Source organism: Rhinolophus hipposideros (assembly GCF_964194185.1).
Source record: "Rhinolophus hipposideros genome assembly, chromosome: 19".
Taxonomy (NCBI): domain Eukaryota; kingdom Metazoa; phylum Chordata; class Mammalia; order Chiroptera; family Rhinolophidae; genus Rhinolophus; species Rhinolophus hipposideros.
Genome location: NC_138065.1, coordinates 28,311,866 through 28,383,954, shown reverse-complemented (window position 1 = coordinate 28,383,954; position 72,089 = coordinate 28,311,866). Strand labels below are relative to the sequence as shown.

The following is a 72,089-nucleotide window of genomic DNA, read 5'->3' as shown; positions in this document are numbered from 1 at the left end:
TGTTATCGGTCTATTTAGATTTTCCAATTCTTCATGGTTCAACCTAGGAAGGCTATATATTTCTAAGAACTTGTCCATTACTTCTAGGTTATTGAATTTGGTGGTATATAGTCCTTCATAGTGTTCTAGGATGATCCTTTGTATTTCTGTGGTGTCCTTGATAACTTCCCCTTTTTCATTTCTGATTTTGTTAATAAGTGTCTTCTCTCTTTTTATCTTAGTGAGTCGAGCCAACGGTTTGTCAATTTTGTTAATCTTTTCAAAGAACCAGCTCTTTGTCACATTAATTTTTTCTATTGTCTTTTTCTTCTCTATTTCATTTAGTTCTGCTCTGAGTTTTTTTTTTTAATTAAATTTATTGGAGTGACAATTGTTAGTAAATTTACATAGATTTCAGGTGTACAATTCTGTATTACATCGTCTATAAATCCCATTGTGTGTTCACCACCCAGAGTCAGTTCTCCTTCCATCACCATATATTTGATCCCCTTTACCCTCATCACCCACCCCCCCACCCCCTTACCCTCTGGTAACCACTAAACTATTGTCTGTGTCTATGAGTTTTTGTTTCTCATTTGTTTGTCTTGTTCTTTTTGGTTTATATACCGCATATCAGTGAAATCATAGGGTTCTCTGCTTTTTCTGTCTGACTTATTTCACTTAGCATTATACTCTCAAGATCCATCCATGTTGTCACAAATGCTCCTATATCATCTTTCCTTAACGCCGAATAGTATTCCATTGTGTATATGTACCACAACTTCTTTATCCATTCATCTATCGAAGGACATTTTGGTTGTTTCCATGTCTTGGCCACCGTAAACAAAGCTGCAATGAACATTGGAGTACACGTGTCTCTATAGAGAAATGCTTTTATATTTTTGGGGTAGATACCCAGGAGAGCGATTGCTGGGTCATATGGTAATTCTATTCGTAATTTCTTGAGGAACCTCCACACTGCCTTCCATAGCGGCTGCACCAGTCTGCATTCCCACCAACAGTGTATGAGAGTTCCTTTTTCTCCACAGCCTCTCCAACACTTGTTACTATTTGTTTTGTTGATGATAGCCATTCTGACTGGGGTGAGGTGATATCTCATTGTGGTTTTCATTTGCATTTCTCTGATGATTAGCGATGTTGAGCATTTTTTCATATGTCTATTTGCCATTTGTATATCCTCTTTGGAGAAATGTCTCCTCAGGTCCTCTGTACATTTTTCAATTGGGTTGTTTGTTTTTTTGTTGTTGAGTTTCATGAGTTCCTTGTATATTTTGGATATTAGCCCCTTATCAGAGGAACTGTTTGCGAAAATCTTCTCCCATTCAGTTGGTTGCCTCATTATTTTGTCAATAGTTTCTTTTGCTGTCCAGAAGCTTTTCAGTTTCATTTAATCCCATTCGTTTATTTTACTTTTTACTTCCATTGCCTTTGGAGTCAAATTCATAAAATGCTCTTTGAACCCAAGGTCCATAAGTTTAGTACCTATGTTTTCTTCAATGCAGTTTATTGTGTCAGGTCTTTTCAAAGAACCAGCTCTTTGTCACATTAATTTTTTCTATTGTCTTTTTCTTCTCTATTTCATTTAGTTCTGCTCTGAGTTTTATTATTTCCTTTCTTCTGATGACCTTGGGTTTCATTTGTTCTTTTTCTAGTTCTTTAAGGTGTAACATGAGGTTATTTATTTGGGATTTTTCTTGTTTCTTGAGATAGGCCTGTAATGATATAAGTTTCCCTTTTAAAACTGCTTTCACCGCGTCCCAAAAATTTTGGTAGGATGTATTTTCATTCTCATTTGTTTCTATGCATCTTTTGATCTCTCCTCTTATTTCTTCTTTGACCTGGTCGTTCTTTAAAAGTATGTTGTTTAATCTCTACGTATTTGTGGTTTTTCCTGCTCTTTTTAGCAGATATCAATTTCAAAGACTTGTGATCAGAGAATATGCTTGGTGTGATTTCAAACTTCTTAAATTTGCTGAGGCTAGTTTTATGTCCCAATATATGGTCTATCCTTGAGAATGTTCTATGTACACTAGAAAAAAAATGTATAGTCTATTGTTTTAGGGTGATGTGCTCTATAAATGTCAATTATGTCCATTCATCTAATGTGTCATTAAGGCCACTATTTCTTTATTTATTTTCTGTTTGGATGATCTGTCCATAGCTGTCAATGATGTATTTAGGTCCCCTGGTATAATTGTTTTTTAATCATTTTCTCCTTTTAGTTCTGTTAGTAGTTGCTTGGTATATTTCAGTGCTCCCAGATTGGGGGCATAAATATTAATGACTGTTGTATCTTCTTGTTGTATAGTCCCCTTTACTATTATGAAATGTCCAATTTTGTCTCTTGTTACCTTTTTCACCCTGAAGTCTGTTTCATCTGATATCAGTATAGCTACACCTGATTTTCTCTGGATACCATTTGTTTGGAGTGTCAATTTCCACCCTTTCACTTTGAGTCTATGTTTGCTCTGGTAGCTGAGATGCATCTCTTGGAGACAGCATATGGTTGGGTTCGGTTTTTTGATCCTGTCTGTTACTCTGTGCCTTTTTATTGGTGAGTTCAGTCCGTTTACATTTAGGGTGATTATTGATATGTGAGAATTTCCTATCATTCTATCTTTAGTTTTCTGGTAAGACTGTGTCTCCATTGTTTCTTTGCCTTTTTGTTGTTTTCTATTATTTCTGTGTGGTGGTATTCTATGATTTTCCCTCTGATTCTTCTTTTATTACAGTATGTATTTCAGTTCTGGATTTTTTTTTAAGTGGTTACAATTAAGTTTATGTAAAAGAAAGTTTTATATTTAGAATATTCCATTTTCTTCAGCATGCCTACTTTCTCCATTCCCATATTCTGGTTCAGGCCTTTACTCTCCCCCTTTCTAGGTTTTGGTTTCCACATATTGTCCCTGTTGATGGTGGTCGAATAGCCTCCTTTAGTATTTCTTGTAGTGCAGGTTGTGTATTAGAAAATTCCCTCAGCTTCTGTATGTCTGGAAAGGTCTTTATGCCTCCTTCATAGCTAAAGGATATCTTTGCTGGACATATTATTCTTGGTTCATAATTTCTCTCTTTCAATAGTTTGACTATTTGGTTCCACTCCCTCCTGGCTTGTAGAGTTTCTGCTGAAAAATCTGATGATAATCTAATGGGCTTTCCTTTGTAGGTTGCTGTCTTCTTTTCCCTGGATGCCTTAAGGATTCTTTCTTTGTCGTTGATTTTTGACAGCTTCAATACAATGTGCCTTGGAGAAGGCCTGTTGGGGTTGAGGTAATTAGGTGTTCTATTTGATTCTTGGGTTTGAAGATCCAGTTCTGTCCACAAGTTTGGGAAGTTCTCATCAACTATTTGTTTGAATATACTCACTGTTCCCTTCTCTCTTTCTTCTCCTTCTGGTATGACCATTATTCTTATATTGCTCTTTCTCATGGAGTCTGAAAGTTCTAGTAGAGTTCTTTCAATTTTTTTAAGTCTCAAGTGTCTTTCTTCTTCCATCCGTGTCTTTTCCAGGTTTCTATCTTCGATGTTACTGATTCTTTCCTCCATCTGGTCAATTCTACTACCTAAGCTGGCTATTTCATTCTTCATTTCTTTTATTGAGTTCTTAATCTCCAGAAATTCTATTTGGTTCTTTTTTAAAATTTCAATCTCTCTGGTAAAATGTTAATTTTGTTCTTTGATTGTGTTTCTGAGTTCATTAAACTGCCTGTCTGTGTTTTCTTGCATCTCATTGAGTTTTTTAAGAACTGCAATCTTGAATTCTCTGTTATTTAAGTCACATGTTTCCATATCTTTAAGTGCATTTTCTGGAGACTTTTCATTTTCTTTCTGAGTTGTCTTTTGCCTTGGTTATTTGTGGCCATTAATGATTTATTATTTCTCTTCCTAGACATCTACAGGAGTGGGTTCTGCAACAGGTTGGTCTTCAAACAAGGTGCAAAGCAGTACATCTACAATATACTATCGTTTATATGAAAGGTGGGTAGGGAGGAAGACAAATTGCATTTTGTATATGTATGAAGAAAATTTGGAGATACTATTAGTTGTAGTTATTTGGGGTGGAGAATAGAGGTGCACGATTTGTGCAGCAGCAGAAATAGGTGGGCAATCCAGTTAGGAACAAATAAATCTGATTACAATCTAGTAACTAGACTGCAATTTAGAAACAATGAGTGAAGTCAGAAGCAAGAGATTTTTTTCAACAAATGGGCAGAGTGAGTGCTGTCCTGCTGGAAATTTCTTTACCAGTTGTTGCAGAATGTTACTTACTTGAGCAACTCTGGAAAGTTTTTGGATTTTATTATCAGGATTAGAGTAGAAGGCCTGCCAGCTGTCCTTGTAGTCTCGGGACACCATTAGGGGATTCCAGTAAATTTCCAATGGGTCTGAAACTCAAGGAAAAGGTAGATTGGTTGTTGATTCCAATGTCTAAGGAAACACAGAGAATTATAGAAAGCATCTGTTTAGATGTGTAGGCATTCTATTTCCTTATTGTAAGAGGCATAGATCTAAAACAGGGGGCTTATTAACAGCTTGACTTGATTAGACCTGTTGACTCCAAGGAATTTATATATCATAAAGATTCCTAGTTGTTAATTTAGTCCAAATTCATAATTAGAGTCTAGCAGCTGTTTTTTATAGGGGGTCTCTCACATTGCATTTTAGGGAAAAGCCACAAAATGGGGTGCCAAGCACTGTGTTCCTGTGTTCTTATAAAGGAGATCTTGGATTCGCATTTCTATCAATGGGCTGAGACCAACCCTGTCCAATAAGAACTGAGCAGCTATATTCTCATTTGTATACCATGTTTCCCCAAAAATAAGACCTAGCTGGACAATAAGCTCTAATGCATCCTTTGGAGCAAAAATTAATATAAAACCTGGTCTTATATTATTGTAAAATAAGACCCGGTCTTATATTCATTTTGCTCCAAAAGACACATTAGAGTTGATTGTCTTGCTAGGTCTTATTTTCGGGGAAACACAGTAGTACCAACCAAGACATGCAATTCCAACCAAACAGAAGAGTGCAATTTGGATCAATCAAACTGCAAATTTAGATCCTTCATTTGAATAAAAATACACCAATCAGGGACCAGGGCAGGCACTTTATATAAGTGAGACTTCCCTTTGTCTTGGGGGAGCACACTTTCAGTTTCCACAAGAAGTTGTGTATCCTTGGTTTGCCAACTGTTCTCCTAAATAAAGCCTCTCCACCCCAGACTGGGGACTCCTGTTGGCATTGGATTGGCAGCAGTGACCATTTGTTGACAGATCTCTTTCCTCTTTCTACAAAGTTAAAGCAGTGTCTTCTGGGAATGCAACTTGATTGAACCCATTGAATCAGCCCTTAACACCTTATAATATTTTTTTAAAGGGCTTTCATTGGGGAACAGTGTGTACTTCCAGGACTTTATTCCAAGTCAAGTTGTTGTCCTTTCGATCTTAGTTGCAGGGGGCGCAGCCCACCATCCCTTGAGGAAGTCAAACAGGCAACATGGTGGTTGAGAGTCCATGCTCCAACCAACTGAGCCTTCTCGGAGCTCAGAGGCAGCCCAGCTCAAGGTGCTGTGTTCAGTCTTAGTTGCAGGGGGCAGAGCCCACCATCCCTTGCGGAAGTCGAACCAGCAACCTTGTGGTTGAGAGCCCGCGCTGGCCCATGTGGGAATTGAACCGCCAGCCTTCAGTGTTAGAAGCATGGGTCTCCAACCGCCTGAGCCACCAGGCCAGCCCACCTTATAATAATTTAACACATATCCATCACATGATGTTTCACCAGTGCATGATTGTTAGTGACCAGACATCTCTTGGGCCCTATACATTGATATTTCATGCAAGAAGTGTCTAGCTTTCTGTTTGCTGTAACACTCATGTTCACTAAAACTATGGACAGAATGTCTGGCCACTGTAGTAAAAACCACCATATTAATCTCCAAGAATTATGAATGTGGGATCTGATTTTGGAGAAGAGCAATATTTAATAGAATTGCCAGGGGAATATAATCAGTTGATAAAGATAAGAACAAATACCTGTGAATAGATAATGGCCACAGCCCTGGCTGTGTTATTAACCAAACTAACCATTTTATAACAACTGAAACAGAAAGTAAGAAAGACCTTGAGAAATGTTTATTCGTCCAAAAGTGAGAAACTTCTGTTTTTACAGTTAATGAAGTACCCAAAAGCAGAGTCAGTCTAAATGTTAATTTTGAGAATTGTATCCACTCTGGTGAAGCAACATTTGCAATCTAGGCAGAATACACAGAAACAAAGCGCCTAAAACACTTTTAATTACCTCACCATGAATATAGACCATAAAACAAGAGGTGAATTTTCATTTCTCTCAGCTACTAGTCCTCCCACCTCATTTTTACACATTTTTAAAAAATAATTCAAGGTACCTTTATAAAGGAGAAATACACTCCTCCTGTGTGTTTCTCCTTTACTTTCACACTACTACCACACTAACAATACTTCACTTCTGACACCAGATGTGTGGGTTTTCCACAAGTCAAGCAATTCTCCATGACACCAGCTGGATGTCCTACAATTCAATTCAATTCTGACACTATCTACCTGGAGATAGTGTCAGATATCACAGGTTAAGGGTTCAGTCCCACCACAAGACTGCCCCCACTGTAGATAGCAATCACAAGACCCAAGTTGTCACCTGTACTTATGACCAACTGGCTATAAATTGGTCAATTGGCTATGACCCTTTCCTTTGGTTCAGTAATTTACTACAAAAGCTAATAGAACTCAGGGAAACACTTACTTATGTGTCCCAGTTTATTACACAAAGGTCTGACAATTAAGTTCACGAGTCACCCTAGAAAACATGCTATATACCTCATTGCTGAATATCACTACAATCACTTTCGAAATACTCCCCTTGGGAAGATATGCATCGATGTCAGCACCTAGCAATTTTGGAATCCTTTTTCTGGAATGGCCATCAGAACTGTCATTGTATTACACTTGATGTCCTGAATGTTATCAAAATGTCTTCCTTTCAATATTTCCTTTATCTTTGGGTAAAGAAATAAGTCATTGAGGGCCAGATCAGGTGAGTAGGGAGAATGTTCCCATACAGTTATTTGTTTACTGGCTAAAACCTCTCTCACAGACAGTGATGTGTGAGCTGGCACATTGTCGTGATGCAAGAGACATGAATTGTTAGCAAAAAGTTCATTTTCGTCTAACTTTTCCACGCAGCCTTTTAAGAACTTCCAAAGAGTAAACTTGGTTAACTGTTTGTCCAGTTGGTACAAATTCATAATGAATAATCCCTCTGATATCAAAAAAGATTAGCAACATCATTTTGACTCTTGATTTAGATGGAAATATTTTGGTCATGGAGAATTGGCTGACTTGTACTGTGCACTTTGACGCTTTGTTTCAGGTCATATTGGTACACCTGTGTTTCATCACCAGAGATAACATGACCCAAAACATCGTCTTGCCTTTCCACAACGTCTTGGCAAACTTCAACTCCTCTCCGCTGCTTTTGTTCATTGATGAGTTCCTTCGGGACCATTTTTGTTCATACCTTTCTCACGCCAAAATGTTCAGTTAAGATTTTCCTGTTTTCTTATCAATGTTTACTTGGTCTGCTTTGCTTCTCACCGTCAACCGATGATTTTGATGCTCAATTTGATGACTTTTTGCAATGTTTTCATCAGTTCTGCTCATTACTGGCCACCCTGACCTCTCTTTATCAGTGATGTGTTCTCTCCACCCAGAAAAACGTTTAATCCATTTGTACACTGCCATTTTCTTTATGGCATTATCCCCAAAAACTTGGACTAACATGTCCCTGATTTCACTTCCACTCTTGCCAAGTTTAACAAGAAATTTAATGTTTGTAGCTGCTCTAATTCAAGCTCAGACATTCTCGCAATGGCACACAAAAACATGCAACAATAATGAATGCCACTCAGCAAGGCACTGCCACACATCGACACAAACACAGTTGTGAGACCCTGATATACCAAAGTTATGAAACCTTGCTGAGCTGTTTGTACAGTGCTGCCAATGTAAGCACATGGTGGCAAGTTCGCAAACTTAATTGTCAGAACTTGTATAACAAAGGATACAGATGAACAGCAATATGAAGAGATACATAAAATCTGGGAGGGTCCCGAGTGCAGGAGCTTCTGTCCTCATGAAGTTGGGGTGCTCTACCCTCCCCTATATATGAAGGTGTTTACCAACCCAGAAACTCTCTGAATCCCATGCTATTAAGATTTTTATGGAGACTTTATCATGTAGACATGATCAATCATTAACTCCATTTCCAGCCCTTTCTGGAGAATGGGGCATGGGACTGAAAATTCCAAGCTTCTAGTCATGTTTTGTTTTTTTTGTGACCAGCTCCCATCCAGGAACCCACCAAGAGTTGCCTTTATTAGTAGAACAAAAGACACTCCTATCACACAGAAAGTTCGGAGGGATTAGGAAATTTGTGTCAAGAACCAGGGTCAAAGACTAAATATTAGAGCAAAAGATGCTCCGAATACTCTTATCACTTAGGAAATTACAAGGATTTCAGAAACTCAGTGCCAGTAACTTGGGATATATATATATATATATATAAATACATACGAGGGTGCCAAAAAAAATGTAAACACTCTTTTGTATACATTTTTTGGCTCTCTCTCTCTCTCTCTCTCTCTCTCTCTCTCTCTCTCTCTCTCTTTGCTATATATATATATATATATATATATATATATATATATATATATATATATATATTTTCACATCTGCTGTCAGAAGTGAAGTATTGTTAGTGTGGTAGTAGTGTGAAAGTAAAGGAGAAATACACAGGAGGAGTGTATTTCTCCTTTACAAAGGTACCTTGAATTATTTTTTTTAAATGTGTAAAAATGAGGTGGGAGGACTAGTAGCTGAGAGAAATGAAAATTCACCTCTTGTTTTGTGGTCTATATTCATGGTGAGGTAATTAAAAGTGTTTTAGGCTTTGTTTCTGTATATTCTGCCTAGATCGCAAATAATTGCTTCACCAGAGTGTGAAGCAATTCTATTCTCAAAATAGAAGCAAATAGAAGCAAATAGAAGCAAATACTATTCTCAAAATTAACATTTAGACACTCTGCTTTGGGGTACTTCATTAATATATATATTTATATATATATACATTTTATATATATAATATATGTAAATATATATAATATATTTATATATAATATTAATATTATATATTAGTTGTTTATATAGTTGTTTATATTTTATATATATATTTTGCTATATATATATACATATACATATATAGCAAAAAAATGTATACAAGTGGACACTTTTATATATTATATAATATATATTTTTTATATATATTTTATTATACATAATATATATTATACATATATTTTATATATATAAATATATATAATATAAATATTTATATATAATATTAATATATATATTTTATATATATATTTTTGTATACAAGTGGACACTTTGGTCAACATTGCTCAGGCAGTAGTTCGCAGTAATCAGAAACGTCTGGACGCTGATGGTAACCACTTTGAGCATCTCTTGTAATTGCAGAAGTCAAACATGACTTGTATTCATCTTTTGTTATCGGTATATATTGAGTATTACAATTTTAATACCGTTTTCCTTTCTTAAAATGTGTATATATTTTTGGCACCCTCTGTATACATGATACCCATCTGTATACATGATGTATGTATACATATATATACATATATACATATATGTATATATCTATATCCAGAAAAACAATAACACTTTAAAATTTACACAGAGTATAAATGGGTTAACTCTGCAGTATTAAATGCCGTATAATGTGCAATATTGCCTAAGATTTATATACTCTAAAAGAACCAATTTATACAGATACCACTTATTTAAATTATGATTCAATGCAGTTGTAGTTGCATATATCTGTGTTTAGATTTATATACTTTTAAATAAGAGTAGGTAGTTGACCTATAGGACAGGTATAACGAATTTAAATAGTTCCATATAATCTAGTTTTTACTAAAATATAAATATAAAGTTTAGAATTAATTAATTATGCCATGTTTGCATTTTTGCTTCATGCTGTGGCAAATATAGGAAAAAGAGGTAACCATAATTTAACCCCAAATTCACAAAATAATTTTATTACAATGTTAATTTTGATTAGAAGTATACGTAAAATTTAATTTAAATTTAGTTCCCTTGTTTTTATTTTACTGAGTAATGTAAAACCTCCTAAGGCTTGGTACAAAAGAATTTCTTCCAGCCTTTTAAAATTATAACTATCTTTTTGTCATTTTTACCTTTTTACAAACAAAGAGAATTAGGCTGGAAGTGTCCTGCACTTATTTGTAATCGAATTTAGATTGATTTCCCCATCCCATATTGGGAGTCTATGAGATCTCTAGAGATTTGCTATAATCTGGTGGCTGCTTGGGCTGACATCCTTTCTCCACTTGAAAAGCAGTTCCTGGCTTGCTTCTGTGAGCTGGTACAAACTGGATGTCTGCCAATGGGACACCAAAGTATCACACAAATCAAACTGCCCATTATGAACTGGGTATTTATCTGAACCACAAAATATAAAATTAAATGTGCTTCACGTCAATCTAGTATAAAACAGAAGCAGAATATACCAGACTGGGCCTGAACAGGTGTGGAATGCACAAGTAAGCTGTATAAGCAGGTGCAAATGCTTTTCCATCTCTTTCCTCACTCCACACCTACAGCTATCTCTAGTTGTCCACTTTGTTTGGAAGGAAGTGGCCTAAAATATGTATCTACGTGAATCAAAAGCAGCATCTAACAGGTTGGCCAAACATAATTTAAAAATAAGTAAAAAGGAAGTCTGAGAAAGAACTTTGTGAAATAGTTAGAGTATGAAGATATTTACGTCCCATGTAAAAGTCTTATAAAATACTGAGGTTCCCTAAGCTTGGGGCTCTTCAGCTGTGACATAAATCTACTGTATGCAGAGCATCCACCTGGGTTTCTCTGCATCATACAATCAGACTTGGTGGCAAGGTAAACCAAAGCAAATGTGAAGGTCTCACTACCTGCTGGGCCATGAGTAAGGAAGTTCTTTGTCTCTGATCCAGGAGTCTTGTGTCTTCTGTCAGAATCCATGAAGAGGTGACAGGCAAACTTGTTAGCTTGTAAGTGGGATAAAAAAATGCAGCTCTTTCAAAGGCGTTGACAGTTTTGGCAATCAGGATGAAATGCTGACAGATACATGGTTTCCGGAAGAGGAAACGACAAGATCCCTTTGTGGACTAGATTGGGAGACATGAGAGACTCCTTGGGATGCAGTGGTAAATGCTCTCATCCAGTGTTAGGCAAGAGCTGGGGAGTGAGTATCCCCATTATTTTACCTGTTAATGAGGCTAAGAAGTGAGAATTAAGATTGAGGCAAGGTGTCCAAATGGCGTTTGGTTATTTTCCTGAATGGGAGGAGAAAATGATGCTATTGTGACAACGCAAACCAGCCCTACAGTACCAGCCACAAGGCAACAAAGTAGTGGTCACTTAGTTAACATATGGCCAAAGCTAAAGCTAATGGCATCAGTAGTGAGGAAATAAAGCCATAAATTTATTTACTTGAGTCTGGGCCACTGCCAGTCACATGAAACTTGAGAGCAAGTACAAAGCCTTGCTTACTGACACAGAGCCACACTCAAGAGCCTGGTTAAGTCATTGGCCTCTGTTCCAGAGAGAAACACTATCTTTATCTTCCATGGCTATTATAAGTTGAACTACTTTATATTAGTTGTTTATAAAAAAACCTCTGTGAGGTGACATTAAGCTGACATTTGAATGACAAGAGCCTGACAAGTAAATAACAAATGGTAAGCACTCCAGGTAGAGAACACCTAATGCAAAGACCCTTCATTGAAAATAAGCATGGCTGTTCCAGAAATAGATAGGACTGAATGTGGAGAATGAGAAAAAGAGCAATCAAGGAAATGCCTGTATTTTTGCAAATAGATAAGACGTTGATTCTGTTTAATGAAACATCATTACTGGGGAAGAAGCAGATTTGGGCAAGGAATCAGTCATTGTTTGGCCACATTACATTTGAAATGTCTCTTAGATGTCTTTGTGAAGATATCAAATAGGCACTTAGATTTATGAATCTAGAGTTCTAGGGGAAAGTCAGAGCAAGAAATAGAGTTGAGAGTACTCAGCATATAACTAACATTTACTGGGTGCTTACTATTGCCAAGCACTATCTATCTAAGTACCTTATGAATATTTTCTTAGTTATGCTCTCAACATCCATATGGAGCTGACACTGTGTTACCATCTTCAATTTAAAGATGAAGAAACAGAAATTTCTCCAAGGTCACTTAGCTAGTGGAGGTAAAGCAAGAAGAAAAACCCAGTCAGTCTAACTCCAGAGCCCAAGCTCATTACCACTATGCTATGCTACCTGGTATACGACGGTATTTAAAGAAAGCCATAGGAATAGATGAGGTCACCCAGGGACTGTGTGTAGATAAAGAGAAAAGGGCACTGCAACATTTAATTACCTCCTTTCAGAATTTACAATTCTGTCTGGTTCTGTACTTAACAAACAAGATGCTAATTTATTAATTTGATCTATCTCATCAGGAATGTTACTGTACAGATGCCCAACCCCAGCTCCCAAACTGGAGCTACAAAATGTTATAAATTAGTAAAGTAGCATTTTTATTTATGATTGCTCTTGTCTGTATGGCTGGTTTGATTCCATCCCCAGAATGTTATTTCCCTTTGATTAATTGATAAAAATAGAATATCTGGAACAGTAGTGACCTTCCAAGATGCTAACACTCTGTGGGGTCCTACATAAAGCACCCAGCAGGCTTTCCTGGGCATCTCTTTAGACACAGCATGTCTCACACCAGTAATTCTGGAATGAAGGGTTTCCATGTGGCTTTTTGAAAATTCAAGGGGAAATAAAATTCTAAACTGAAAATGCTTAACTCGGAATTTTTCTCAAATAGTACATACTGTTTCAGCAACTATTTATAAGCTTTGGCAAGGCCCTGCCCTCAGGACAAACCATGGCAGCTGAGGAAAAGCACGGACCAGGTATGGGCTCTGTGATCTGCACATAAAGGAGTTCTACAAAGTCCCTCTTTTTTTAGTTTTAAACAGTTGGTGTATATCATTAGGGCACATTAGATGCTCCGATTCTTCTTTTTATCCTTAGAACAAAACATTCATTTATAACTTTTATTTCAGTTGCCATCACTGGATCTTAATCAAATAACACTCCCTCAGTTCTCCAAGAAATCTATTGACAATTTCCTAAGGTCCAAAGATTTTGACACTCATTTCTTAACAATTATTTGGACACAATTTCCTATTTGAATAGAAAGAGGAGGCTCCTCCTGATCAAAAATAGTTTTTGTGGGGTTTTTTTAGATTTTATTGGGGAAGGGGAACAGGACTTTATTGGGGAACAGTGTGTATTTCCAGGACTTTTTTCCAAGTCAAGTTGTTGTCCTTTCAATCTTAGTTGTGGAGGGTGCCGTTCACTTCAAGTTGCCCTTTCAGTCTTAGTTGTGGAGGGCGCAGCTCAGCTCCAGGTCCAGTTGCCGCTGCTAGTTGCAGGGGGCGCAGCCCACCGTCCCTTGCTGGAGCAGAACAGCAGACTTGTGGTTGACAGGACACGCTCCAACCAACTGAGCCATCGGGGGCTCTGCGGCGGCTCAGCTCAAGGTGCCGTGTTCAATCTTAATTGCAGGGGGCGGAGCCCACCATCCCTCTGGGACTCGAGGAGTTGAACCAGCAACCTTGTGGGTGAGAGCCCATTGGCCCATGTGGGAATCGAACTGAAAGCCTTCGGAGTTAGGAGCATGGAGCTCTAACCGCCTGAGCCACCGGGCAGGCCCCAAAAATGTTTTTGTGCCTTATCCTTTCAAGCATAAGTTTTTCCATGGAGCTAAAATGACATTTTTTCAAGGAAACCTTCCATGACAGCCCCTCTCTGTTAGGTTCCTATTATAAGGTACCATAGCCTCCATACTCCTTCATTACCTCCATCACATTTGAAATTATGTGATCAACATCTATTTGTGAACAAAGACCACATCTGTATTATTCATTGCCATATGACCTAGCATAGTTTCTAGTACATAGAAAGTGTTCAACAAATATTTGTTGAATGACTAAGTGAAAAACACTGGACACAGATAAGGCAGCTTCCAGCAACATCAACTATGTACATGATCATTGTGATCTTGAAGTTTGTATAGTGATCAAAGACTTTGACAAAGAAACTTGAGATGGTATTTCTAAATTATTGATATATGATGATAATTTACCTTCATTCTATATCTATAGCAATTAATGTAAGTATTGAAGTACGGTAAGCCATCTTATCTGAAACTCTCTAAACTTGGTAAAACTCCTGAATTTCCTCTGTTCTATTGATGATGTTGGCAAGAATTTATGGCCAAACATAATTTATATTTTGATGTAGTCGCACAACAGCCTAGCCAACTGTCCCTCCATGTCTTTCCTTAAGGAAAGAAGAGTTTGTGAGATTGTGCCTTTCTGGGACTCTGTTCCATCCTTGTGTTTACACCTTATGTGTCTCTGTTTGGTCCCCAAAAGATGGTTTGCAGCCAAAGTCGGGTAAGATATCTCACGGGAGATACAACCTAAGCCAGGTGGAACCGAGTGGGGACCCCTAATGAGCTGCCTTAGAAAAATAAGGGAAGGGGCTTTGTCTCCCCTTCCCCCTGCCTGGGAAAGTCTGTTGCCGGCCCTGGCTTTTCCCTTGCAGCTGTTTGTGAGAGAAGTCATGAGGACAACAAAGATCAGTCCTCTCTACTTATCTCTACGGAGCTGTTACAATATGAGAGATTTGACCCTGAGAAGGTACAGACCTTAGGTAAGACATCATGGGAACTTGTGCTTCGGCTGTTTGAAGGTTAAAATAATTGGCTTGGGATGTTTCTATAACATGATAAGTGAGTCTCACAAACCGTGCCAAAAACACTGCTACTCCCTTGTACACTTATCAATAAAAGCCTCCAGTCGGCTTTGTTCAGGGCTCCAGTCCTCTGAGACTGAGAGACCCCTGGCCTTCGGAGAGATTTAACAGCATTAAGTCTCTTTCTTAAAAACTTAACCCAAACCGCCCCTTCTCGCCTCCTCACTGCCCTTGTTGCGCGGGACGCGACATTTTGACTCTTTTTAATTTCTGTGGCCATTAGTGATAAAGTCTCACCAGCTTGGCTCTTTTTTTTTGTATCATTATGTCTCACTGGATCAGTTAAGAGATCCACTGAACTGTTTTTGCAAAAACTCTACACCTAAGGCCATCTCACAACATATCATTTAAGAGTTTCATAAATGACATTTGATAAAGATGCCTATAACATAAGCAATGATGACTTCACCAAGCTATTTACCACATTCATAAAAGTTAGATCTCTTACCAATTTTGATCTCTTATATCCAGTACCTTAGCATGAAGTAAGGCATGTTTAGGCCCCTCAAACTGTCATAAGAACGCAAAGCTTCTTCTAGGGCCTTGCTATTTGGAGAACAGAAGTAACAGTATCACCTGGTGCTGTGGACTTAATGTGTGCTCCCAAAATTGGCATGTTGACGCCCTAACTCCCAATGTGATGTTCTGTGTAGTTAGGGCCTTTGGGAGGTGATTAGGTTTAGATGAGGTCATGAGAATGGAGCCCTCTTATACTCCCTCTGCCATGTGATGATTGAGACAGTAAGAAGGCTGCCATCTGCAAGCCAGGAAGATGGTTCTCACCAGCACCCAACCATGCAGGCACCCTGATCTTAAGCTTTCAGCCTTAAAAACTGTGAGAAAAATTTCTGTTGTGTAAGCCATCCAGTCTGTGGTATTTTTTATGGCAACCTGACCTAAGACACCTGAGAGCTTGTTAGAAACGCTGAAACAAAGAACCTAACCCAGACCTGTTGAATCAGAATCTGCATTTTTATAAGATCTTAAAGTGATTTTCATACTTGCTGTATGGCACAATTAAAGTTTGAGAGGCTCTGTTTTGGGGACCTACTTCAAGACAGAATAAAAATCAATCCCAGGACACAGGTTCGCTGATGTCATATTCCTCAATACACTCCCAAACAGAAGTACCAAATTGCTGACCAGTCCTCGAAAATGAAACCTTCAGGGCCAGCTTTCCTTGATTCCTTTTTAACTGGATTTCATCTCTGAGGCCAGAGGTAGGATATCATGAACTGCTAGTATATCAACTTAGGATATAAATAAACAGACAGAAGACAAGCAGTCCAGCAACAGGTGGTTTTTTGTGGGGTTTTTTTTTCAGCTTTGAGGTATAATTGACCAGTAAAATGTTATACATTTAAAGTATACAACATAAAGACTTGACATATGTATACTTTGTGACATGATTACCACAATCATGTTAACACACCCATCACCTCACATAGTTACATTTGTGTGTGTGTGCTGAGAACACATAAGGTCTACTTTCTTAGCAAATTTCAAGGATATAACACAGTATTATTAATCAGTCACCACTCTTTATATCACCACTCTGTATATCAGACCCCCAGAGCTTATTCATCTCATAGTGGAAAGCCTGTGTCCTTCAGCCATTTTTTATTGTAGTAAAAACTATCCCTGTCATCCTCACCCTAAAATCACACATTCTTGTATCAGACAGAACAAACATTAACAGGAACTTGAAAGGAGCAAAAACCACAACTAAGTTAAACCATGTACACAGTGAAGTCCATTCATGCAAATTTTTGGCTGTCAGTGTTGATGGATCACCAGACCCTCCTCTTCCTCTTCAGTTGGCGTTATCAGATTTCCAAGCTCCACAGTGACACACTTTAAGGGACCCAGAGGAAATAGCATACACTTTCACTTTTTTTCTGAATCACAAGTGCCTATTCTATTACTTTTTTTACTAGATCTGTGTCTAGAACTAAATAAGGCTTTGCTTGGTTTAGTTTTTTTGTTTGTTTGTTTGTTTGTTTGTTTGTTTTTTTGAGAGCCCACTGGCCCATGTGGGAATCGAACCGGCAGCCTTCGGAGTTAGGAGCATGGAGCTCTAACTGCCTGAGCCACCGGGCCGGCCGCTTGGTTTAGTTTTTTAATTGACTTTTTTTCTTTCGGTTTTATTGAGATAAAACAGACATACTATATAAGCTTAAGGTGTACAACATAATGAATTGATCCACATATATTGTGAAATGATTGTCACAATAAGTTTAGTTAACATCCATCACCTCATATAGGTACAAGAAAAAAAGAAAAAATGATTTTTCCTTGTGATAATAACTTTTCAGATCTACTCTCTTAGCAACTTTCAAATATTCCATACATTGGTGTTAACTATAGTCATTACATCCCCAGTACTTATAACTGGAAGTTTGTACTTTTTGACCAGACTTTATTTTTTAAGAGCAGTTTTAGGTTCACAGCAAGGCTGAGCAGAAGATACAGGGTTCCATTTGCACGCTGCACCTCACACATATATGTATACAGCCTTCCTTATTATCACCACCCCAGACCAGAGTGGTACTTTGGTTACAACTGATAAACCTACATTGACAGGACATTATCACCTAGAGTCCACACTTTACATTAGGTTTTACTCTTGGTATCATACATTCTACGGGTCTGGACAAATTTATAACAACATGTATCCACGATTATTGTATCATAGAGAGAGCGATGCACTACCTTAAAAATCATAAAAATCCACTTTCATGTTTTACCACATATTTGCCATGGCTGAAGCCGTAGTATGGGATAACTGTCCCCAAAAGCAAACAGAAGGGACAGGACAAAGATGAAGATCTCATTCGTCTAACTTTTCTCAACCAAAGTGGTCCCATTCCCCTTAGGGGATGGATATCAGAGAATACAGGTAGCCCTTTGAGTTGTAACATCAAATAATTTGCTTGTCAAGCTCAAGGTACTGGCCAAGTGTTGGCTTCAGTCTGTCTCTTGCCAATGGTTACTTACCACCTCTAGAAAATAGTTTACTTATTTGGGTTGCTTATAACAGGTGACAAAATAATAAAATCTCCCAGTTTTACTAGTCAAAATCCCATGAACTCCTAGAAAATGGGGACAATGTTTTATTTATCTTTGTATCCCACTGCATAACACATAGTGTGCCTACCCCACAAATTATCTGAGATGAAATGAGAGAAGCCAATACCTTGCCCAGGTTTTGCAACTCTAAACCAATACCTTCTCCCACTTTTCTATATATATTTAAGTTTATCCTTTGTTGTTATGAACTGCTAGGATAGCATGCCTGCCCTGTCCTTTCTAACAAGGAAAATTGACTCCATCCTCTGCCTATAGAGAAACTGGAGAGCTGGACAGGGATGGTCATTCCCCAAGATCTTTCCACTCTGTGAATAATCCTCTACTATCTCTCTAGCATCTTCCATGACCATTTGTGCACTAATGCTGTCAGCTTTTCCAAATGCTGATTTCTTCTCATGCAGCCTTGCTTAAACTAACAAATAAAAAGCCAGAGGCTATTTTAAGCAGCTGGTTTTTAGTACTTTAGAAGCCATTAAATTGACCCAAACAAACAAAGAAAATAATTAAGAATTGGCTAAGAACTGGATCTAAAGATTCTATGTCTCCTCACCCAGAGCCCCATGACTGGTTCCCCCTTGACTGCGTTTCAAAGACAAAGACAGGAAAATCACATCTGGGTAGCAATGTCAAAGAGAAGTCCCAAGCATGATCCTGACTGAACCAAGCTATCTTCAGTGCTACGTATATATAGTATTTCCATGGAAAACGCTTTCTTCAGCTAAAAGTTAAAAATAGCCTTTGTTACGAGTACATGGCAAATAACTGGAATTATCACGTTTGCTCTCAGCAAACCCTGAGAGAAAATACGATCCCATAAATCAAGTTTTGAGATCTGCCTTTAAATCAGTTAATTCCTGGGCCCGGCATGAGAAGAGGAGGTCTACAAGGTTAAATACAGATCCCTTAGGGTTCACAAAGGTTGTCTCAGTGAGGGCAGGTACATATCCACTATCTACCAACCAAAGCACTTTAGTGCCAGGCTGGGAAAGTCCAAGCACTGAATAAAGACTCACTAAACTCAAAGGAGTTATTCTATTTGTCCCAGTAAGAGTAATTTGAGAGGCATGATAAAGTAGAAATTTGATCACAATAACTCAGAAGTTGGCTTTGAGGTAAACTGAAAACAGCAAGTAAAACTATAAGCCTACTTACAAAAAGGAAAAAGCCATGAGAATGGGGGATGCAGTTTCATGGGAAGTTTTCTTATTTGTTTTCATATGAGAAAGACTTAAGTGTAATTTTAAAGGAAGGAGTAAGTATAAGATCACTTTTTTATTGTTAGCTTTTTAATTCATTATTCATTCAACAATATTTTTTTTATTGTGTACCAACTAAATGTGAAGAACTGGTATAGATGCTAGGGATATTTAAGTAAACGAAACAGATAAATCCCCCCCAAGGACATATGTTACCACTTCTTAATTCTTAAACAAATTCCTTAAATTTCTTGAAGAAAGGTTCCATGGAATCCAGACAGGGCTCGTCTAAGCTCTGCCTGAGAACATGCCACGCAGCCTTAACAGATCATTTAGTCTGTCGCCTCCTGTAAACTGTAATCTTCTTCCTTTAAGATAAGGACTTGTATCTCTTGTCCTTGCATCCTCAGAGCTTGGCAAAGCACGAGGTGGGGAGAGGAACACTGAGTCTAGTAAATGCATCAACTCCACACAAGAAAGTTTACATTTGCTTGTTTGTTTTAACCTTAGAAGGCTGTTTATGTGCTAAGTATTTTGCCCAAAGTCACAGAGAAGATTGGGTCTGGGTAGAGCTGAGAGGAGGCCCTGACCTCTTAATGATTCTGGTGCTTGATTACAAGCACAATGCCAACTGAATATTTTCATTTTAAATAAATGACTATTGCTTAGAATATTCTTTTGTGCAGATTAGAGATAATGGCAGAAATAAGATATTTAGAAATAAGAAATACACTTCAGGAGTTTTTTTTAATGAAATGTGATGAGCTGTCACTACTGACTGAAATCATCAACTATTATCTTAAATTCCTTTGGATCTTTCTTTCCTTCTTATGCTGACAACCACCCTGGAAGGGTTAAGTGAGTCCTCAAGTTCCTGCATTTGTCTCTTCTCAGAACAGGCCATTTCCTGTTCATTCATCTGAGGAACAAGAGAGTAATGATGAGCTCACACTGCCCCCTCCTGGTCCACCCACTCCCTAACAAGGAGCAAATATCCACTCCAGACTCTCTTTGCTCCTACTTTTGTAAAAAAAAAAAGAAAAACAACATAATACCCCCACAAAAGTCAAATGTCTTTATTTTATATATATATATAAAAAAATGTACAGTTTTAGATCCTATGCTTAAGAAAAAAACCCTAAAATTGCCATAATGTTTAGATCCACTGCAAACCGTAAAAACAAGCTTCTTATATATTAAAAAAAAAAATTTACATTTTACAATTTTCTACATGCATGCACAAGGTCTCAGCTCTGTAACCCAAAAAAGAAAAAAATCTATATCCAACAGTAGAAAATTCTACATTTACAATCTCACTTGGAAGGGACTCAAAAAGCCCCCTTTCTTTCACACATAAAAGAATGAATCACAACAATCACACACCAGAACAAAGTCCATCAGCAGATGCTGCCCATGGGGAGGGCCGACCAACAAGAAGACAGACTGACAGACACCACAGAGAGTCACGGAGCTCATCCGGGTCCAACAGAAAAGGAGAAGCACAAACTCTGAAAAATGGATGTGTGAGATGTGGTTCAGGGATCCCAATGTCAGGGTCTGCAACAGGAATACTGAGGTGCGGGTGGGGAAGCGAGAAATTAAGGGCTAAAATGGTGGGAGGATGAGAAGAAACGTGAGACACTAAAGGGAAATAAACTAAAATAAACAGAGCAGAAGAGTAGTTTAGAGAAAGGGACCAGTGGCAGAGTGGCGAGGTAGGTGAAGAACTGAGGCAGTTTCCTGGTATGGAGGGAAGGAGGACAAGTATTCCAAGGAGACGAAAAGGAAAACCTAGTAAGTATAATAGGAATATACTAAGAGGCCAAGTAGTCACAGAAAAAAAGAGCGCTTGGGAGACCCAGCCATATCATCCCCTATGGTGATCCAGGGTGACAGAGGGTATCAACAGGTGGTCACATCCCCACATGGGAAGAATGAGAAAATCCAGTGAGTGATGGGACAGACAAAGTAGGGGACACTGCTCAGAGGGACTGAGTCAGCTGCACGCTCCACAGTAGTTCACAGCATGAAGACAACCTCCCATATAAGAGAAGCAAAAGACAAACACAGCCACACTTGACAATTCATCCTGACATTTTTAAAAATAATAATAATAAAGAACACAAAGATACCACAGTTCTGATATAAAGGACCAAAACACTAACATTCTGTCACAGCCCTTAGTGCTTAGAGAGAGTTAGGGGAAATATTTTTTGTTTCGTTTCCAGAAAAAGGAATGAAAAATCACAGTGATTAAAAACATGGCAGGTTCTTAAACTCTCCCCAGCCCCTAACCTAGGGCAGTAACTAAGATCCCAAATACTTTCCCTCTCCCCGCCCCAACTCGGTTCCTCAAACCACACCACATCCCACTTCTGCCTACAAAGGCAATAACCCCAATTGACCACCCAGGCCCCATTTTCCAGGATAGTGAGGTATTTAGAAATGTGACTCTGAGGGGGCTACTCTGAAACCAGGTCTTTCAAGAGAAGAAAAGATAACTTCCTAAGATCCCCAGGAGAGGATGTACTTCACTCAGGGCTATCCAAAAACCCACAGCCTCAGCCCAAGGCAGACCTCCAGGCCCTGCCTAAGGCAGCCCTGCAACCCAGCCCTGTGGGAATAAGATAAGCACTGGCTGATGAGCCCTTCTCTAGTAAGTGGTGGGTGGACAGATACGCTTTTTCAGAAAGGACAGCAGGAGAAATGTCAATCACTAGTCTCCACCAAGCCCAGGACTGCCACGATACAAACAGGAAGCCTCCCTCCTGCCACATCATGGGGATCTTACCCCACAGGGTGCACTCTGCAAGGTAACAACCAGGGGAAAGACAGGCCTATAAAGGGCATTGTGAGTTACTCAAGAGGACTGATTCAGGGGCACACTTCAGCCCAGCCACCAGAGCCTTCTGCCACGTGGATCCTGGCTGGAGGTTTCTGGATGTTTCCTAGTTCTATTCCCCGTGGCTAAAACTACATGATTTAAAGACTCAGATTTACACTGAATATACGTATTAGAGGGCCAGAGAATTTTGCTCAAAATAAGATGGAAATTCTCAAGAATTCAGATTGGATGCAAAGACTGTGGAAGCTAAATGGAGAAAGGGGCTAAGTACCCACAAAAGGCAGCAATACTGGTCCCTCACCCCAATATAGAGGAAGGCCAGAGCCCAGAGAACCAGGCAGAGGGAGAAGAGGAAGGGACCCTGGCCAGCCAAGGAAAAGAGACCCCTGAGGCAAAAAAAGTGGACTTAAGGCAGGGAGTAAAGAGGAGCTGCTGGCTCCTCTCAAAAAAAGAGATGCGGCTACAGGTCTCTGGCACTGACAGACGGGACAGCAGAACTGGGGGTAGCTGGTGAAGGAAAGAAAAACATTTGCCTAAGACCACTGGGATTGGGTTGGGGTCTGCAAACCACTAATTTTGTACAAGAGTCTACATGCCATCTTTCACTGGGAAGGGGAACCAGCCCCACCAAGGTGGCAATGAAAGTGAGGGCAGGTTCAGAGGCCAGGGGTCGGTGATGTTCACGGGGTCTCTCCTGCCTTTCCCTCAGGGGCTGCCTAGGAAAGAGCCACTGGAAGAAAGGTCGTAGGAAAGGGCATCACAGAGGGTTTCTGCCTTAGTTTGCCCATGGTCACACATGACCATACAAGTCAGAAACAGAAGGCAGAGATTTCAGGGTAAAGGAGAGATCTCTCTTTGCTCTGATATGTGTGGATAGGGAAGGGAGGCTCTAACAGCTGGAAGAAAATATCGCTGGTAGGGAATCCCTAACTCTGGGACAATGTAGAGGGACACAAGCATGTCCCTGCCCCCAAAATTCAGGGTTCACTACAGGTGGGGTGAGTGGCAGGAAGGGTGGATCACCTGCTGTTTGAAGGTCATGAGGAGCTGCTGCCACGGAGGATTTTGGCACTGTGGTTCTCTGGAGTCATGTCTGTGCCCCCCAGAGACACCTTGTTGGTAGCCACTGGAAAGAACAGCCACAAAAACCTGGGTTCGAGAGTGGGGGCTCAGGAGAGCCCTGTGCACTTTCAGAAAAGACTGTCATCCAGGGAAAGGAGATCAAGAGAGGCACTGATTCCTACAGGGCCTGGAACGATACAAAAGTGTGGAAAAGAGAGAAGTTCCCAGATACTGTTGACAGCAGGATGGTCTCTCCAGGTGCACATGGGGTGAATAAGGAAGAGGGGAGGAGACAGGATGTGGAGTAAGTTAATTCAAGTAAGGGAAAAAAAATGAAAAACAAGAACAAGAGGGAGAAGGTCAGCTGGGAATATGGCTGGGCTAAGCGCCTAGCCCGGAACCCCTACTACTTCTCCAGGAGTCCACGTGTCTCACACAGAGGTCTCAGACTGCAGTCGCATAACAAACTTGTGTGACTTGGGGTCCACAAATTCCTCGGAGAGTTTGAAGAACGGAACCTTCTTGGTGCTGACCACTAGGCTGAAGTCCTGGCGTTTTAAAAGAAAAACAATGCCATCCTTAAGCCCATTGGTCACTGGCTCCTCGCTCACCAGTGTCCACTGCTTGGCCAGCCAGCGTTCCTTGTGGTACTGGATGGTGGGTCCGGCCGCCAGGTACCGCTCCAGAAAGGCCTGAGGAGAGGAGAAAAGGCTGTGTAGGAAGCTCTCCCACTCACACTCCATCCTGCATCCCCTGGGAGCACAGCTTCCAAAGACAACCAATATGTCCCTAGCTCACCTGCATATGATCTTAGAATGTTAGAACAGGTAAAGGCATGAGATCATCTGCTTCAGAACCTTGCTTCATAAATGAGGAAGCGAGAGCACAAAGAGGTTATGTGGGTTATGTGGGTTATGCAGGGTCAGGATGGAACTCAGCTCTCCTGACACCTTCATCCTCCTCTCTATCCCAGCACCATTCAATGAGCCAGGCAAGCCCTCCTGCACTCCTCCTTCCTCTCCATCCAGCGAGCATGGTTAGCAACAAGCAGCTCTGCATCAGCACAAAACTAAAGCTGTCATGGTTAAAGTACAATATCTCTGGTTACCCGTTCACCAAGGATGGTGCAAGGGAAGCAATTCTAGGCAGTGGGCAGTACATCTGAGGGGTGTGTGATGGTTCAAAAAGAACAAAGAAGACCTGATGGATATAAAGGGATGGAGGGATGACTTTGGATAAGGAAATTTCAGAGCTCTTCTAGAGATAAGAAATAGGTGTCAGCCTATCCCAAAATGGTCCCAAAGCTCCCTCTTCTTCTCACCACTAAGAACTTTATCCCACATAGAGATGGGATGGATGGTAGGGATGAGAGAAGAAACTATAAGGATATAGAGAGGAGAGGGAGAGAAGAAGATGGAGAATAAGGAAAGAAGTAAGAGAATATGGGAAAAGGAAGGTGGAAAAGAAGGGGGCCAGATCTGGAGAAAGAAGAAGGATGCTGGGAGCTGAGCAGGCCTACCTTAGGCGTCATGTCGTGCGTGATGCAGAACTCCAAGTGCTGTAGGATGCTCTCCATAGTGTGGTAAGGCTGCTGCTTGGTGGTCCGGAGGTACTTCTGCATGGCACGGGCCATGGATGCAAAGATGGCCTGGGCTGCCTCCCGGGGGTCCATCACCTCCCTGGGGTTCTTCTGCTCCTCTTCCTGCAGCCGCTTAATATGAGTGAAGGCCTCCTCCACTGCCACCACAAGCCTGGGGGACAGGAGGGGTCTGGACCAGATACCCACTTCTCATCTTTCCCCTGTTCCAGCCTTCCAGCAGCCTGAGCAAGGTCAGGCCTTTGTGCTCTCAAGGAAGCAATATAAATCCATCTGTAGTCAAAGTCAGGGCTTTGAGGGCTCAGTGTGTGTGTGTGTGTGTGTGTGTGTGTGTGTGTGTGTACACGCGCATGCGCATATGCTGTTGGGAGAGGAGAAGGGCTTTTTCCCCACTCGGGACAGGAAAGAACTGTAGAGCTCAGTGAGCCCAACCCAGAAACTCAAAGAGGACATTCTAGTGTCAAACCCAGAGAGACAACTAGGAACTGTGTTACGGGAAATACCAGCATTGCATCAAACCCTAGAAAAAGCCTTCTTAAATAAGACCCTCAAATCACACTTCATAGGGTGAAAAATTAATAGATACAATGATATCAAAATGACAGATGTATCTTCAACAATGACAGCATGGGCAACATTAACGAACATATTTGTGGGTTGGGGCAGGCGGGGAGGGAAGGGACATATGCAAAGAATGTGTTACCAATACAAGAAGAAAAATGGGCAAAGGAGGTGAACAAATAATTCGTGAGAGTTCTAAAAGGCTAAACAACATATGAATTAGTCACTTTCTAGTAATTAGAGAGATATTTAAAATGTTAATAACATATTATTTATCCATCCAAATGGAAAAAATTAAGAAAATGACTATAATCCAAATACTGGTTAGGATGTCGTCAGTATTCCATGAACTACTCTGCAGAGGTAGGATGCAGCAAACCAAATGTGTAGGTAACATGGGTAAATCTCAGAAACACAGTATTAAGGGGGAAACAGGAAAAATAAGTCAATTTACATTAAAAGCAGAGATACACATACCAGTATTCAGAAGCCTTTCGAGTAGCTTAGAATGGGCTTCTGGGCTAAATAAACATGTGCTTCTGTGTACATCTGTAGTTTCTGTTTACTTTTTTGCTTCCCCTATATGTCTCTGTGAAGTTCTTTTTGAAATGATCTTTTTGTCTCAGAGAAAATGTTTTCTCCCGTTTACAACCCAGGTAATAGGGAAGGAAAGGTTCCCCTATGGGCCAAAAATGGTGGTTGCCACACAGAAAATCCGAGGACTGTAGGCAGAGCAGAAGGTAAAAGAAGCAGGGGATATCTTTGGTTTCCTTCCCACCAGGACCCCTTCTAGGACAATTGGGAACACACTGAACTATTGCAGAAATGAGGTTCATGATCTTTGATCTACCTTAGGGGACATCAGGCTCAAGTCAGAACAGGCTAAAGGCTACCTTCCTCCCTTGAGGCCTGGAGATTATGTGTGAGGAGGGGTCTGAGGCCCTCTGCTCCTCCCCAGTGGAAATCCCAAAAACCCACGTGGGACCTGGCAACAGCAGGCACCAAGATTCCTAAGGCATGACGTAAATTCACATAATAATGTGAACGGGGAATGGGAGGAGTGAGAAGAGCATTGAAGAATTTTCCAAGATATGGGCACTAGACCCTTATTTTTTGCAGTTAAAAATATACCATCTGCTGAGTAAGCCTGTGATATGTACCAGTAGGAGGTCATGTCCAGCCTCAGTCCCTGCTGTCGTAGAAGAGGCTCATACCCTTTCACTGGGTCTCTAGCCCACTGTGGTAGATGGAATTCAAATATATTCTTGTCCACCTCCACCACATTGCCACCTCCTGGCAATTCAATAATCCTGGTACTTTTGAGGATATAATTAAAGTGCCAAATCAGTTGACTTTAAAATACAGATTATCTGCTAAGTGAAATAAGTCAGACAGAAAAAGCAGAGAACCCTATGATTTCACTGATATGTGGTGTATAAACCAAAAAGAACAAGACAAACAAATGAGAAACAAAAACTCATAGACACAGACAATAATTTAGTGGTTACCAGAGGGTAAAGGGGTGGGGGGTGGGTGATGAGGGTAAAGGGGATCAAATATATGGTGATGGAAGGAGAACTGACTCTGGGTGGTGAACACACAATGGGATTTATAGACGATGTAATACAGAATTGTACACCTGAAATCTATGTAAATTTACTAACAATTGTCACCCCAATAAATTTAATTTAAAAAAAAAAATACAGATTATCACAGGGGGCCTGATTTCATCCATGTGCCCTTTTAAAACAGCTTTCTCTGGCTGGTGGCAGAAGTGAGACAGAGAGAGAGAGAGAGAGAGAGAGAGAGAGAGAGAGAGAGAGAGAGAGAGAGAGAGAGAGATCTGTTTCTGCTGGCCTCGAGGAAAAAGGAAATTGCATGTTGTGAACTCTGTACAGGGCCAGGTGACAAAGTTCTGCCAACAACCAGTGAGCTGAGAAGACAACCCAGGCTCAAATGTCAGCTGGTAAGACCTTAGTGGAGGCCCAGTGAGCCCTGCATGACCTGTGAGGTAATACACGTGTGTTGTTTTACAGAGCAGAGTTGATGGTGATTTGTTTTGGCAGTGACACAGCACAAATACACCCCACGCTGATCATCACAGTTCACTCGTCTATTTCTAGCAGTTAGGAAGTCCGTTGGTCTTTCTCTACTGAGCCTATCCACACCAAACAGCTCCGCACACATACCCCCCACACCTCAGAGACCCACCTGGCCCTCCGCTTGCGCACCCTCCGCTCATGCTCGGCCTCCTCGTAGTAGTACTCATTGTGGCTGTTGTCCCGCCTCCGGGCCGCTGCTGCAATCACAGCCCGGGACTGGCCCGTGGAGTTGTTGGTGCTGTTTTCTGCACAGAAGCAGGACAGAGAGGAGATGGTCACTTTGGAGCATGGCCTTGCTTCTCACTCCAGGAAGTCTGGAGACAGCAACCTGACACGTCCAGAGGAAGCTGTGCCCACCCCCAACAATACCTCCTGTTCCCAACCCTCATGGCCACGCCCGGGAGAGGCCCACAAGAAACAACAACGTGGCACTGGAGGGCAGAAGCTCTGCATATGATCCTCGCCAGTACAGGAGGTTCTGGAGCTCAGAGAGCTGAGGGCTTAGGACTAGGTCTGATGAGCAGATGCAGAAGAGCCAGACTGGGGGACACACCATGGCATAAAGGGACAGCAAGTAGCATCAGCAGCTAAGACCAGCCACCTGGAGTCAAGGGAAAGGACAGAACAGAAGGGGCTGGGACATGGGCCAGGGAAAGGAGAAAACAAGGGAAAAAGGATGTGAGAGAAACAGGTAATTTGGAGTCCTGCTTGGGAAAAGACCAAGAGGGTGGAGGAGCAGGGCCGCTCACCCTCTCCGAGGGAATACACCTTGAAGCCAGACACTTTCTTGGCCAGGACGGACTTGGGCAGGTTGAGAAGGGCAGGGTTGTAGACAGGGAAGTCATGGTAATACTTCTCCAGGATCCACACTGCCACGCGCTGGATGCTGTGGGGGAGACACAGGAGGGGAAAGGAGAAGGGACAGACAAGGCGTACAGGGGAAGGGATACATCAGGGCAGGTTGGCAGGGCAGGAGAGGACACAGGACACAGACAAGCTACTTCCAAGAAGCCTGGCTCAGGGCCTGAGGTCTACTTACCAGGCTCCCAAGCCTTCCCCAGGGCTGAGCCTGCTAGTCCTTCCCTGGCGTGCTGAAGCCCAGGAGAGAAAGGGCACTGGGCCTTGGTCCCCAACCAAGGTCACTCATCCCCTTCAGGACTGCCCCCAAGGCTCCCTACAGGACCAGGAAGTGCTACTGATATTCTGTATGGTCTGGGAGCAGACTGTCCACAAGTGTAGAGGGGGGCTGAAGGGCTCTCCTCATTATCTTTTGCTCTGGAGGTCCATCCTCTGACCAGTTCATCTCAGTGACCACTCACCCTGTGCTCATAAGTGGCTGTGCCTCCAAGAAAGAGCTACAAAATAGCCCTTATTTGTGTCCCACACATTCCTCCTCTTTGGCCCATCTCTCTAAGATCCCCAATCTCTAACTGTTCATTGGTTCACTCCCACCCCATCTTGCCCCAGGACCCTGTCCATGATCCTCTCATCAAGAAGCAAACACTGAAAACCTACTATGTACGAAGCACTCAATTCCTTCCCATATGGCCCTCCTAGAACATCATCTCCAGCCCCCCCACAACAGCCTGCCTTGCCTCCCCACGCCCATCCACCTGCTCCCAGGTGCTCATACCTGAGATGGCCCACGTTGTAGAAGCGGCTGGCCCCATCGGTGGAGCGCACGACCTTGAGTGTGAACTGAGGCTGCAGCTGGCGCAGCTCCAGCAAGACTACTGCCAGGTAATGCACAAAGAGCAGGGCGTCTACCAGCGACACGGCAAACTGTACCACACCCTGGTAGCTGCGCTCCCGCGCGTCCAGGATACGCACGCCATAGAAGAGCCAGTAGGACACAACAAGCAGGAAAACGAGCACCATGAGCAGGGAACGTAGCACGAAGACACGGGGCAACGAGGCCTTGGGCCGGCGGAAGAACAGGGCCCAGCTGCCCAGCAACAGGATGAGGAGCTTGAAGGCCACAGAGATGAAGAGGCCCTCACAGGCTGTCCCACAGGGCTCCAGTTCCTCCCGCCACAGCAAAGGGGGCAGGAGCAGGAAAGCCAACGGAGTGAGGAAGGAGAGCAGCGCCAGTGTGGCCCCCGCTGCGACCCCCAGGTGACGGGAGCAGTCCAGCGGGACACTGTCCTCCATGTCCTTGGTGATGCGTGTGAGATCATCGTGAGAGATGCTGTGCTCTGAGGTGCCTGTTACTACAGTGGTCGTCTCCCCCCAGTTGTCATCCTACAGCGGGACGAGGAGAGGAAGATAGAGAGGGAAGCGTGGGAGAGAAGGAGAAAGAAGAAAGGGTAATCAGCCAGTATGAAGCCAACAAAGTACAGACTGAGCTCCACTGTGTCCAAGCCTGGCCAGGTCTCTGCAGGGATAGGACATCTGAGACCTGGGCCTTGGGGACCTCCACACCAGTCAGCTTGACAGGAAAAACTGCACATGCACAGATGACCCTCAGAGAAGAGAGCACAAGAGAAATGCCAAGGGAGCTGCTCAGGCAGTGACTAGGATCTGAGGTCATACTCACCAGGCAGGGCAGGCAGGCCACCTGCCATGCTAAGCTAAGCAAGAAACACCTATTCTCCAGACATTAGGAGCGTCGAGGTTTCTGACTAAGGGAGTGACCTGACAAAAGCAGCATGAAGAGGACACCACGGGGAAGGTGAATGATTAGTGCAGGGCATGTGGGACACAGTGCAGACTAGGGCCACTCTGGGTCTGTGGTCTGCTCCCCAGGCTCTGCTGGGTCATCTGAATGTCCACAGCACAGGGGCTGCTTGTTCCTGGAGGCAAGTGGATGGACAGATTGAGGTCCCCAGATGCCCTTCTGAGTGTGGTTCACTTAAGCTGTTTCTCTTTAGAGGCTAGATGTCATCCCACAAATGAGCCCCAAGACCACCAGTGGCCGTCAGTATCCATGCTCTTCATCCTTGGACAGCCTGGGGACATGGAGTCACATCCTACACAGGACTTAGGTTATAGGACTGAGACATGGGATGGGACATATAGGAGACTGCCTGGCAGTGTCTGTGATTAGGGGATTAAAGAAGCTCCTCTCCCAAGGATAAGAGTCCAATGTGAAGATAGAAAGTGGATGCACTAACTATTTTCAGCACAAGAAACAGAGTCCAGTCCTTACTCTAGTGTAACCCTGGACACAATGCCTATCCTTTCCAAGGATCAAGGATTGGGAATTCTTCCCAATAGCAGGTGAGCCTATCGTGTCTTAGTGTCACTTGAAGAACTTGGGAGGCCAGGTCTCAGGGAGATGGGATTGGGAAAGAGGGAGAAAAAACATTTCCCTTTGGTACTGATCTGTCCCCAAGACCCAGGAATTCCCAAATCACAGAGTTCACGTGAGGAAAAAAAAGCTGGGAGGCTCTAGCCTCCTAAGATGTTCCCAAAAAGAAAGAGGGGTAATGAGACACGGGACCTATTCCAGCAGTATGTTCTGCCTACTGATCTCTCTACCAGGTGAGCGCAGTGGGCCACTGACGTTAGAGCAGGAGCAACCTATTCATTGGTGTCCTGGAGAACCCTCTTCCCGCCTCCCTCCATCCCCCACCCTTATTTGTCCTCCGTCCCCTTTGTCTATCAACTCCTCCCACATCTCCTTTTCCCAAGACCCAGGCGATGCTATTCTGCAGGCCGACACCAGAGGGCGCCTGAGTGCCAGAACCTTAAGACTCAAAACTCAGGGCTGCCCTCACCCCCAGGCCCCACCCAGCACCGCCCTCTTCCAGATTCCCAGAAGCCTGACTGACCAGCATTGGCTAGAGGAACCAGGGAATTTCCCACTACAAAGCCCAGGTGTGATGAAGAAGGAAGCGGCTGCTCCTTCTGTAGGGATTGCTACTGAAATTCCAAGTTCTACTGAAGCAGGGTCTGACCTTAGGACTCATGCTTTCCCAGACCTGGCCTCTGTCCAAAGAGACCAGGCTTCCAGGTCCTTCCCCTCGCTGAGAGATCTCCAGCTTCCACAAGGGTCAGTCTGGAAACACCTGACCTGCACCTCATTCCCCTGACACTCACCCGCTCATCCCCTCGCGTGGACTCATTGTCCAGCAGGGGTTCCCCTGGAGCCTGGATTGTCACCGACTTGTCCCCACGGCTCCCATCTCGGCTCTTAGAGCGGTGTCGATCCCGACGGTCCCTGCAGCAGGAGGCCAGGGGAACAGACACAGGTCAAGGGGAGAACCTGGGTCTTCTCAGCAGCCACCTCCACCCCACCTCCCTCACATATATGCACCTCTGAAGCACCCCCAACTTCCCTCTGCCACCTGTGTCACCTGTGCTTGCGGGAGCTGCGAGAGTGGCCTGACTTGTACGAATAGCCCGAGTACTGGGACTCGGTGTCCATGGCGTCTGAACGCCGTGCCTTGTAGCGATCCAGAGCCACAGGCTGGGGCCTTGGAGGGCGGCCCACAAGCACCTCCTTCAGCACCGGCTTCTTCAGGCCTAGGGGCACCTTCAGGAAATCAACCGTCACCCTGAGGGACTCTATTTTGCTGGACGGGTGGGCCTGTCTCAGAGAAAATCAAGCGACGCTCCTGGGGAGAGGAAGCAGCTGGTTAGGGGTAGCTGAGATCCTGTGGGGGCCAGGACAGAGGAAGACTATCCCTGAATGGCAGCTGCCAGAAGCTCAGGGGAGCCTGGTCACTTCCTGCGACTCTTCCACCCAGGTTCCTGCTCTACCCAAGGGGCCCAGTTCCTCCTGCCTTGCATCCTGGAAGGAGCACCCACAGACTGTGCCAAGGGCTCAGGTTGGAGGGAAGATGCCAACAAAGGCCACCCAAAGTGACCCAACCCCGGGCCCCTGGAGGGGACAACCAGGGGAATGCTTTCCTATTCTCAGCAGGAAAACTGAGGCTCAGAGAGGACAGGTGCTGGCCAGGCCAATAGACTGGACCAATGGAAACCCCAGAGAGCAGGAAACATCTGGCTTCTGTCTAGAAGCTACCCCAGGTCTCTCTTTCACCCTGCAGTCATCTCCCTTACCCCACAGCTTGAGTGTACCCACCGGGGGCTGCCTACCTGTTCTCTTGGCACCATCTCCCCAGCATCTATGTCAAACACCCACATTTACTGGCCAGGTCAGGTTGGCTGCTGCCCTAGAGGCTGAGTGAGTGTGTGTGCATGTGTATACCAGGGGGTGGGGTGAGGGATGACAACTACAGATAATGTGGTGGTGGGAGAGGGGAGAAGGCAAGTTGAAACCATTCTCCAAAAGCCTAACATCCTGAAATAGGCAAGATGGTCCACTTATCTGGCTATAAGTGGGCTAACGGGCAGCATCTTTCATCTATACTTTCACATTCTAACTCTGCAAAGGACAATGACCTCTTCCTCTCCCCTCTTCCCCAAATCCTGTTCATTCTTCAGAGTCAGCCCCCAGCTCTTCTTAGAAGCCCAACCCCACCTACTCTAGCACCTAATGTTCTAGCTTCCCCTCTGAGGCCTACCCCACCAATCACCATGCACTGAGCATTCATGCCTCATCTTCACTCATTGAGTCATGAACTCTTTCCTGAGCACCTACTCTGACCCATGTACCCTGGGTATCCAGTGGTGAAACAGACCTGAGTTTACAGTCTAGCAGGGCAGGTACACACTGCGCAAGTAAACAGGTGAGTACTCCTGTTTATGTTGACAATTAAGTTTGCAAACTTGTTGCAATGATGTTGCTAACCTCTTTTGATATCAGAGGGATTATTCATTATGAATGTGCACCAACTGGACATTTAATTTCGTTTACTATTTGGAAATGCTGAAAAGGCTACGTGAAAAAGATAAATGACCTGAACTTTTTGCCAACAATTCATGGTTCTTGTATCACAACAATGCACCAGCTCACACAGCACTGTCTGTGAGGAAGTTTTTAGCCAGTAAACACATAACTATCGGAACACCACCACCACCGCCCCCCAGATACCTGATCTGGCCCCTAGTGACTTCTTTTTTGTGTGTGATTTTTCTAATTCTACTTTTTTTTTTTTTTTTAAGATTTTTACTGCGGAAGGGGAACAGGACTTTATTGGGGAACAGTGTGTACTTCCAGGACTTTTTTCCAAGTCAAGTTGTTGTCCTTTCAATCTTAGTTATGGAGGGTGCCGTTGCCGTTCAGCTTCAAGTTGTTGTCCTTTCTGTCTTATTTGTGGAGGGCGCAGCTTAGCTCCAGGTCCAATTGCCGTTACTAGTTGCAGGGGGCGCAGCCCTCCATCCCTTGCGGGAGTCGAACCGGCAACCACAAGGTCAACCTTGTGGTTGACTAATGTGGGAATCGAACCGGCAGCCTTCGGAGTTAGGAGCACAGGGCTCCAACTGCCTGAGCCACTGTGCTGGCCCCCCAGTGACTTCTATCTTTACCCAAAGATAAAGGAAATAGTGAAAGGAAGACATTTTGATGACATTCAGGATATGATGACAGCTCTGATGGCCGTTCCAGAAAAAGAGTTCCAAAATTGCTTTGAAGGGTGGACTAGGCGCTGGCATCGGTGCATATCTTCCCAAGGGGAGTACTTCGAAGGTGACTGTAGTGATATTCATAAATGAGGTATATAGCACTTTTTCTAGGATGAGTTCATGAACTTAATTGTCATACCTTAATAGTATGACTAACTGTAGGAGTGGTGGAAGAAGACCTGGAAACTATGAGAGACAACTCCGAGGAGTGGGAGCTACCTTAAACTGGGTGGCTCTGGAAAGTCTCTCTGAGAAAATGACATCTAAGTCTGAAGGAGAGCTGGAGTTAACCAGGCAGAGTGGAGGGGAAGCCATGGAACAGAGAATCACATGTGGGAAGGCCAAATGCAGCAAAGAGCTCAGTGTATTTAAAGAACCTTAAGAGGCCAGTGGAATAGCAACAAGTGTTGGAGAGGCTGTGGAGAAAAAGGAACCCTCATACACTGTTGGTGGGAATGCAGACTGGTGCAGCCGCTATGGAAGGCAGTGTGGAGGTTCCTCAAGAAATTACGAATAGAATTACCATACGACCCAGCAATCGCTCTCCTGGGTATCTACCCAAAAAATTTGAAAGCATTTCTCTATAGAGACACGTGTACTCCAACGTTCATTGCAGCTTTGTTTACGGTGGCCAAGACATGGAAACAACCAAAATGTCCTTCGATAGACGAATGGATAAAGAAGTTGTGGTATATATACACAATGGAATACTATTCGGCATTAAGGAAAGATGATATAGGAACATTTGTGACAACATGGATGGATCTTGAGAGTATAATGCTAAGTGAAATAAGTCAGACAGAAAAAGCAGAGAACCCTATGATTTCACTGATATGTGGTATATAAACCAAAAACAAGACAAACAAATGAGAAACAAAAACTCATAGACACAGACAATAGTTTAGTGGTTACCAGAGGGTTAGGGGGGGTGGGGGGAGGGAGATGAGGGTAAGGGGGATCAAATATATGGTGATGGAAGGAGAACTGACTCTGGGTGGTGAACACACAATGGGATTTATAGTTGATGTAATACAGAATTGTACACCTGAAATTATGTAATTTCATTAACAATTGTCACCCCAATAAATAAATTTAAATAAAAAAATAAAAAAATTAAAATTAAAAAAATTAAAAACAAAAAAGAGGCCAGTGGAACCGAGGAAGGGAGAGGGCAGCGGCAGGGGGAGCTGAAGAGGCAGCCAGGGGTCAGGTTATCAAAAGATCTGTGGACCAGGTAAAGAGCTCGGGTTGTATTCTGAGCAATGGGAAGGATGCGAAGGACTTTAGCTGTTCAGACATGGACTGGAAAGAGGGGAAAGTAGAAACAGGAATATGAGTAAGGAGGCCACTGCAGGTCATGTAGGCTTGGATGGACAGAGCAGCAGAGGAGGGAGGTAAGAAATAGTCATGTCTGAGACATACTTGTATGTCGGTGGTAGGATCCAAAGGACCTGATGAGGACTGGCTGAGGCGAAACAGAGGGTCTACATTTCTGGCCTGAACAAGAGTTGATGGTAGTGCCCTTATAAGGTGAAGAAGACTGGAGGAAATAAGTTTAGCAGGGAAGACGATGAGTTCCATTTCCAGCGTCCTGAGTTCATAGCTGAGAGGCAGTCAAGTAGGCAGCTGGTGTCGGAGGAGCTAGACTCAGAAGCAAGTCCGAGCTGGAGGTGCAAGGTTATTGGAATGAATGGGATCACCTAGGGAATTAAATAATGGGTCCCTGAGAGCCTCAATATGTAAATATGTCCAGAAGAAAAAAGGAGGAGGCAAAGGCCTGAGAAGGTGAAGCCAGAGGAGTGGGCTCTCATGCAGCCATGGAGTCAGAGCTTTCCGAGGTGGGAATAAAATAAACCAGGTCAAGTGCTGCTGAGAGGTCGATTAAAATGGGATTGCTTTATATAGTTGTTAACTTTTCCCCAAATGAAAGTAAACCATCGGCAACTTGCAAATAACGACTTTGACGGTATCCACCGCCCTTCTGTGGGCACAGAGCAAGTAACTGACACCCACCTAGTAAATGAATATGCCTCTGACTCTCAGAGAAATAGCAATGAATACAAGGAGATCAAATCAATGCTAAATCCATTCATTTATCCTCCTAACCGAGTAATCTGGAGGCACTCCTTGGTCTAGTTGTTATGGGATTTGTTGTATTCCCATAACAATGCAAGTGTGTGATAGAGACACACCTAGAGGACAGAGATATAAGACCTTAACCCAACCCCAGACCTTTCAAAAACGTTGCCATAAGCGGGGTTCTTGTTCCATTGCCCTGTGTGCAGTTTCCATCTTGGACTCTTCCACCCACTTCCTAAGAACTCATTTTACTGGTTTAATCCTCGATACAGTTTAGACATCTCCCCTGCATCTCTCCTGCGGTGGTTCAGCCTATTCCTTCTATCCTCCTCACAAAAACTGAATTTCACTGGGACGTTCAAAGAGAGGAAGTGGGTTACAGATCTAGGGGCATGAAGACATTAAAGGGAAAAGGACTGCCATTGATTGGGGTCCAGACAAAAACAACAGAACCCCGACTCATCATGTCCTCAGCCTCATCCCGAATACTCAGGTCTGCCAGAACCAATCCCAGGCAAAAAGAGCCTGGGATTTGCATCTAAGGACCTGCATTCAAAACCTAGCTCTCCCACTGATTAGCTGTGTGACCATGAACAAGTTACTTCTCTGTGCTTTACAGTCTGGTAAACTCATCGGGAAAATAATGATACATACTTGATGGGGTTGCTGTGAGAATCCTGGGGGTTAACGAAGTGCTTTTATAAACTGTTCAGCTAGTAATTAGGTAAGCAATTAATATCTTCTGGTTCCAGGATCACTCATAAGTGTACTACAATCCCCAGACATTTCTTCTGAGACTTGGTTGGGAAAGAGGTGGTATGAAAAAATTGTTGTGTTTTTATGACTACATAAAGAAGTCACACACACACATACACAGACACACACCTAACCAGAACCACCACTTCAGACACACGCAGGAGGGAAACCCTTGTGTTTCCCCTACAGATAAATTTCAAACCAGACAAGAGTGCCAGTCCTCACCCAGTCCTTTGTTCTAAGCTGCTCAGCCTAGATTCCTACCTTCTTCCCGGCTCTTACTAAAGACCTGACATAAACCCTGCTCCCCTGGCCTGCTTCTCCCACCCCTACTAACCCAACTCAGGGTGCCCAAAAAGCACCAAAGCATACTCCTCCCTCCTCTACCAAACAGAGGGGCCAAAAATCAACCCAATTTCAGAGACCCCTGCCTTCTGTCCCCTCAAGTACCCCAGGGAACTAATCCAAGCACTGGAGAGACTGGGCAGAGGGATGGTGAGTGAGCAAAGAGAAGGGCAGAAGTTCCCTGATTTGATCAGTCTCAGGAATCGGGGGTTTGGAGGGTCTCCAGGGTGGGCAGGGTTCCCAGGGAAGAGAGTGGGGGCAGGGATCACTGGATGAGATCAACAAGTGGGAATGGAGGGAAGCCAGACTTGGTGTAGGGCACGGGGAGCCTTGGTTCGGAGGGTGACAGGCTGTAAAAGGGAATGTGTGTTACTGCTTTTCACCTTACCCCCACCCCCCAAGACACAAACACACTCACTCAGTCCCCTGTTCAAACCAACCAAGGATTATCTGGGGATAAAAGGAGGCCAGAGAAGAGAGGAGGGAAGAGAGAGCCTGCCACAAAAAGGAGCCCCTTCTACCCTCCAAAGGCCTTTCAGAAATAAAATTAATGGAATGTGTTTCAGTATCATCCCAAGGGGATGGGGCGGGAGGGCTGGGGGGAAATATGGGGGCTTTTGTCCCAGCTGCCCAGCTTCTCCCACATTGATCACTATGGTAACCAAAGCCTCCTGTTGCCTAGGTGATGGCAGCCAGGTCTTGGAACCCATACCCAGCATCCAAAGCAGGGAAGCTATGGAGGTGGGAGGGGGGTTAAGGGCAGAGGGGGAGAGAATGGGGTTTCTCCTCTGGCGGCCCCAGCTTTTGTTTGAGCTCTGGGATCAGGTTTCTTCAGGAAACAATCGGAGGCCTCTGGAAAAAATACACTCAGAACCTGGCAACAGGCAAAAGGAGCAGGGCCCTGGGGGGAGGTTGGTGTTGGCTAAAATGCAGACCAAGACTAGACCCCTCCCCATTGCCCCACTCAGAGGAGCAGCTCAGGTGGACAAGGACCTGGACACAGACACGGGCACCCCCGTTTGTGGCACATGCTGAGGACCGATAACCAGGGAGCAAGTGACTGTGGTCACCACCTCCTCCTTCCTCTGTTCTAGGCCGGGGCCACCCCATCACCCACCACCCAGTCCCATCTCCTTCAGGCCTGTGGTGGGGAAAAGAGGCAGGGCAAAGATGAGGATAGGACTGGGGGAGGAGCTGTGGGAGCCAGAGAAGAAGAGGTGGGGAGGGGTGGGGAGGGACAGGACACAAACATGTACTTATAAAGGGTGCTGATTATTTCTTATCTACACCGAAGACAGGGCTGCATTACAGTAAAGGCCTGTGGGTTGGTTTTAGAATGGAGTTCCAGCCTGAGGGGAGAAGAAGACGGCAAAGAGGACAAAAGCCAAAAGTGTTCCTCTAATAGGGCAGATCTCTGACAGGACTACTTTAAACAACTGGCCTTCCTCTCCTCAGTCCAGGATGAGGGAAAAGTTGTCCTGTCTTGACGCAGGGGGATGGCCACCTCTTCAGATTCCTCCTGCAGAGGAGTCTAGGGATACTTGTCCATTAAAGGTCTCTGGTTCCTACACAAGAGCCCGGGTTTTTGCATGTGTACTATATCCCCTGCCCCACTGCAAACCGTGGGTGGTGTGGACATGTGGGCACTCCCAGTTTCAGGGTTCTCTAAGTTTCTCCCACAACCCCAATGTCCAAGGATATCAGTGTGTTCTACCCAAAGTGCTGAATGCCAGCCCTCCTGGGTGGCACCAAGAGCCTCAACTCCCAACCCAGTTTCCCAGAAGCCAGATATGTATCTATCCAGAGAGACAGTACCTTGTCAAGGCATCAGATCAGTGTAAGGCCTGACAGAGACTCAAAGTCACACCTGTCCCTCTTCAGACTCTTGGTTTTCCCTCTGTGCACACTTCTTCCCGAATTTCATCTATGTGCTCAATCCAAGCGACTCTGTTAAACACTGGTGGGGGCGGGAGGTGTCCAATAGGGGAGGGAAATGCAGTCCCTAACATGGTTTCTATGGAGGGCAGGAAGGTGCCATAACCTCTGACTGTGCCCACACCCTTCCTGGCTCCCCCTTTGATCCCCTCCCCCAGGAGACATGGGCTGACCCACCCAGTTTTCAGCAGCTTCCAGCACCAAGCTCAAAGAGGCTTTCAAGTTGAAAACCTCAGTTTTACTGAGAAAAAGGTGGGCCCAGAGGAAGAAGGTGGCTAGTCCATAGTCATGACATCTGAAGCAGCCCTCTTTTGGCCTCCATTGTTAGAAAAACTTCATGAGTACTGTGATTTTGAGGTGTGCTTCTCTCAGAGTGAGACTCGGTTCCTCAATGAAACTCCTTCTGGCTCTGGAAGAGCCAAGACTGTAAGGCCAGACGAGGGAGAATTCACTGACTCCTGTCCTACCACGTTTTTACAAGTGACAAAGGGACAGACTAAAAAGTCCAAAGCCAAGAGAACTGAGACCAAAGAGCCCCTAACCCTCAAAAGGGTGGTTTCTGGCCCCACTATCCACCACTCCCAACTGAGGGTCCTGATATTCCTTCATTCATTCCCACCCAACCTCAGGCCATGGACAAGCCACCCATCCAAGGCTGGGTTTTCCCTATCACAAAACGAACTAAATTCAGAGGGCGCCAGGACCAGCCCCAAGCCCCAGATCCTCATTCTCATACCCTAAAATGGCCCCAGTGCCCTTGAGTGACAGTGTTGTCCAGAAGGCCCGGGAGAACAGCTGAATCTCAGTGGGCTGAAGAGGAAGAAAGAGCCAGACCAGGGAGCCCAGGATCTGGCACCAAGTGCCCTGCCCCCACTCTGCTCACCAGACACTTTCCGGACAGCCCCAGATATGAGTTCACCACCCTTAGGGGCCAGGGACAGCGGGCAGGAACCTTCTCCTTACAGGGCTGAGTAGCAAGGGAGGGTCTGTGCTTGGGTCACCCAGGCATCTCTGCTTCCAGAGCAGCTGCGCACTACCAGACCCCAGTGCAAGGAGCAGGTGAGGGCCCGCAGACTGGGCTCCTGGCCAGGACACCTGAGCTTGCATTAGAACCGAAAAGGAGCCACTGAAGCCAAAGCCAGCCGCTCTCCACCTACTTCCTTAATTTCCCTGCATCTTAGGCAGGGGTAAGGCTGGGTACCCTCCAAATCTACAGACACACTTAAACACAGACACATATGTATACCCACTCGCGTATTCCCCCTCTGAAACCTGGAATGGCTCCTGCCTGCCCCACCCAGCTCCACCCAACTTGGCTGGGCAGGTTCTGTAGAGACCTGCTCTGCTTTCTCTGGCATCCCCACCCCCACTGCAGCTCTCTGAAAGTCCTTGCCCCCAGCACACTAGACATAAGCACACATGTGCACACGTGTAATACACACACATAGACACACACACACACACCCTATCACTCCATTCCCAAAGGGAACGTGGGCAGGGAAGGAGTACATAATAGAAGAGGTGAGTAATCCCTTTGGCATATATCTCAGGTATAGGCTAAGCTGGTGAGAAGGTAACCACAGCTTCTAGATCCCTGATGCTCTGTTTAATTTTCACCAGTGGGTAGGCCCCACAATTTCCAGCCACCAGGCTCCGAGCTGCTTCTTCCCTCAGCTGGGGCAAAGGACTGGCCCTTGCCTGCCCACCAGGTAAGCCGTGGAAGAGCCAAGAAGGCACCTCCAAGTTGTCTGCAGGGACAGGAGAAAGTAGACAGTGGAAGGTGAGCAAGCTGTGACGGCCAACTGACCAACCTCCTGTGCACAGCATTTCTACACTCAGGGAAAACAAAAATGCCTCCCTCTTTTCATAGCCTACTGTCCGAGGTAGGCCCCCACTGTCCCTTACCCCAAGAGACCTTCAAATCCTGCTCACGCAGCCCCTACCTTACAGTAGAAGGAGGTGGAAAGCAGCTACTTGGGAGAGGGATTCAGCCACCCTTAGGCTTGCATGTGGACGGGGACAGCTGTGATGTGGAAGCCACTGGCAACAAAGGCTGGTTTGTACAGGAAAAGCAGGAGGGTGGGCCTAAGGGTGTGAGACACCTTGTGACTGGGGATGCGGGTGGCAGGTCTGTGTCTCCCTATTCTGAAAACCTCCTCACACCTCAGTTCTTATTTAGGAAAACCAAGCCAGCTGAAAGGCCCAAGTACCAACCAAACTCCACCATCTTGACAAACCCACCACCTGAGTGAGGTTTTCACTCTTTCTGAGGAATGAAACATCCCCCACCCCTTATATCTGCCACATTTCCCTGGGTAAAGCAGGTAACACACACACACACACACAAAAAAAAGTGTCTGTGTTCACACTCTGTTGTTAACTTACTGCATTCACACCTCAGGCTCAGCACCTGTTCTTGTCCAACACCCACTCACCCTAAAAAGCCAGAGACCCCCTCCCCAGACTCATGCACAAATACCTCATCTCTCTTCTGGCCAAGGTGGGGGAACCAGGAGTTCTCTGGTGACAGCAAAGGTTTGAATGATATTGTTAGGGGTTTGCTGGTAAACTCTAGAGAAAATGATGGCCAGGCCCCTCCCAATCACAAATAAGACCCCATGGACTATGGTGGCGGGAACCCCCATGTGTGAAGTGGTCCAGAAGAGAGGAAGAGGCCAGCACCAAGAGAGATTCTGCTCCGGTGGCAGCCCTGCCCCAGGCTTATGACAATGTGATGCTCCCCTTAGGAGACCCTATTTCTCCAGGACTCTGTGTCACCCCTTCCCTTAGGGGCAGACTTCTCTACCACTCAGACTGATATCTGGGCTCAAGTTTGCTTTTCAGGAGACAGGGAAATTATTCAAGTTCAAGATTAAAGGCAATAATGAGTAAAATCAGACCTAACTGGAATGAGAATAGGGAAAGGTGGAAAGAGCACTATGGGAAACAGAAGAACAATGAAGTTAGATAGATCTGACACAGCCTCTTAGGAGCAATATAATCTTTAGAGTAGCTTACCTACTCTAAACTTCAGTTTTCATAACTATAAAATGGGAACAATAGTGCCTACTTCAGAAGGTTAAGAGTTTTCAACGAAATAACATATATAGAATATCACAGTCAGGCACATTACATAATAGATGCTCAATAAAATGTTAGTTTCCCTCCTCTTTATCCTTTAGAGGGGGCAGAGCCAATCTCCTACACTTCCTGTTCCCATAAACTCATTGTAAGAAATAAGACCCCACCCAGAATAAGAGGAATCTCCTCTGGCTACAGTTTTGGCCCCAACCACCAAATGAGGGCCCCTTTCTAACTGAGACCACACCCAGGTACACACACACTGCTGGAGAGAGCAACCAAAACCCCTCTTCCTCTCTCTGCCTCTTTTCTTGGGGACTCTTGGATCCCCAGCCTCTTTCTTCTCCTTCCTCCTTGCACTTACAGTGAGGCAGAGCGGCTCCAATCACCTCCCACTCTCCTATAGGCAGTAAGTCCACCTGTGTTTGGAGTTGCAGGGGAAGAGGGCCCCAAGCTTCCCATCCCGAGCTGCTTCCCACTCTCCCCTCTTACTGCCCCTCCCTGATTGCCAGGATATCCTCAGCTCTGCAGATTCCAAGCCTGCTTCTCCCAAACCTGCTCCCAGCTGTCATATCTGCAATTACCAACCTTGCCAGGGGCATTGGACAAGCACAGCAGCACCTCATTTCCAAAGGCCAACCCCCCACCCCCTGCAGAACTCTGCCTCCTACTCTGTACTACTCAGGGTGTAGGGAAGGGATGGAAAGATTCTCTCTGACCCACCTCATTTCTCTCCAGATCACAAAAAAAGATGACAGAGGGCTGCCCAAGTCAGGTCACCAAAACACAGGGTAAAGAAAGGGAGGGCTGCTGCTGGGGCAGGTATGAATAGGATTTACTTCCATCACCTCTGCTACCAAAATCTCACCATGAATAAAGTTATCCACCTGGAGAAGGGAAGGGGAGAAATCTCAGGTCGATTCAGAAAGGGGAAGTTGACACCCAGTAAAACAAAAAGATGGGAACCCACAAGGATCAGGGTAGATGTACACAGAAGGGAGCTGCCCAGGAAACAGCAAGTTTAAAAGTCTGATCCGACCCAGACCCTGAAAAGAGATAGTAATATATCAGCCTTTTCTCTCCCCATTACCACCAACCGCATAGGACTTGGTTTTATAGGCAAGGCAACTGAGGCCAAGTCCCTACCACATACTTCAGAATCCAATAATACCAAGCTGAGTGTGGTTTCCCAAGACCCCTGACCATTCTTGCCTCTTCAGCTTCTCCCTGCAATGCCCTCCTCAGTCCCCTCACTATCTTCCTAACTTGTCCATTAAATCCTGTTAAGAGCAATCCACACCATGGAATATGATTCAGTCATGAAAAAAAATGAAGTCTGACACCCGCTACAGATACCTGGTTCATCAATGTGGATGAACCTTGAAAAGATTAAGCTAAATAAGGGAAGCCAGACACAAAAGGTCACACATTGTATAATTCCATTTATATGAAATATCCAAAACAGGTAAATCCACAGAAACAGAAGGAATGAGGAGGAACTGCTTAATGGGCACTGGTTTCCTTTTGGGGTCGTGAAAATGTTTTTAGATAGAGGCTATTAGTTGAACAACAACGAGAATGTACGAACTGCCACTCTTCATCTTAAAATTGTTTATTTTATGTTATACAAATTTCATCACAATAAAAAAAAAAATAAGCCAACTAAGGACACATCTCCTCCAGGTACCTTTCCTGACACCCATCCCAGGGCCAGCACTCTTGCTCTATGCTCTGGTGGCCTCCAAAACACACCTCCACAAAGCACTCACTGGGCTAAGTGAATCAACGTGTTTATGCACATCTCTGTGAAAGCCTGCCTCATTCGCCCCTCCATCCCTGCCCTGTGCTTCTCAGAAGATAGGCAGCACCCAACATGGTCTGCCAGAGCCAAAGCCTAGCTCTCCTCCCCAGCCCAGAACTCTCTCCATAGCAACTTTTTTTGGGGGGGAGGAATATTGGGGAAGTGTGTTTATTCCAGGACCATCAGCTCCATCTAGTTCTGGAGGGCACAGCTCAGTTCCAAGTCCAGTCACCATTTTCAGTCTAGTTGCCAAGGGCACAGCCCACCATCCCATGCGTGAATTGAAGCGGCAACCATGTTGCTAAGAGCTCACACTCTAACCAACTGAGCCATCCGACCACCCCACCGCAGCTCAGCGGCAGCTCGTTGTCTTCAATCTACTAGTTGTGGAGGGCGCAGCTCACTGGCCCATGTGGCAATTGAACCAGCAACCCTGTTGTTCAGAGCTCATGCTCTAACCAACTGAGCCATCCGGCCGCCCCCTCTCCATAGCAACTTTCAATCAGAATCCAAACCACACTAACTACCATTTTATTACTGAGTGCTTCCCATGTGCTAGGCAGGCACTGTGTGAAGTACTCTCTACATATTACTTCATTTAATACTCATAAACGTAAGAGGCAGGGCCTATTTTTAACTCTATTATATCAGTGAAGCTTCGAAAATTTATCTATTTTTCTCTGAGGTCACAAAACTAGGAAGCATCAAAACCAGAATTTAAAAGCAAGCTGAAACCCAGGGAAGGAGACCAGTGGGGGGACCTGGGATTCCTTGAGGAAGGCCCCATTTAGGGTTGGAGAATGGCATCTTAAGACACCTAAGAGGCTGAAGAATGGGGTTCTTAAACCCCAAAGTCACACCACTATTAAGTACTAATCCCAACCAACTGAGTCAGACTCTTCCCTTTGGCCTCACAGTGTGGGAAGCTATTAAAAAGGATGAATAAGCCAAGAAGATGACTGGAGTCCCTAAAACTCAAAAGCTGATAAGGGGAGTCCCAGAGCTCTTCCCCCAAAGCTCTATTAGCCAAGTTCATACCCCCTCTAACTGGAAGGATCTCTTGAAAACCAGATGAGTAGCTAAAAGTCTGCCTTCCTCTAGGCCCAGGGAAGAGAGTCCTTCCCCAGAACTCAAAGGGTCAAGAGGAGTACAGAGGGCACACCAGAAAGGCCTGCATGTTAAGAATGAGAGGAAATAGAAAAAGACAATGGGGGAGGGGCCAATATGACCACTGGGTCCAGTCTGAAGTACTTGCAAAGATGGCATTTTCTATTGTCTGGCCACAATTCCTCCTCCTTGGAAGAACGCTCCACCAGTACAGTATAGCATGCATGCAGTGAGACTGCACAGAGTGAGCAATGTGACAGAAGGCCAGAGCACTCTGTCCTAGATGCAAGTACAGGCTCACCACAGGAGCCCTACCCGCCAGACAGGTGTCAGATTTGAGGGAATCATGCATTTTTTAAATCTAGTCTTCCTACTTTGCCTGTCCCTAGTCCCAACATTTTCTAACTCCCACTACTCTTATCCAAGGGTATTAGGGAAGGTGGGGAGTCTAATGACGAAATAGGGAACATTCCAATTACCTGTGCCCTCTAACATTCCAATCCAATCCCCCAGAGACCCTTATTGGTAATCATAGCCTCAGCCTCTAAAACTGGGTGCCGTGTCCTGACTGGCAGCAGGAGGAAAATGGCTGAGAGAACAAACAAGGTGTGCATCCAAAAGAAGGCCACCCGCTTCCCTTCAACTCTAAAAGCGAACGGACAAGAGAGAGGAAGGAAAGAAGATGGTTGCTGCTCCTCTGGGGAGAGATATACCCACTTCCTAGGCAATGTGACTTCCCACCGTGCTATCATGATGATGGGACATGGGAGCCTGCCCCTTCCCTAACTGGGGGCATTTGCCCTCTTGTAAGCTGAGCTCCTATACCTCACCCTCAGACCTGGCCCCAGACCACAACCCCATCCAATCATGCTTCTTACCAGTGAAAAGGGAAACTATGTGACAAACCACACAGACACATTTCCAGAACTCCTGAAGAACATCCCAAATGACCTCCCCCAAGCTCCCACATCACCTTCTCAACCCCATGGAGGGGAACCCAAGTTATTCCACACTGGGTCTCATCCCTTCAGCAAGCATGCTCCTTCCTCTTGCCTCCATCCATTCCGAAACCCCAAGACTCCTCAGGAACTGTCGGATCCTGGTGGCAGGGCAGTTAGTGGACTCCAAAACTGCTTTCTAAGAGAACTGTGGCTTGAGGGGGCTGAATTTGGGCTAGAAAGCCAAGAATGTAGCCTCTCCAAGCAATAGAACCCAACCTGTGATGGCGTATTGGGGAACAGGAGGTCCCTCTTATTCTCCCTGACTCCTCCAATCCCCAATTATTCTAGGACTACAAGAAGCAGAACCCTTTTCCCCATCCTCAGAAGACACACCCTTTTCTAGAAAAACCCACTTCCCAAAACAGGCCCACTCACTCTCACCCATAGGTCTCAGATACTTAAGACAGTACCCTCAAACCCAGACAGGAACATCCAAGATGCCTCAGAATCCTCCAGACAGCTCTCCCTTTGGGCTTTCTGCCAGGAAAATCTGCCTGCAGAGGGAAGAAGCAGTACCCCCAATACTCAGAAACACACACCACCTAGGGCTAGCACACACACAGTAGTACTTATTCATTCACAAAGGTTACATACAAGAGAACAGATTCACTCACACCGCTTCTCAGTACATGGGTGAACACACACCTATCAGGGTAAGCCCCATTCTGCTCTTACACACCCACCTTTCTCTGTACCTATATACCTCTTTCCCATTAACCCCTCCCCAGTTCACACACATAGACAGATACACACCCCTGCCCCAAAGTGTACAATAAGTCCATATCCAAACACACAGCAGATCCACGGTCAGCCACTCCCTTAGTGCACACACTCAGGCACAGAAAAACACCTACACCTCCAAACCCAGGGGCCCACCTGCAGGACACACAAAAACAAAAGAATCGTGCACACTGGTCTTCCACCAATCCTTTAAAACTCACTAGTGCAGAGCCCACAGCCCCCAAATAGATAAATAGAGTGGGGAGAGAGAGGCTGGCACCTGTCCCCTGGGCCTCCATAACCAGTACCTGGATCTTCAGCCCAACATCCTGGAGCTGCACTCACATACCCTCTACTCTCCTGGGCCCGCTCCCCAGTCTCCACATTTCACCCAGAACCATACCTGCCCCGTCCCTCCCCACACTCCTGAGGTATGGATGCACCCTAAGCACCTTCGCTTCCAATACCTCCAGACCCTCATCCTCCACTGCCTCTCTCGCCACCTTCAACACAGACTCCTCGTCTCCGTCCTTAACCCGCTGTCCCGGAATCATTAAAGCCCCCAGCCCAGGCCCCGGGCCCAGGAAAGTCCCCGACGCTCCAGGCCCGGCTCCATCCGCTCCCCACGCGCCCCTTCCCCTCCCCAAAGTTGGGGGGGGCATTCCGCTGTGCAGTGGGGGACGGATCGGAACGGGGTTGCCCTGCAAGGGGGTTGCCCCGCGTCCCCTTCCCCAATAAGCCACCCCACTCGATAAGGGGCTGGCTCCCTTGCATGATTGTTCTCCTTTTCTGTTTCTTTTTTTTTTTTTGCAAACTTTGCCCGCGCCCCCCGCTACCCAGTACTCACTCGCCGCTGTGACCTGCTGGGTGGGTTCCGTGGGCGCCCCGCTCGGCCCGGCGCCTTTGTATCCGCAGCGCTCCAGGTCGCTTGGAACTCCGCGTTCCCGGCCCGGCAGCGCGGACTGCGAGGGTGTGGAGGGGGCTCCGGAGCCTGGTCAACCCTCTCCGTCCCAGACGGCTGCCTCTGCCCCCTCAAGGCCCCAGGGCAGGGGGCCGGGGGCAATGTGGGGCGCTCAGGCTCCCATGGCGGGACCAGGGATCTAGGAATTAGGGATCAGGGATCAGATCCGGAGCCGGCGGTAGAGGGGGAGGGGTGGAGGGGGAAGGGACGAGGCGGGGGGTGCAGGGGGCGGGGAGCTCGTTCCTGGTGCCGCCTCCTGGCTGTTCCCGCCGCCGCCGCCCTCCCGCCGCTGTGTCCATTGTTTGCAGCCGGCTCTTCCCCGAGTCGCTTCTCCCCCAACCTCCGCCTACAGACACCCTGCGGCCCTCGGGGATCTTGGGATTTCGTGGTAGGACTGCGACCCCAGCCCCAAACGAAGACCTGAGAGTCCCTCGACTCCTGGCCTTGGCCCAGCCTGCAGCTCCTCCTACAGCCCCTCCTGCAGCCCTTCCTCGACCTCCGTCCCCGTCGGAGACCAAGCTCCCAAAACCTCAAGGATGGCCGTGTTCAATTCTTTCGGGCCCCAGACCCAGCTACTCGAAATCCAGTGGTTGTGGAAACATTGATTTCTCCCCCACCCCCAAGGTTGCGAGAAGGGAGAGTCATCCCTGATTTTAATTAGTGGCGAGAGACGCGCCCCTCTTCCTATGCTTGCGGGGACTTCCCTAACTTCAACACCACCATATCTCCCCACGTCCAAAAATAATTTAATTACTCGGTATTCTAGCTGCGAGCGGCTGCCCCCCAGTCAGTCTGGGACGCTCCGTCATTAACGCTTTTTCCTTCCCTCTGGTTTGAACGTTGGAATTAATTACAAAGGGAACCCTGTGGGGAGGGGGGGAGGGGGGGAGGAGGCGGGGGGGGGGGGGGGGGGAGGCGGGGCGGGGAGACGACGGGGCGCCGGGAGTGTGGATGGCAGAGGAGAAGGGCCCTTTTCCCAAGAAATCTCCAGAAGTAAAAAAAACAAAAAATGCTTTGGCCTATCGGGTCACTAACCCCAAGCAGGCTGGGCTCTCGGCAAGGGTTTCAGATACCTTGGAGTTGAAGGTATTACACAGGGATTACAGCGTATCTAAAAATACCCGCCATAATTGGGGGCATTTCTTCCTTAGAGCACTCCAAGAAAATTGTTGGGATTCGTGAAGTGGGCGATAGACTGAACCCACCAAGAGGTAGGTGGGTTCCACCTACCCTCCACCAAAAAAGTCTAGGCTATGGGAAGTCCATGTTTCCCTTGGAAGGAGTGAAAGCAAAAGTATGATTATATTATCATTAGTGTTATTGCTGTGCAACCCCTCACTTAGCTAGAACAGTAATACTTCAAAACCACCTCCACATAAGGAACGTCTCCCTGGGCAGGGCACAGCCCTCACAACACTTCAGCATCCTCCAACTCCCAATCCTGGTATCTTCTCTCCCAACCCTGTGATTAAGAAGTTCCAAGGAAGGAGACGCCCAGCCTCTCTGTTCCTCACTCCTTTGGGGATTTTTGCTCCTCCCTGATGAACTTTTTTTTTTCTGAGACCCAATCTCATCTCTTTCCGTCGTCAATTCTAACCTGATCAAAGATGAGGACAGAGCCATCTTCATCTGCATTGTGACCATTCAAAGATGGAGAACCTTTAAAAACACTTCTCATCTCCTTTGTCTGAATCCTGGCCTCTCCTCATCCCCCCTTCCCACACCTTGGATCAGCAAGTGGCTCGGTACCACAACTGCATGGAATACGCAGAAGCATCTTTTCAGGCACCCAGGTTCTTGCATGCATCCAGGCTTGTTCCATTGGTGACCATCATGTGCCAGAAACTGGGCTGCACTGTGGGTCCTGGCAGTGACCACCCCCAGGTATATAAAGGGAAATAGGGAGGCCTTAAGGTGCTCCCAGTCCAGCCCAGAGCACACCCCCAGTGCAGGGCAGCAAGTGTGTAATCTGACAGTGCCGGGCTGCCCTAGTCGCCCCGACTGACTGTCCAGCAGGTTTAAAGTGGACTATGGCCATGTGGTGCTAGTCTGCATCACAGACTTCAAAGAGGCCCAAAGAACTGGAAACAGAGCTTCTGACACCAGAATTACAGATAATTCTGCAGACTGGCCCCACGTAAAGCTCAAAACCTAAATCAAGATGTCAATAGATGAGGCTTCAGGATTAACAGATATCAGGCATCAAGCTGGAATAAGCTTGGTTTCTCGTTTTTCTTCTCTGAGGGTGAGATTGGGCCTTTCAATTGCATCTCAGTAATTAAAACACTAGATTACAGAGAAGTCCAATATGAAATCTGATTGGTGTGTTGTGTCCTGTGCAGCAATTCTCTGGACTGCCTTCCACCTTCCCCACTAGGATGAAAACCCACCTGGATCTCATAAATCCTTAATTCATGGAGTGGGGAACTAGGGACCCAAAAAAGAGCCTCATGTGCCCCAGGACCCAAGGGACCTAGCCTAATTCTTCCGGAGGGAGGAAGGCACTAAAATGACATCTGTCGTGCGGGGCGGCCTGCGGGGTCTCTGGTCCGGCTCCCCACATAAGAACGCAGGACATGGTGAGGCCAAAAAGGAACACCCACGGAGCCATAGGTAGGGGAGTCATACTACTATATTCCCTCTGGCGGCTGGGTTGGAGGAACAGGAAGCAGGAGCCACACTATCTGCAACCTGCTGTCCACGTCTCTGCAATCTGTGACCCGCACTTAGCCATGCTAGCTGCAATCCGCTCTTGCTAGCTCAGCCCCCATCTTCTTGCTAGCCCCCATTTCCAGTTTTTCTGCTAGCCACAGGAGTTATATTAGTGACCAATGGCTCACTGGTTACAGCTGATGGCCATCCAATCACAGTTGATGGCCATTTACTACCTGAGCCAGCACCTTTCTATGTGAGGCTGAGAGCCTGAAAACTGCTTTTTGGGGCTTTGTCCCCACAGCTTAAAACAGCAGAAGTGCATTTGCTCCCTGCTCTGGCAGCAGAAGTCTGAAATCAGAGTGAGGGCAGAGCCTGTCTGTCCCTGAGGCCCTGGGACACTCCTCGCCTTGTCCAGCTTCTGGTGGCGGCCACAGTCCTTGCTGCCCCTTGTTCCCGGGCTTGCAGCTGCACCGCTCCAGCCTCTGCCGTCATCACATGGCTGTCTTCCTGCTGGTCTGTCCTCATGTGGCTCTTCCCTCTTCTGATAAGGACACTGATTGTCGTGTGGGGCGGCCTGCGGGGTCTCTGGTCCCGCTCCCCACACAAGAACACAGGATATGGTGAGGCCAAAAAGGAACACCCATGGAGCCATAAGTAGGGGAGTCATACCACTATATTCTCGCTGGCGGCTGGGTTGGAGACGCAGGAAGCAGGAGTCACACTGTTCGCAACCCTCACTGAACCACTTGCAGGCTCAGCCACCATCTTCTTGTTAGGCCCCATTTTTTCTGCTAGCGTAGCCACAGCCGTTATATTAGTGGCCAATGGCTTACGGGTTACAGCTGACGGCCAACTAGCCACAGCTGATGGCCATCTGATCACAGTTGATGGCCATTTACTACCTGAGCCAGCACCTTTCTATGTGAGGCCTGGAAACTGATTTCTGGGGCTCTGTCCCCACAACATCCAACCAGGATTTTCCCAAGGGAGCCCACCTACAGTGATAAAGGGAGGTCAGGAACCTGAAGGACAAGAGTGGAACAGATTGAACTTTGAATACATAGGTCCTAGCTTTGAGGACATGGGCAAGTTTCTTAATTTCTTCAAGCCTTAATGCCTGTATTTAAAATGGAACTAATACGGTAACAGAAGGAACTCCCTCCACATACTCATAGCGCCCCAGTCAGTTCCCAAACTTCCCCTCTGTTCCGTGCCTAGGGTATTCATAGTGCTTTCGGGAATCTTGTTTAAGGAAGGGGGCTCCTAGCCAAAAACCAAGGTTCTATATAGAAGCTTTTTCAACTCCTCACCAGCTCATGGGCCTGAGGCAGCCAGGATGGAACAGGCAGACCAGAGACTTCCCTGGAAGGTAGAGAATCCTGGGCAAGATGCAAAGGGCTCAGAAAGTGGCAGTGGACACTCTCTGTGGGGACAGAGCCAGGAGTGCAGTTTCCAGGCTCTCGGCCTCACGTGGAAAGGTGCTCACTTGGGTAGTAAATGGCCATCAACTGTGATTGGATGGCCATCGGCTGTGGCTAGTTGGCTGTCATCTGTAACCAGTGAGCCATTGGCCACTGATATAAATGCCGCGGCTGCGTTGGGGAGAGGGAGTCGGTCGGTTGGCAGAAAAGCGGACAGCAGGTCGCACGTCAAGTGACTTCAGCCTCCAGTGAGACTATAGTGGTATGACTCCCATACCTATGGCTCCATGGGTGTTCCTTTTTGGCCTCGCTATATCCTGCGTTCTTATGTGGGGAGCAGGAGCTGAGACCCCGCAAGCCACCCCGCACGACAAATGGTGCAGCAAGCAGGGTCACCCACATGAGTTCCCACATGACACTCTCCAAGGGAAGGTCCCAGTTACAGAGAAGTGCCTGCTTCCCATGCAGATGAAGCTGTTCCCAGAAGTCAATCCCAGACCATGGTGGCAAAGGTTAGGTCTTCTACTCTGGTGAAAAGTAGGGTCCTTTCCCAGCACCACTGCTGAGAAAGGGGAATCCGTAGTACCTTGCTCAAACATAGAAGCTTCACACGTGTGGGGACAAAGCCCCAAAAAAACAGTTTCCAGACTCTTGGCCTCACATAGAAAGGTGCTGGCTCGGGTAGTAAATGGCCATCAACTGTGATCAGATGGCCAGCAGCTGTGGCTAGTTGGCCAGCAGCTGTAACCCGTAAGCCATTGGCCACTAATATAACTGCCGTGGCTACGCTAGCAAAAAGAAGAAAGAGAATGTGGCCTAGCAAGAGCGGATTGCAGAGAGGCGGATGCCGCCGGTGAGAATATAGTGATGACTCCCCTACTTATGGCTCCGTGGGTGTTCCTTTTGGCCTTACCGTGTCCTGCGTTCTTATGTGGGGAGCGGGACCAGAGACCCCGCCTGACACCCGGCATGACAAATGGCTCAGCAAGCAGAGTCCCCCGCACGACACATGGCGTAGTCGGCAGGATACGGTGCTGGCCAAAGCTTTCCGAAGGGCAGTGGAGCAGTTTGTGTGTATGAAAGCTCAGTTTGAGGAAGACCAGGAGGAGCAGCTGCTGGAGAGCTCGATCCCCGTGGAGGGGTGGGAAGACGTGGATGGTTCCCTAATCAGCAGAGGCCGGAGAAAGCGGAGGTTGTTACTGCCCTGTGGGCTGGGAACTGCTTGCTGAGGCAGCCCGGATGCAGGACTTTTAGTCCCAGGAGGAAACGCTTGCTGAGTCCTCCGTGGGAGATGAGGGTGAGGTCAAGGTCATCCCTCCCCCCACAGGACAGCCCTGGCGAATGACTATGGACTATGGGGAATTGCCTTCTATCCCTGATTTAATGGACGCTTGACTGTTTGGGAACATACCACCATGTAGTGGGACTGGTGGATGTTTGCTTTTGTGTCTTGACTGGCCGCCATTGATAATATGTAAGCACCTTGATATGAGCCGCTGTTGTTCTGGCACAGTACCCCGAGAGGCCCAGAGAGAGAGTGGCAGTGCCCTGAGAGGCCCTGGCTGTGTCCGGGAAGTCTGGCTGTGTCCAGAGAGAGTGGCTGTGTCCGGCAAGTCTGGCTGTGTCCAGAGAGAGTGGCAGTGCCCTGAGAAACTCTGGCTGTGCCCGGGGAGACAGGTGGTACCCTAAGAAGCCCAGGAAGTCTGGCTGTGCCCAGAAGTACTGGTGGTGCCCTGAGAAACCCTGGCTGTGCTCAGAGAGCCTGGCTGTGTCTAGAATATTGCATTCACCTCCAGGCTTCTCACACAGGGTCCCTCGCGGAAGACACTTGTCTCGTAGATTGTGAGGCGAGACCCTGTAGGGGTGGGGTGTGGGGACAAAGCCCCAAAAAAACAGTTTCCAGGCTCTCAGCCTTACATAGAAAGGTGCTGGCTCGGGTAGTAAATGGCCATCAACTGTGATCAGATGGCCAGCAGCTGTGGCTAGTTGGCCAGCAGCTGTAACCCGTAAGCCATTGGCCACTGATATAACTGCCGTGGCTACGCTAGCAAAAAGAAGAAAAAGAATGGGGGCTAGCGAGAGCGGATTGCAGAGAGGTGGATGCCGCAGGTGAGAATATAGTGATGACTCCCCTACTTATGGCTCCATGGGTGTTCCTTTTTGGCCTCACCACATCCTGCGTTCTTATGTGGGGAGCAGGAACAGAGACCCGCCTGCCGCCCTGCATGACAACACCTTAGCAGGATAGCCATCAAAGTTTTTCAATATGAGTGATTAGCAATTTCAGCCACTCGCAGGTACAGGTGATCCCGGTAATGTACCCACATCTCAGGCAAGAACCACCATCTTCTTGCAGCCTGCAGATGAAACCAGGGGCAGTTCCATTTCCCATGACAATTAGAGCTCTTTCCCCAGGATCCACTTCCCTAGAAAAACTACTTTCAATACTTACAAATGTTAGACCTGGTTTATACTGTGGAACAACTGGATTTTGTTTCACTTTTAATGAAGAGGAAACAAAATAGGGGAGGAAAACAAAAACAAGAATAAAAAAACACCTTAACTGGTTAAGAACTCTGTAATGTGCGGTTATTGTGAAGTATCTCTCTCTCATATAAGCTCCTGATCTCTTTGAGAACAGGGCCAAGCCTCATTCATTTCTACATTAGTGGCTCATGAAAGTCACTAAGTTACTACTAGTTCCTTTCCTTTCTAACTTCCTTGTCTTTCTCCATTCCTCACCTATCCGGAAACGTTTACCACTCCCTATTCATCCAAACTTTATCAAGTGTGAGCTTCCTCAAATCCCATCCCATTATCACCAATCTAAAAAGTTACCTACAATTAAACCAGTGGTTCTCAGCCTTGACTGCAGATTTTTATCACCTTGAAAGCTCTGAAAACATACCCATGCCCAGGACCTATCCCAGACTGTTTAAACCAGAAAGTTCCGAGGTCCATCCCAGCTATTGGCTTTTTTTTTTTTAAGTTACCTCAGTGATTCTAATGTGAGAACCATTGTGGGGACAGAGCCCCAGAAAACAGTTTCCAGGCTCTCGGCCTCACATAGAAAGGTGCTGGCTCAGGTAGTAGATAGCTATCAGCTGTGACTAGTTGGCCATCGGCGGTTACCGGTTAGCCATTAGCCACTGATATAACGCCGTGGCCAAGCTGGCAAGGTGGTGGTATAATGGTGTGGCGTGGAGGTGTGGCATCCTGGCGTGGCATGGCCGTGGTGGAGTGTGAATTATGGATTGCAGAGAGGCGAATTGCAGCTAGCAAGTGAGGTTGGTTGGCAGAGACAAGTGGATGGCAGGTTGCCAATAGTGTGCTCCTGCCTCCTGTGTCTCCAACCCAGCCACCAGCGAGACTGTAGTGGTATGACTCCCCTATCTATGGCTCCGTGGGTGTTCTTTTTTGGCCTCGCCACATCCTGCATTCCTATGTGGGGAGCGGGACTAGAGACCCCAGAAGAGACACCGCCTGTCATCCCGCATGACACCCCGCATGACACCCATTAAATCAAACTTTCTGATTCCCTTCCTCCTTTCTTGGCAAAATAAGTCCCATGCCCCCCCCCCCAAACCCACCTCCCTTGCCTAGTACTAATTCCTCCAGGTTTGCTTTAGCTCCTATCCTTTCCCACTTCAATTCGTTGTCTCCAATCTCTCCTATGTCTAACTTCAACCTCTTCACTGGTCTTCACCTAGCAGATGTAACAAAACACCTCCCTCTGCTATTCAGCTTCTTCTTGGTTCAGCCCTCTCTTGCCTTTCTTTTTCATTCAACCTTCTTATCCGCTCAATATTTTTCCTCCTCCTTTAAATTTTGATATTTTCCAGAATTTTCCCTCTGGCCCCTTTGCTCCTCATCCTAGATGGTCTCCCAAGGTGATGTCATTCTCTCCCATTGCTTTAGTCAGTGCTTACTTAGTAATGCTCCTAAAGCCAGATCTCTCTTCTGAGCATCTGACACATATTTCCAACTTCCTAGTGACATTTTAACTTGGCTTTTCTCTGGGTACTCCAAATGTAATAGGTTTAAAGCAAACACATTATCTTCCCTTCACCCCTCATCCCCTTGGCTTATTCATACCTTTTTCACTTCCAAACTTGCATCATTCCCTTCCAATCTATTTACTTTTCTGAAGGAGAAATCAGACTGTCACTCCCTTTCCTGAAACAATTCTATGGCTCCCTTCTGTCTGCAAAATGAGGTTAAAATTTCTTGTCAATGTAAGGACTTCCAGTATCTGACTCGTTTCCCCCTCCAGCTTTATCTCCTGTACTCCCTGTGCATTCAAAGTTCAAATAGTCAGCACACATACATTCAAATTATGCTATCTACTGGTCTGGTAACTTGGAGCTCTATTACTGCCTCTGCCTTCATATGGTGTTTCCTTTGCCTGAAATATTGTCTCCTTCTTTCCCTGACCAGAAAGTTCTGTTTGTCCTTCAAAACTCAGCTGTGGTTTCCTCTTTGATTCCTCCTTAACTTTCTCAAGCAAAGTTAGATGCCCCTTCCCCCAAGAAAGCCTCTTTTGTGCTCCCAGAGCTCTGCATTTTTAATGACATTGTATGGTAATTTCTTATTTACATATCTGTCTGCCCAGATGGTCTGTGAGTTTCTGAAGTGGAAGGAACAGTGCTTTATTTATATTTCTATACTCAGAACTTAGCTCAGTGAATGGCATACAACAGTAAATGTTTGTCCAGTGAAACAGAACAGAGACAGAGAAGATGCTTTGTGGAATATCTGATGTTAAAGGAATCTGCTTGTAAATAAGAAAATAATATTTTGAGACTGGAAATATTTTACAGATGAGGAAATGGGTGCAGAACAGGTAGCTCAATTGCCCCCAAATCGCATAGCTAATTGGTGGCAGCACCCCAACTAGAACCTAGGTCTCCTGATGTCATGTACAGTAGTCTGTCAACTGTACCATATTAACTGAGTACTCATTGTTTCACTTGAAATAAAGGTACAGGGCAGTGGCTCTTAGCTTTTTGTGGACTGTCAGGTTCTTTGAGATTTTCATGAAAGCTATAGGCTCTCTCCAGAAAAATGCATATAGAATTTCACATCCATTTGCAGGGAGCACAGGGAACTTGTGGCTGAGTGACAGATGATTTGAAGGAAGAAGGGTCTAGAAATGGAGAGACTACTGAGAATGCTAATGTTAGCAGTTGAGAATGAGTGAGTGAGCAGGCTCCAAGACAAGGGGGATAAAAAAGAAAGTTCAAATTTGAAAGGTGACCTGCAGGTAGGATAGAGTTAAGGAACAAGGAGGCATGTAAAATGACTCTAAGTCTTGTGGCATGGATCTTAAGGAAGACAGTGATGGTATATATAAAATTAGGGGCTACTGAGAGAGAGTAGGTTTCAAGGGTAAATAATGTATTTGGCTTGGCAGGTGTCTTAGATGTCTGCTGGCCATCAGGGTGGGATGTCCACAGGAAGCTGGCAATAGCCCAAGTACCTTCACATATTATCCTGCTGCTCTTCCTCAGACAATCTGGATGACCTATTATCCCCTACCTCCAACCCCTTTGTTCATCCAACTCCCTCTATATGGTGTGCCTTCTATTCACCATCATCCTTATCTGAAATATTTCAAGGTCCAATTCAAATCATATTTTTGTTAGGTCTCTGTCAGAGACCTTGACTTAATGTTAGGTTTCTGAATGTTAGGTCTCAGAGATCTTGACTTAGAGACTGAGCCATGTCTGCAAGAAAACAACAAAATGTCTGTTGGCCTGCACCTGCAGACAGGACCAAACTTGCAAAAACAGAAAACGCCACAAAAGAGCTACTGGCTTTCAGGCAGTCAGCATTTTCTGTTCAAACAATGCTACCTTGTCCCACCGCCCCTATATAACCCACCTCACCACGTCCCTCAGGGCTGCAAGTCTCCTTTAGCCCAGGCTGCAGCCATCTTTTGCTCAGCCCGATAAACTTTTGTCTCTTACAATAAAAACTCTAACTTGCCTGGCGATATGCGTTCGTTTACTGGCCGTCCTATCAATTTTATTAAACCGTTCCTGACTCCACCAATTTGACCTAATCTCACCCTTCTCTGAAATCCCAAATCTTTCTTTGAACCTCTCTTACCATATTTTATTTTATATTTTTTAATTAAAGTTTATTGCGGTGACAACTGTTAGTAAAGTTACATAGATTTCAGGTGTACAATTCTGTATTACATCATCTATAAATCCCATTCTGTGCTCACAACCCAGAGTCAGTTCTCTTTCCATGACCATATATTTGATCCCCTTTACCCTCATCTACCACCCCCCACCCCCTTACCCTCTGGTAACCACTAAACTATTGTCTGTGTCTACGAGTTTCAGTTTCTCCTTTGCTGGTCTTGTTCTTTTGTTGTCTTTGGTTTATATACCACATATCAGTGAAATCATATGGTTCTCTGCTTTTTCTGCCTGACTTATTTCACTTAGCATTATACTCTCAAGATCCATCCATGTTGTCACAAATGTTCCTATATCATCTTTTCTTACTGCTGAATAGTATTCCATGGTATATATATACCACAACTTCTTTATCCATTAATCTATCGAAGGACATTTTGGTTTGCATGTTTTGGCCACCGTAAACAAAGCTGCAAAGAACATTGGAGCACACGTATCTTTATGTATAAATGTTTTCAGATTTTTTGGGTAGATACCCAGGAGAGCGATGGCTGGGTCATATGGTAATTCTATTCGTAATGTTTTGAGGAACCTCCACACTGCCTTCCATAACGTCTGCACCAGTCTGCATTCCCACCAACAGTGTATGAGGGTTCCTTTTTCTCCACAGCCTCTCCAACACTTGTTATTATTTGTCTTGTTGATGATAGCTATTCTGACTGGGGTGAGGTGATATCTCATTGTGGTTTTCATTTGCATTTCTCTGATGATTAGTGATGTTGAGCATTTTTTCATATGTCTATTTGACATTTGTATGTCCTCTTTGAAGAAATGTCTCTTTAGGTCCTCTGTCCATTTTTCAATTGGGTTGTTCGTTTTGTTGTTGTTGAGTTACATGAGTTCCTTGTATATTTTGGATATTAGCCCCTTACAAGAGGCACTGTTTGCAAAGATCTTCTCACATTCAGTTGGTTGCCTCTTAATTTTGACAATGGTTTCTTTTGCTGTGCAGAAGCTTTTAAGTTTGATATAATCCCACTTATTTATTTTAGCTTTTACTTCCATTGCCTTTGGAGTCAAATTCATAAAATGCTCTTTGAACCCAAGGTCCATAAGCTTAGTACCTCTGTTTTCTTCTATGCAGTTTATTGTGTCAGGTCTTGTACTTAAGTCTTTGATCCATTTTGAATAAATTTTGGTACATGGTGACAGATAGCAGTCCAGTTTCATTCTTTTGCACATGGCTATCCAATTCTCCCAGCACCATTTATTGAAGAGGCTGTCTTTCCTCCATTGTATGTTTTTAGCTTCTTTGTCAAAAATTATCTGTCCATATTTACGTGCTTTTATTTCTGGGTTCTCAATTCTATTCCATTGGTCTATGTGTCTGTTTTTCTGCCAATACCATGCTGTTTTGATTATTGTTGCCCTGTAGTACAAGCTAAAGTCAGGGAGCGTGATACCTCCAGCATTGTTCTTTTTTCTTAAGATTGCTTCAGCTATTCGGGGTCTTTTGTGGTTCCAAACAAATCTGATGATTTTTTGTTCTATTTCTTTAAAAAACGCCATTGGGATTTTGATGGGGATTGCATTAAATATGTATATTGCTTTGGGTAATATGGGTAATATGGCCATTTTAACTATGTTGATTCTTCCAATCCATGAGCACGGAATGTCTTTCCATTTCTTTGTGTCTTCTTCAATTTCTTTTAAAAATGTCTTATAGTTTTCAGCATACAGGTCCTTCACATCCTTGGCTAAGTTTATTCCTAGGTATTTTATTCTTTTTGCTGCAATTGCAAAAGGAATTGTTTTTTTCTATTTCTTTTTCTGAGATTTCATTGTTGGTATATAGGAATGCAATGGACTTTTGTACGTTGATTTTGTAGCCAGCAACTTTACTGTATTCATTGATTGTTTCTAATAGCTTTTTGGTGGAGTCTTTAGGGTTTTCTATATATAGCATCATGTCATCTGCAAAGAGTGATAATTTAACTTCTTCATTTCCAATTTGGACGCCTTTGATTTCTTTCTCTTGCCTGAGTGCTCTGCCGAGGACTTCCAACACTATGTTGAAAAGCAGAGGTGATAGGGGACAGCCCTGTAGTGTTCCTGAACGTAGAGCAAAGGGCTTCAGTTTTTCACCATTAATCATGAGATTATATATTATAATTATTCTAGGGGACTTAAATACATCATTGACAGCTATGGGTAGATCATCCAAACAGAAAATAAATAATGAAACGGCAGCCCTAAATGACACATTAGATGAAACGGACATAATTGACATATATAGGGCACTTCATCCTAAAACAACAGACTATACATTCTTTTCGAGTGTACATGGAACATTCTCAAGGATAGACCATATATTGGGACATAAAATCAGCCTCAGCAAATTTAAGAAGACTGAAATCATACCAAGCATATTCTCTGATCACAAGGCTTTGAAATGGCATAGCAACTGCAAATAGAAAGCAGGAAAAAAACACAAATACATGGAGATTAAACAACGTACTTTGAAAGAACAACTGGGTCAAAGATGAAATTAGAGGAGAGATCAAAAGATACATAGAAACAAATGACAACGAAAATACATCCTACCAAAATTTTGGGGATGCAGCGAAAGCAGTTTTAAGAGGGAAATTTATATAAGTACAGGCCTATTTCAAGAAACAAGGACAATCCCAAACAAACAACCTCACGTTACACCTTAAAGAACTAGAAAAGAAGAACAAGTGAAACCCAAGGTCGGCAGAAGAAAGGAAATAACAAAAATCAGAGCAGAACTAAATGAAATAGAGAACAAAAAGACAATAGAAAAAATTAATGTGACAAAGAGCTGGTTCTTTGAAAAGATTACAAAATTGACTAACCCTTGGCTAGGCTCACAAACACAAAAAGAGAGAAGACACTAATAAACAAAATCAGAAATGAAAAAGGGTAGTTATCATGAATGCCACAGAAATACAAAGGAGCATCCAAGAATACTATGAAGGACTATATGCCACCAAATTCAATAACCTAGAAGAAATGGACAAGTTCTTAGAAACATATAGGCTTCCTAGGCTGAACCATGAAGAACTGGAAAATCTAAATAGACCAATCACCAGTAATGAAATTGAGTCAGTCATCCAAAACCTTCCCAAAAGAAAAAGTCCGGGACCAGATGGCTTCACTAGTGAGTTCTACCAAACCTTCAAAGAGGATCTAATACCAATCCTGCTCAAACTCTTCCAAAAAATTGAAGAAGAGATAGTACTCCCTAACTCATTTTATGAGGCCAACATTACCCTGATACCAAAACCTGGTAAGGAGAACACAAAAAAAGAGAACTACAGACCAATATCTCCAATGAATACAGATGCAAAAATCCTAAACAAAATTCTAGCAAATCGAATGCAACAATGCATTAAAGAGATTATTCATCACAACCAAGTGGGGTTCATCCCAGCGGCACACGGACGGTTCAACATCCGCAAATCCATCAATGTGATACATCACATAAACTAAATAAAGGACAAAAATCATATGATTATATCAATTGATGCAGAAAAAAGCATTTGACAAGATACAACATCCATTTATGATTAAAACACTTAATAAAATAGGTATAGAAGGAAAATACCTTACCATAATAAAGGCCATATGTGACAAACTTTCAGCTAATCTCATGATTAAGAGTGAAAAACTGAAGCCCTTTGCTCTACGTTCAGGAACACGACAGGGCTGTCCCCTATCACCTCTGCTTTTCAACATAGTGTTGGAAGTCCTCGGCAGAGCACTCAGGCAAGAGAAAGAAATCAAAGGCGTCCAAATTGGGAATGAAGAAGTTAAATTATCACTCTTTGCAGATGACATGATGCTATATATAGAAAACCCTAAAGACTCCACCAAAAAGCTATTAGAAACAATCAATGAATACAGTAAAGTTGCTGGCTACAAAATCAACGTACAAAAGTCCATCGCATTCCTATATACCAACAATGAAATCTCAGAAAAAGAAATAGAAAAAAACAATTCCTTTTGCAATTGCAGCAAAAAGAATAAAATACCTAGGAATAAACTTAGCCAAGGATGTGAAGGACCTGTATGCTGAAAACTATAAGACATTTTTAAAAGAAATTGAAGAAGACACAAAGAAATGGAAAGACATTCCGTGCTCATGGATTGGAAGAATCAACATAGTTAAAATGGCCATATTACCCATATTACCCAAAGCAATATACAGATTTAATGCAATCCCCATCAAAATCCCAATGGCGTTTTTTAAAGAAATAGAACAAAAAATCATCAGATTTGTTTGGAACCACAAAAGACCCCGAATAGCTGAAGCAATCTTAAGAAAAAAGAACAATGCTGGAGGTATCACGCTCCCTGACTTTAGCTTGTACTACAGGGCAACAATAATCAAAACAGCATGGTATTGGCAGAAAAACAGACACATAGACCAATGGAATAGAATTGAGAACCCAGAAATAAAAGCACGTAAATATGGACAGATAATTTTTGACAAAGAAGCTAAAAACATACAATGGAGGAAAGACAGCCTCTTCAATAAATGGTGCTGGGAGAATTGGATAGCCATGTGCAAAAGAATGAAACTGGACTGCTATCTGTCACCATGTACCAAAATTTATTCAAAATGGATCAAAGACTTAAGTACAAGACCTGACACAATAAACTGCATAGAAGAAAACAGAGGTACTAAGCTTATGGACCTTGGGTTCAAAGAGCATTTTATGAATTTGACTCCAAAGGCAATGGAAGTAAAAGCTAAAATAAATGAGTGGGATTATATCAAACTTAAAAGCTTCTGCACAGCAAAAGAAACCATTGACAAAATAAAGAGGCAACCAACTGAATGGGAGAAGATTTTTGCAAACAGTGCCTCTGATAGGGGGTTAATATCCAATATATACAAGGAACTCATGGAACTCAACAACAAAATAACAAACAACCCAATTGAAAAATAGGCAGAGGACCTAAAGAGACATTTCTTCAAAGAGGACATACAAATGTCAAATAGACATATGAAAAAATGCTCAACATCACTAATCATCAGAGAAATGCAAATGAAAACCACAATGAGATATCACCTCACCCCAGTTAGAATGGCTATCATCAACAAGACAAATAGTAACAAGTGTTGGAGAGGCTGTGGAGAAAAAGGAACCCTCATACTGGTGGGAATGCAGACTGGTGCAGCTGCTACGGAAGGCAGTGTGGACATTCCTCAAAAAATTACGACTAGAATTACCATATGTCCCAGCAATCCCTCTCCTGGGTATCTACCCAAAAAATCTGAAAGCATTTATCCATAAAGACAGGTGTGCTCAAATGTTCATTGCAGCTTTATTTATGGTGGCCAAGACATGGAAACAACCAAAATGTCCTTCGATAGATTAATGGATAAAGAAGTTGTGGTATACATACACAATGGAATACTATTCAGCGGTAAGAAAGGATGGAATAGGACCATTTGTGACAACATGGATGGTCTTGAGATTACAATGCTAAGCGAAATAAGTCAGACAGAAAATTCATAGAACTATATGATTTCACTGATATGTGATATATAAGTCAAAAACAACAAAAGAAGAAGACAAGCAAATGGGAAACAAAAACTCATAGACACAGACAATTGTTTAGTGGTCATCGGAGGGTAAGGGTAAGTGGGGTGGTGGATGAGGGTAAAGGGATGAAATATATGGTGATGGAAGGAGAACTGACTCTGGATGGTGAACATACAATGTGATTTATAGAGGATGTAATACAGAATTGTATACCTGAAATTTATGTGACTTTACTACCATTTGTCATCTCAATAAACTTTAATTAAAAAAAAAACAAGAAAAATTCCCAACAATCAAATAAATAAGAAAAGAATACCTATCACTTTACATCTACCAGAGAAGCAAAATTTAAAACTTAGATAATATCAAGTGCTAGTGAGGTGGTATGAAATAGGGATCTTCATGACCTGCTGGTTAGAGTATAAATTGATGTGTTTTGAAGGGCAATTTAGAAGTTCTTAGTAAAATTGAATATGTATATAGTCTATAATCCAGTTCCATTTTTGGCAATATATTACTAAAATAACCCTACAAATGATACATCAAATGACATATTCAAGGTACTCATTGCAGCAAATGACTGGGGAAAAATCCTATATAATAAATACATGGTGGAATGAACATATGATGTATGCAGATAAAATTAAGCTAGTTTACAATATATTGTGTTTTAAATTCAATCTCACATATTAAAGCAGAACAGAACCTTAAAACACAATGTTTAGTTAGAAGAAAAAAGAAAAGAGAAAGGAAAAGAAACAGAATGAGATGTTATCACAATATTATCCTGAAATGTAAAACACACAGCATAATATAATGTATCGATCATGGATACATATATGTGAAAATAAAGGAATGAAAGGGAGATTTAGAGATGTGCACTAAATAAATGAGTAGAAGACTCTGGGAGGGTGGCAAAGAAAATTGGGTCATGAATGGGAAAAAAAGAAGCAAGAAAAGGGAGGCATGGAGCAATTATTTATTGTGCTACAAACTGAGGAATTTAATTGGTCATAGCAACTGAGTTCTGTGAAGAACAAAAACATATTTGTTTTACTTATATTTTTTAAAGAATAGGTACTGCATACAGTGGAAAAGAAAAACTAAAGAAAAAAGAAACAATTTTTGAATAGGCCAAAGATATGAATGGGCAATTCACAGAAGAAATACAAACTTCTAATAAGCATATAAAATTGTTACCATCAACTTCAAATAATAAGAAAAATTTCATTAAAGAAAAATTTGCTATTTCCTTTCACCCATCAAATTGGAGAAAAATTTAAAAAGAATGCTGATATCCATTGCTATAAAGTGTATATAGAAATGTGTGGCTAGAAATAGTGTATATTGATAAAGACTTTTTAGACCTCTATTTGGAATTGTCTATCAAAATTTCAAATGTGCATTCTCTTTAATCCAGTAGTTCCATTTCTAAGAATCTTCCCTCCAAAAATGCTCCCATAAGTGTACAAATATATGCATAGAATTATGTACACTGCAGTATTGTTAATAACAAAAGAATGGAATTAATCTAAATGTGCGTCAGCTGGAGGGTGATTATATAAGTTATAATACTCGTACATATGTCCTATGCAGAAGTTTAAAAAGTGAAGTTAGTCTACAGTTGTATACAGATATAAAAAAATGTTTATAATGTATTATTAATGGAAATTAAGGGGCAGTACATATTAAGGTAAACAAAGTCTAACAGTAAATGTACAATATAATTTTAAATTCACATACCTATATATTTATATATATTTATAAAATCTGAAGTTTGCAAGAATACAGACCAAATAGTTAATATGGAATACTTTGGGAAGGAATGTGTAATTCATACCTACACAATTGATATGTAGGGGTCATGCATTTACTTTTAACTCTATGTATTTTAGTATTATTAGAATTTGTAACAGTAGACATATATTACTTTGGTAATTTTTGTCTCCTCCTCCTACGTGAAGTAGGAGTAGGATTCCTATGAGCACAGGCACAGAAGTAGGGGACAATAGGGAATGTGCCAGAGCGTCGAATTCCATAGAATGCTAGAGCACAATGTGATGAAGGATAGAAGATGAGGCTGCACAGACTGGCAGGAGCTGCACCATAAAGGAACTTTTATGCCATGTTGAAAAAATTTCGATTTTATTGTAGAAATAATAGGGAGCTTCAGTACAGAACTGTCTTGATTAGATTTGCATTTTGGGTGGGTCACTCTGACAGCAGTCTGGAGGGTGGATGTAAGGGGAGTTAGCCAAAAGGCAGGGAGACCAACTCTGCAGCTGCAATAGGGCTAGTGAAGGAAAGCAGAGGTATTATGGTGGAGATATAGAAACAGTTCCAAGTCACGTTCAGAAAGCAAAATCGATAGATGTTGATGATGGATTGAGGTGGGAGTAGAGAGAATGAAAAGTGTGATAGACAGGGGAATTGAATGCTGACAGTGCCGTGTATTATTTGAGGAATACCAAGGGTAAAGTAGGGGAGGAGGGAATAAGGGGGCCAGTTTGGGATATGAGGAAATTCCTGAGAGACATATTAGTAAAGAGGTCCAACTCTTCAGCTACAAATCCAGAAAGCCAACTTCCTCCTGGACAGCTGCATGGGAAGGAACAACGGCTCTCATTCAACTTGTCTTCATTATGTCATCAATACTGCCACCATCACCGCCACAATTCTCAGCAAAGTTTCTCCTCCTATATGGTCTATTTTGGAATGTGACCCCACTGCTCCTTTAGGCTCTCAAGTAAGAAACCTGGGAGCTCTCTTCTAGCCTACTACATTTAATCAATCACCAAACCCTGTTGAATCAACCATTTTAACAGCTTTCTGAAGAGTTCCAGTCAAGAAGGTGGAGTAGGTAAATGCTGTGCTTACCTCCTCTACTGACCACATCAAAATTACAACTGCAGAATAATCATCATTGAGAACTGCCTGAAGTCTAGCTGAACAGAAGCCCTATAACTAAGGATATAAAGAAGAAGCCACATCAAGAATGGTAGGAGGGACAGAGATGCAAAAGAGGCTGGTCCCACACCCCACAGGTGACAGTCAAAAATCAGGGGAAATATCTCAGCTGCAGAGCTCCCACCAGAGGATCGAGTGGTCCCAGCCCCTCACAAGGCTTCCCAGCGCAAGGTTCCAGTGCCAGGAAGAGAAGTCCCCATAACTTCTGGCTGTGAAAACCAGTGGAGATTGTGGCTGGGTGAGAAGGAGGGCTGCTGGAGTCCCAGACGTTCCTCTTCAAATGCCCACATATGGACTTACTTACACATACACATACAGACTCACTCACTCAGAGCTCCAGTGCTGGGGCAGCAGCTTGAAAGGAGCCAGAGATATATGGGGAAAAACTGAATATCTTGCTTCAAGATGAGGGCTGGAGGAGCAGTTTTCTCCTAGACAAAAGTGCTGGCAGAAGCTATTGTTCCTTTCTTGAGGCCTCCCCCATCCCGGAGTGCAGAATCAGGTGGCTGCCATATCTCAGTCTCCATCAGCCTGGCTAACACGGTTTGTTTGCCCTGTCCTGGTGATTCTGAGACCCCACCCCTCCCAACTTGCCAGCCCACCCTACTGTTTCTAGTGGCTTTTGCATACAAACAACCTGTCTAGGCTTATGCTACAGACTTTCCTAAAATCTCTCAAAGTTTCACAAACCCCAAACAAGTAGCATCTGGCCTCCATGTGCCCTGTACCTCTTGCTAAGCTGCTGTAAATCGGGCACTAGCAGCAACCAGCCTTGGTTCCCAGCTTAGCCTCTTCCAGGCACTTCCAAGGCCAGCACAAATGACAACCATCTGCAGATCACGTTATAGCTCACATCAAGTGGACCCAGGTGGGGCACAAGCAGCATCTAACTTTGACCTAATCCAGAGCCCCTCCCAAAAGATCGCAGAACCCATACACCTGGTGGTTAGCTTCAGCCCACACTAGGGCACCACCCAACCAGCTCCACAAAAGATACACCCAAAGGGCAGACTGGGCAGGCACCAGAATCCCACTAAAGTGAATCCTGCTCTGCAGGGTCAGCCCCTGCACAACAGCTCCTCCATTGTAATCACAGCAAGTCCTCACAACCAATCAGCCTCAGGGTCAATCCTTGCCATTGGTGTGCAAACAGCAACCAAGGCTTAAGGTAGCAGAAAATACCCAATCACAACAGCAAAAAGAAAAAAGAACACAAAAATAAATGAAGATAGTTTAAAGGGCCTCTGGGACAATATCAAACATACCAACATCCCCATCAGAGGGGTACCAGAAGGAAAAGAGAGCAAGGAATTGAAAACCTATTTAAAGAAATAATAACAAAAAACTTCCTTAACTTGGCGCAAGAGACATACAAGCCCAGGAAGCACAGAGAGTCCCAAACAAGATTAACCAAAGAGGCCCACACAAAGATACATCATGATTAAAATAGCAAAGGTTAAAGACAAAGAGAGTATCTAAAAAGCAGCAAGAGAAAAGTAGTTAGTTACCTACAAGGGAGCGCCTATAAGTCTGTCAGCTGATTTCTCAACAGAAAGTTTGCAGGCCAGAGGGATTGACATGAAATACGCAAAATGATGAAAAGCAAGGACTAACAATCAAGATTATTCAGCAAAGCTATCATTTAAAATCAAAGGACAGATAAAGAGCCTCCCAGACAATTAAAAGATAGAGTTCATCACCACCAAACCAGTATTACAAGGAATGTTAAAGGGACTTCTTTAAGAAAAAGAAGAAAAAGATAAAAAATATGAATGCAAAATGGCAATAAGTGCATATCTATCATCAATTACTTTAAATGTAAATAGATTAAATACTCCAATCAAAAGACGTAGGGTAGCTGAATGGATAAGAAAACAAAACGTTTACATATTCTGCCTACAAGAGACTCACTTCAGTTTGAAAGACACACACAGACTGAAAGTAAAGGGATGGAAAAAGATATTTCATGAAAATGGAAACAACAGCAACAACAAAAAATCTGGGGTACTAATACTTATACCAGACAAAATAGACTCTAAAACAAAGGCTATAATGAGCAAAGAAGGATGCAGTAATCCTATTTCTGGGTATTTATCTGAAGAAACCCAAAACACAACTTTGAAGTGACATGTGGTTCTATATGTTCACTGCAGCATTATTTACAATAGCCAATATATGGAAGCAACCTGGGTGTTCATCAATGGATGAGTGGATACACAAGAGGTGGTACATATTTACAATGGAATATTACTCAGCCATAAAAAAGAATGAAATCTTGATCTGCAATAGCATGGATGGACTTAGAGGGTATTATGCTGAGTGGAGCAAATCACACAGAGAAAGACAAATGCCATATGATTTCATTTATATGTGGAATCTAGAGAACAGGATAAACAAACAAACAAACCAGAAACAAGCTCATAGATACAAATAACATTTTGGCAGTTGCTAGATGGGGTGGGGGTAGAGTTTGAGGGGATGGATAAGGAAAGAGGAGATTAAGAAGTACAAATTAGTAGTTACAAAATAGCCATGGGGATATAGAGTATACCATGGAGAATATAGTCAGTAGTATTGTAATGTATGGTGTCAGACGAGTACTGGATTTATTGGGGTGATCACTTTGTAAGTTATATAAATCTCTAATGACTGTGTTGTACACATGAAACTAATATTACAGTATGTTAAATTGAAAAAAAATTCTTGAAAAAAAAATTAAATAAATAGCTTTCCTATATCTGTCCTCTTTTCTCCATTCCCACTGCCACTGCCTAAATATAGCCTCTTATCTTCTCTCCAGTGACTTTGCAATGGCTTCCTAAAACTGTTCCCTTCACAGATCTTATCTCTATATGCCTATCTTCAGAACTGCCCTTAAAGTGATATTTCTCAAATGTAAATCTGAAGGTGTTTGTCTACCTTATTGGAGAATGTCCACTGGTTTCCCATTACTATGTGGCAAATTACAAGCTCCCTAGCACAGAATACATAACCTCTCCTGATTTGGCCCCTGCTTACCTCTCCAGGCCATTCTCTATCACTCTCCTGTCTCACTAGCCCCTTGCATTTTATGTCTCAACAGTACCAAACTGCTTGTAGTGTGCTCTTGCTCACCCAGCCTCCTCAGGCCTCCATGCATTCATCCCTACAGTGCCTTCTACCTGGAATATCACTGTGTTTGTTAAGTAGGGTTCCCCGGGAAACAGATTCTTGCACTCTGAGAGTGTATGTAGGAGAATGCTTGCAGAAGTGCCCCTGGGAACACCTGTTAGGTGTTGGAAAGCTGAAGTAAACACAGAGAGAAGCTGATTGCAGAGGAGAGGCCTCTGGCAATCCCATGGGGGATCTCAAGCTGAGATAGTCCCACTGTGAGTCAGTACTCCTGCAGCTGGGAAAGTGAGTGTTCCTGTCCAGTGAAGGAGGAAATATGTAAAGGGGGTTCTTGACAGCACACCGCGTACTTCTTTTCAAGCACCTTTGCAGACCTGGCAAATCCCCATCTGTCGTCAAAGTCTAACTCAGGTTTTACCTGCTCCGTCCCTCTGAGTTAATCCTTCCTTCTTTGCACAACTTCTATTCCTTGTGTGTGCTGTTCACTGTCAAAAAAAAATTGATGTGTTTACAGGTCTGTGTCTCCACACCCCTCCCCAGTAGATGTGGGAGAGTGTGGGTCTATATTTTAGAACCTAGAACAGTGCCTGCCACACACACTGGCTATTCAATGAACGTATAGTGTTTTGAATAAAATGAGGTTGACTAATGAAGGAGACAACTACAAGGTTATAAAAGGAGAAGGCTGGAGTTTAAGTGCCACAGTAAGGATAAAGAGGAGGTCGGAAGTAGCCAGGCTCTGATCTCAGGGCCCTCCCTCTTCTCTCACTTCACTTGGGAACCAAGCCGGTGGCCCCGCTAGGGAGGTCCAAGAGTCCCAGGTTAGAGCAGAGCAAGGCTCTGAGCTGGGAATGTCCAAAGTGGGGCAGGAGCCAACAAAAGACTGTCACCTGTAGATAGTCATGTGGCAGATGGAGCCAGAAGGTAGAAGTAAAGCCTAGAGGAAAGGAAAGGGCTTCTATGGGAGAGGAAGAGACATAGCTTCAGACCTGACAACTGTTACTCAGATTCCTACATAAAAAAAGGACACAAACACAACACATTGATGTACACTCACAGCAAGCACAGAAGCAGGCAAGAATCCCCAGAGACAGAACACATGCATACAACAAATCAAACTGACAGACAGGAAAAAAATCGATCTGAAAATTACAGATCATTAACATATGTGAATAAAACAATTATGAATTCTGGTCTCTATCCGTAGTCAGCAATCAACCCTCATTCACTTCCTAGAAATCTCTGACAAGAACAGTATTCTGGATGGCAGGTCCTTCACCCTCTGTTCCTGGTCTGGTTTTGTCTTCTCTTTCAGTTTCTTAGCAGCAACCAGCCAGAGAAGGGGGGAAATGAGAATGTTTCTGCATGTGTCCAGCAGGGGGCGGTGTTCAACCAGCAATAATCAGACCCGGCTCACAGAAAAGGACTTACCGGAGGTAACAGGAGGAAGAGCAAGTGCCAGAGGTCCTTAGACCAACACGACATCGGGATCACATCACTGACCTAGGTCTCCCTTCCTTTCCTCTTCAGCTTTTCCCCTCTTCTCAGCTGCAGTGTCTCCAGCCTCAGTTTAACACATTTCATAGTTTGGCTTCTCCCAATTTTCTAGAGAACAGTGAGCTAAGAGATCCCCCTCTCTGGTGTCCCCATAGTTTCTTGTGCCCTCCCACACTATCTTGGTTTCCAAGGTGGTCAGGACTCTTGAGTTTTCCGTTGGACTCTTGACTGGTGCTCAGGACCCCAAATGAAGGGCTTGATTCCCAGGCCACCTCTGGAGTGGAGAAGAAGGTGCATATATTCTCACTGGTACATGCCTGCTCTGGTGAGGTCCCCTTCACTGCCTTACCCTGGCACCTTGTGCAGTGCACAAGCTGTACAACAGTACAGGTTGGCCCTGCTATTTACTGCCCCTGAAGTACCATTTGGTGAGCACCACTACGATGATCTCACTTAATCCTCATAACACCCCTGTGAGGCAGGTCTTATTATCTTCACCAGCTTCCAGATGAGACATGTGGTTTGCTCACTGTGGCACAGTGGTTCCAGATGAGACATGTGGTTTGCTCACTGTGGCACAAAGAGGAAAGATTAGTGTGGAGCTGGGACACAGGTGCTCTGGTTGCCAGATGTGTACTTTCTCACTAGCACACTGTTGCTGCTGCTGCCGCTGCCACCACACTGCCTCCCTTCTCCCCACGCCCTCTCTGCTTGTATACTTCTCTCTCCAAACTAGCATTGGAGAACTGTGATCCTATTGTTAGCTTCTTTCTTCTCACAATCTTCACAGTCAGATTTCAAGAGCTCAGGAAAGGACATAAGAAAGAGGCAGAAAGATGAAGGAAGTGGGCAATAAAAAGGACCTTCCACATAGAGGAAAGGAAGGCAAAAAAGGTGGCCACGGGACTGGAGATCTCCTGAGAAGGAAGAAAGCTGGGTGAACCGAGGAAGAGGGCACAGGCAGGGCCTCCATTTTGTGGGCACAAAGGGGCCATATGCCTGGCAGCCTACACAAAAG

General features: G+C 44.4%; 1 protein-coding gene across 2 annotated transcripts; it reads right to left on the bottom strand.

Annotated features, from left to right (window-relative positions):
• Positions 1 to 20,332: 20,332 nt before the first annotated feature.
• Positions 20,333 to 47,872, bottom strand: VANGL2 (VANGL planar cell polarity protein 2). Of its 2 annotated transcripts, none has more exons than XM_081026690.1 (8): positions 47,582 to 47,872; positions 31,737 to 31,997; positions 31,480 to 31,600; positions 29,072 to 29,679; positions 28,188 to 28,324; positions 27,548 to 27,683; positions 24,698 to 24,929; positions 20,333 to 23,870 (listed from the first exon to the last, which is right to left on the bottom strand). In XM_081026690.1, the coding sequence occupies exons 2-8, from the start codon at positions 31,805 to 31,807 to the stop codon at positions 23,610 to 23,612; spliced, it is 1,566 nt and encodes a 521-aa protein (XP_080882816.1). In that variant the 5' UTR covers positions 31,808 to 31,997; positions 47,582 to 47,872; the 3' UTR covers positions 20,333 to 23,609. The 2 variants fall into 2 exon arrangements, with proteins under 2 accessions (XP_080882816.1, XP_080882817.1); XM_081026691.1 differs by lacking the exon at positions 47,582 to 47,872 and adding an exon at positions 42,829 to 42,966.
• Positions 47,873 to 72,089: the final 24,217 nt, after the last annotated feature.

Coding starts and splice junctions, on each gene's coding strand:
- VANGL2 (XM_081026690.1), bottom strand. CDS start 31,807: ATGGACACCGAGTCCCAGTACTCGGGCTATTCGTACAAGTCAGGCCAC. Junction 27,684..28,187: donor GGTGTATTCCCTCGGAGAGG/GTGAGCGGCCCT, acceptor GCTTCTGTGCAG/AAAACAGCACCAACAACTCC. Junction 24,930..27,547: donor GTGCGCAAGCGGAGGGCCAG/GTGGGTCTCTGA, acceptor CCTGTCCCCCAG/GCTTGTGGTGGCAGTGGAGG.